The sequence below is a fragment of the Rana temporaria genome, chromosome 4 (genome assembly GCF_905171775.1).
Source record: "Rana temporaria chromosome 4, aRanTem1.1, whole genome shotgun sequence".
NCBI classification, from domain to species: Eukaryota; Metazoa; Chordata; class Amphibia; order Anura; family Ranidae; genus Rana; species Rana temporaria.
The window spans coordinates 64,393,677-64,458,350 of NC_053492.1; the positions used below are offsets into that span (position 1 = coordinate 64,393,677).

General features: G+C 49.7%; 2 protein-coding genes across 2 annotated transcripts; both read left to right on the forward strand.

The window, feature by feature from the left end:
• Positions 1-16,076: 16,076 nt before the first annotated feature.
• Positions 16,077-36,377, forward strand: LOC120936268 (39S ribosomal protein L19, mitochondrial-like). Its single transcript, XM_040348493.1, has 6 exons — positions 16,077-16,184; positions 19,051-19,159; positions 27,569-27,687; positions 30,346-30,480; positions 33,777-33,955; positions 36,017-36,377. The coding sequence occupies exons 1-6, from the start codon at positions 16,103-16,105 to the stop codon at positions 36,263-36,265; spliced, it is 873 nt and encodes a 290-aa protein (XP_040204427.1). The 5' UTR covers positions 16,077-16,102; the 3' UTR covers positions 36,266-36,377.
• A 4,357-nt stretch (positions 36,378-40,734) lies between these two features.
• Positions 40,735-43,379, forward strand: LOC120936269 (39S ribosomal protein L19, mitochondrial-like). The gene is made up of 2 exons (XM_040348494.1): positions 40,735-40,959; positions 43,019-43,379. The coding sequence occupies exons 1-2, from the start codon at positions 40,741-40,743 to the stop codon at positions 43,265-43,267; spliced, it is 468 nt and encodes a 155-aa protein (XP_040204428.1). The 5' UTR covers positions 40,735-40,740; the 3' UTR covers positions 43,268-43,379.
• Positions 43,380-64,674: the final 21,295 nt, after the last annotated feature.

Sequence of the window (64,674 nt, forward strand, 5' to 3'; positions counted from 1 at the left end):
AAAGCATCACACTGCCTCTGCCAACTTGTCTTCTTATACCGCATCTTAAAAGAGGGGGATTGGGGAAATTGGGACTTTAAAGGGGTTGTAAAGGTACAATTTTTCCTAAATAGCTTCCTTTACCTTAGTGCAGTCCTCCTTCACTTACCTCATCCTTCCATTTTTCTTTTAAATGTCCTTATTTCTTCTAAAAAATCCTCACTTCCTGTTCTGTCTGTAACTCCACACAGTAATGCAAGGCTTTCTCCCTGGTGTGGAGTGTCGTGCTCGCCCCCTCCCTTGGACTACAGGAGAGTCAGGCGCCCACTAACACACAGCTCCTTTCTCTATCTGCAACGTAGAGAGCGTCCTGACTCTCCTGTAGTCCTAGGGAGGGGGCGAGCACAACACTACATGCACTTCATGTAGTGGCGGTATAGTGCCGCTAAAAATAGCGGCGCTATATCGTCAGATTTGCCGTGGGATTCGGCCAATAGCGGTGCAGTATTAACCCCCACTAGCGGCCGATAAAGGGTTAATACCGCCCACAATGCGTCTCTGCAGAGGCGCATTGCGGGCGGTATTGCCGCGGTTTGCCATTGTTTTACATGCCGCTCCTCTCACCGCTCCAAAGATGCTGCTGGCAGGAGATTTTTTTCTCTCCCGCCAGCGCATCGCCTCAGTGTGAAAGCCCTCGGGCTTTCATATTAAGTATGCAGTGCAGGAGTTTTTCAGGCGGTATAGCAGCGCTATTTTTAGCGCTGTACCCCCTGAAAACCTCCTCAGTGTGAAAGGGGTCTAAGGGTCTTGAGGAGGACCAGAGGAGGGTGAGGGCCACATGAAATAGCCTGGAGGGCCCGATTCGGCCCGCGGGTCTTGTGTTTGACAACTGTGATCTACATGAACAAAAATGCAGACTTGGCATGTGGAAAGTATACGTCTACATTTACCATCACATCAGATCCATGAAATTGGAATCTCAAGTTCCAGACTAGCTGCCAATGATTAGAAAGGAAAAAGGCAGGTGGTACTTGTCTTTTGTAAGCCTCAGATACCTAGTTTGTGTTCTCTTTGCCATTGATGTGTGTGGTGTCATCATGCCCAAATCAATAGAGCTCTCAAAGGCCATCAGAAAGAAAGCTGTGGATGCATAGGAGTCTGGAAGAGATTTACTAAGGCCTGATTCACACCTATGTAGGTTGCAGTGTGCATATCGCAGGTGCATTTTGCGTTTTTCAATACACGCTTTTCATCCATTCAAGTCTATGGAACCAAAAACCAGAAAAAGGTCCCTGGCCCTTTGGATAAAATGTACAGATGTGAACTACATCCATAAGAAACTATGTTAACTACTTCAGCCCTGGACCATTTGGCTGGCCAAAGACCAAGCCACTTTTTGCGATTCGGCAATGCGTCGCTTTAACTGACAATTGCGCGGTCATGCGACGTGACTCCCAAACAAAATTGGCGTCCTTTTTTCCCCCACAAATAGAGCTTTCATTTGGTGGTATTTGATCATCTCTGCGTTTTTTATTTTTTGGACTATGAACAAAAATAGAGTAACAATTTTGAGAAAAATTCTATATTTTTTACTTTTTGCTATAATAAATATCCCCCAAAAATATATTGGAACAGACGATTAGTGACATGTCACTAGGAAGAACAGGGAGATGTTGTGTTTACACTGACATCTCCCCGTTCCTCAGCTCTGTGACCTGATCGCGGGACACCGGCGGACATCGAGTCCAGGAGTCTCACGGGCATGGAGCTCGCGACAGGGTCACGGGCACGGAGCTCGCGACAGGGTTGCGAGTGTGCCCACACGGCCGTCAAATTAAAGGGGACGTATATATGCGCCCATTTGCCCAGCAATGCCATTCTGTCGATGTATAAGTGCGTGCGGCGGTCGGTAAGCGGTTAAATAGAATGTAATGTGTTTCTGCAAAAATGATAACGCACTATAAAATGCATAGGTCATAGGCCAGGCCTAAAGATCTCCAAATGATTTAAAATCAATCATCCCACTGTAAGGAAAAGAATCTACAAGTGGTAAAGATTTTAAATGAATGCTAATTTGTCCAGGACTGGCCGGCCCAGCAAATTCAGCTCAAGAGATGACCATTGAACACTGAAATAAGTCTCAAAAGCCTCGTACGCACGATCGGATTTTCCAACAGGAATTGTGTGTTGACAGCCGACCGTTTGTACATTCCATCGGACAATTGTTGGATGGCAGGCTTTAAAATTTTCCATGAACAACGTTCTGTTGTCGGATTTTCCGAATGTGTGTACACACGTCCGTCGGACAAAAGTCCAATATACAAAAACGCATGCTCAGAATCAATGGTCACCAGACACAATTTTGGCAGAAGGGGTCCAAAGGGTGGTGCCAAAGAGCTTTAAAAAACATGTAGTTTTGTGTTTGTTGGCCGATAATTGTGTGCCGTTTGTATGCAAGACAAATTCCTGGCCAATGCCCTTCGGACAAAAGTCTGAGGCTTTGTCTGCGGAAAATCCGATCGTGTGTACGGGGCATAAAAACTCCATCACAGGGTGTTCGGGTAACTCTTCCAACAGCCAAAGTGCATGCATTTACCGCCAAAAAGCGATTTCACCAATTTAAAGTGTTACTAAACCCACAATAGTAACATCAGTCAGTATATGCAGTAAAGCATGCTTGTTATGCTTACTGTGGAACCTAAGGGGTTAATACCGCTCCTCCACCACTCTTGCCCATTGAACTGAATAGGCACCGCGGCCGAACTGCCGGCAAAGCGCCGCTTTGCAGGTGGTTTTAACTGTTTTTCGCCCGCTAGCGGCTGAATACTTCTGCAAAAATTATGGTAAAGCGCCGCTAAAAATAAGGGCGCTATACCGCCGACACCGCCCGTGCCCCAGTGTGAAAGCGGCCTAAGAAAAATTTAAATCAGAGTACAAAAATATCTATACAGTGAATACTCGGATTGCGAGTATTGCGTTTCGCAATACGAGCATTTTTTTGTAAAATCCTGGCTCGGTCTGCTTGTTTTGCGAGACAACACTTGCAAGATTCAAGCCACAGTGGTGTACAGTACTGCATTTAGCCTGAGGTGCGGGGGCGCAAAGCAGAGCGGAGCCGATCGGAAATACTCAGGGAAAAAAGTCGTAAATACTCCGTTCCCGAGCCTTTCTGAGGTTTTCTGAGTTCAGCCAAGCTTTCCAAGTATTTTCAAGGCTCTCCGGCGCCCCCCACCTTTGGCCGCATGCGGTATTGCATGCTATTAAAGTCAATGCGGAACAAATTATTTTAGTTTTCATTGACTTCTTTGGGGAAACTCTCTTTGCTATGAGAGTGCTTTAGATTACAAGCATTCTCCTGGAACGGATTATGCTCGTAATCCAAGGTTCCACTGTATTTAGATGATTGTACCTGGTAAAATTAGTCAACAATTTCCAAGCAGTGTAGTTAATTTTTCACGATTGTTATCCACTGTACTTTTTCAACTTTTATATATAGCCTTGTAAGATTTATGTCAGTATGTTTAATAAAAGTTATAAGCAAGTCCTATATGTGATGAGTGTGAAAACTGAAGAATTAAAGGACATTAGCGCCATCTGCTGGAGAAGGACCAGACTGAAAATGGTATGTCAAAATTTACACTTTTGCGTTTGGAGATTTGTTCCACTTACGTTCAGTCAACTTAAAGTGGGGGTTCACCCCAAAAAATTTTTTTAACATTACATTCAGCCGAATTGTCAGAATGACAATCGGCTGTTTTTTTTTTTATTTTATTGCCTTTAAATACCGTATTTTCACCGCCGCTTCCGGGTATGTAATCTGCGGGACTGGGCGTTCCTAATTGATTGACATCCTTCCGACCAGCGCATACAGCGCATCACGAGATGCCGAAAGAAGCCGGACTGCGAGTCGGCTCTATACGGCGCCTGCGCACCGACGTTCGGCTTCTTTCAGCAACTCGTGACGCGCTGTATGCGCCGGTCGGAAGGATGTCAATCAATTATGAACGCCAAGTCCCGCAGATTACTATTTTTGAGTTACAGAGTAGGTCTAGTGCTAGAATTGTTGCACACGCTTTAACGCACGCGATGATACCTCACATGTGGGGTTTGAACGGTGTTTACATATGTGGGCGGGACTTGCATGTGCGTTCGCTTCTGCACGCGAGCGACCGAGACAGGGGCGTTTTAAATTTTTTTTTTTATTATTTTATTTTTTTTTTTACTTCATTTTTTTATTTTTACACTTTTTTTGTCATTTTTTTTTTTTGATCACTTTTATTCCTATTACAAGGAATGTAAACATCCCTTGTAATAGGAATCAGTGTGACAGGTCCTCTTTATGGAGAGATGTGGGGTCAATAAGACCCCACATCTCTCCTACAGGCTTACAAGCATGAAATCGGTGAAAAAAATGTCACCGATTACATGCCGACAGCCGCGATAGCGGCTTTGTTTACTTCTGGGTACCGGGCGTGACGTCATAACGTTGCGCCCGGCCCTCCGACGGTCATAGAGATGACTGTGACCGTCTGGTCACCAGTCATCTCTATGGTTCACCAACGAGCGCCGGCCGATTCGCTCTCCGGGCCCCCGATGGCACGGGAGAGCCCGGAGAAGCACCGGATGGCGGCGGGAGGGGGGGGACGTCCCCTCCCGCTGCCTAGAAGAACGATCGAGCGGCGGAACCGCCGCTTTGATCGTTCTTCTGGTGCACAGAATCGCCAGCTGAAAACAGCGATATCTGAATGATGCCTACAGCTGCAGGCATCATTCAGATATCACCGCTCAAAGTCCAGGACGTCCCAGGACGTCCTACGGATCTGAAGTGGTTAAACAAATGTAAAAAAAAAAAAGGTATTTTACACTTAAGGGTCTATTTATTATTATATAGGATTTATTTAGCGCCAACAGTTTGCGCAGTGCTTTACAACATGCGGGCAGACAGTACAGTTACAATATAATTTAATACAGGAGGAATCAGAGGGCCCTGCTCGTTAGAGCTTACAATCTATGAGGGAGGGTTAAGTGATACAAAAGGTAATAACTGTGGGAGATGAGCTGATGGGAAAAATAAAAATACAGTTGTTAGGTGGGGGCAGGATAGGCTTCTCTGAAGAGGAGGGATTTCAGGGATCGTCTAAAAGAAAACAGAGTAGGAGATAGTCGGACAGATTGGGATAGGGAGCTCCATAGGAGAAGTCCTGGAGGCGGACATGGGAGAAGGGGACAAGGAAGCTAGAGAGCAGAAGGTCTTGGGAGGAATGAAGATAACTATTTTGGTTGATATTTTGAGTTATTGTTAATATTGTTAATATTCTGAATTTAATTTGTTGGGTGAGGAGGGATTGGCACCGAGGGGTAGCAGACACTGATCGGTTGGTAACGATGAGGAGTCTGGCAGCAGCATTCATGAAGTACTGAAGGGGGGATAGACTATTTAAAATTAATCCAATGAGGAGGGCGTTGCAGTAGTCGAGGTGAGAGATGATCAATGAGTAAATTCGAAGCTTAGTGGTGTGTCATTGGTTAGGAAGGGGCATATTTGTCATTGGTTAGGACGGGGCTTTGGATAGTGAATGGATGTGGGGCTGAAAGGATATTTCAGAGTCCAGGATTACACCTAGAACCTTGGTATGTGGAATGGGTCAATAGTTGTGCCATTGATCTTGAAAGAGAAGTCAAGGGAAGAGGCACACGGTGAAGAAATATAATGAGCTTGGTTTTGGACGGGTTGAGTTTGAGGAAGTGGTGTGACATCCAGACTGATATGTCTGATAGTAAATTAGTGATACGTCAGGGGACTGAAGGGGTGAGCTGAGGGGTAGAGAGATAGATTTGGGTGTCATCAGTGTATTGGAAGCCAATCAGCTGACCCAGGGAGAAGGTGTAGATTGAGAATAGGAGAGATCCAAGATCAGAACCTTTGGGAACTTCGACAGAGAAAGAAGAGGAGAGTAGGAAGTAGAATTGAAAGTGACACGGAAGGTGCGGTGGGATGAGTAGGATGAGAACCAGTGAAGAGTACAGTCACGGATACCAAAGGAGTGGAATTTTTTGAGAAAGAGGCAGTGGTCCACTGTGTCAAAGGCAGCAGAAAGGTCCAGCAGTAGGAGTACAGGATAGTGTCCATTGGTGTTAGCCATTAGCAGATCATTTGTGGGTTTTAGAAAAGCAGTTTCTGTGAAGTGCTGAGGGTGAAATCAAGACTTAAAGCGTTCCAGGCTTTTTATGTTTATTAAAAGTCAGTAGCTAGAAAAAGTTTAGCTGCTGACTTTTAATAAACATACACTTACCTGTTCCACAGTTCATCGATGCGGCCGCCTGAAGCCTCGCTCCTCTCCCCCTCCTCTCCGCCGGCACCTCCATTGCCACTCTCTGGGCACCAGGCCGTGACAGCTCTCAGCTTCAGGGCCGGGCACGCACTGCGCATACACGAGTCATGCTGCGCTCCCGGAGTGGACAGGCGATCTCTTGGGGCCTGTCACGTGTCCCAGGAGATCGCCTAGAGGGTGGGGCCGCCTAGGTGTAGAAGAGAAGTCGCAGAGGCGGCCCCTGGGCAGAGGGAGGAAGTGGGACAGGAAGTCCCACTCCTATCGAAGCCCCCACCCAAAATACATTGCAAATGTGGCATGTAAGGGGGCGAGGAGTGCTTAAAGCGGAAGTTCCACTTTTGGTTGGAACTCCGCTTTAATGGGATCAAGAAGGTTATTCTCGGTTGGTTGTAGACTAGACAATCCAGGAGTTTGGATAAAAAGGGGGTAAGAAGATGGAGCATAGGCTGTTAAGATTGGTGGAGTCCAGTGAGGGCTTTTTCAGTATGGGGGTGACTAGGGCATGTTTTAGGCCCCGTACACACGACCGAACATGTCTGCTGAAACTGGTCCGCAGACCAGTTTCAGCGGACATGTTCGGTCGTCTGTACGTCCGACCGGACAATTTTCCGGCGGATCGGACAGGTTTCCAGCAGACAAATGTTTCTTAGCATGCTAAGAAACATGTCCGCTGGAAGCCTGTCCGTCGGACATGTTCGGTCGTCTGTACAGACTCACCGGACACGTCCGCTCGGCCGAAAGCCCTCGCATGCGTCAAAGTGATTTGACGCATGCGTGGAAGCATTGACCTTCCAGGGCCGCGCACGTCGCCGCGTCATCGTCGCGGCGACGGCGCGGCCACGTCACCGCGTATCGTGTCCGCACGGATTTCTGTTTGATTTCGGATTTCTGTTTGATTTCGGATTTCTGTTTGATGGTGTGTTCAACATTCTGTTTGATGGTGTGTACAACAATCCGAGCGGACACTCTGCAAACTTAGACCCAGTCTGACTACTGGGCCTACTTAGTAGATCACAACCCCGGACCAACGTGGTCCCGGAGCCAGGAACACACACCCCCGGCCTGGAGGGCCACACACGGGGGGTCGTGGGATGACAGACCCAGGATCGACAACCCCGGTCCAATGACGTCTGTCCCTTAAGTACTCCTCCCCAGCATGCATAGCGGGACGACCAACCCCCGCTGATTGGCTGCTGATGGGGAACACCCAAAACACCTTGTCCTGACGGCTGCCACCCTTGGCCTGGAGTGGTAATGGCACCCCAGACAACAATAGTGGTCACTCACAGTACAGCCATGGCTGGAACAGAGGCCCAAATTTGGAAAAATCATACTGTCTGAGTCAACTAACTCTCAGACTACCCTCTCAATTTAAGGCAGCGCCAGCTAAAAAGTAGCAGGCCGCTACAAACATTTGACCAGAAATGTCAAAGAACATTTGACCAATAGAGAAACTAACCTAAAACCATAGGCTGAGGCTGCATTCACACCTGAGCGCATCGTTTTCAGGCTGTGTTTAGGGAGTTTTTTCAGTTTTGCAGCATTTTTTGTACAGGCGTTTTCAAGGTTAAAAAGTATCCAATGTAAAAGCAGTAAAACGTCTTTAATCTGCCAAAATAGAAGCTCATGTACTTTTTTGAGCTTCAGGAGTTTTGCTTCAGGTGACAGAACACCTATTCCCCGTACACACGATCAGATTTTCATTTGGAAAAAACTTGGATGGTTTTTCCGACGGAATTCCGCTCAAGCTTGGCTTGCATACACACGGTCACACAAAAGTTCTCTGAACTTTCGGCCATCAAGAAAGCGGTGACGTACTACACTACGACGAGCCGAGAAAATGAAGTTCAATGCTTCCGAGCATGCGTCTAATTGTTTCTGAGCATGCGTCAGAATTTTGCGAGTCGGAATTGCCACAGACAATGGGAGTTTCTAGGAAAAGAGGACAACTGCGCTAAACCAGAAATATACACATAAATATACAGATCTTGTGAAACCTATGAAAAATACAATGGACGTGTACCCAAATGTATATCAAAGATAAAGGCTAAATTACAGTGGCCTATGATTGAATCATAGGCCACTGTAATTTAGCCTTTATCTTTGATATACATTTGGGTACACGTCCATTGTATTTTTCATAGGTTTCACAAGATCTGTATATTTATGTGTACATTTCTGGTTTAGCGCAGTTATCCTCTTTTCCTTTTATCTTTTGTGTTTGTTTGACATACTAATTGCTGCTTATCAATCCACATTTTATTCACTTAGCGCAGTTGCTTCCCCCTTTTTTAATGGGAGTTTCTGATCAGACGAAAAAATAGAGAACCTGCTCTCTATTTAAGTCCCTTGGAAATTTCAACAGAAAAAGTCTGATGGGTCATACACACGGTTGGAAAATCAGATGAAAGAGCTCCTATCTGACTTTTTCTGTCAGAAATTCCGACCGTGTGTATGCGGCATTAGATGTGAACAGGTACCATTGAAATGAATGTGATTTTGCGTGTTGGGTGTTTTGGGACTTTTGAGATGAGCGTTTTACAAGCTGAAAATGCTCAAGTGTGAATGCAACCTATAACATTCGACCAGAAGAGGAAGTAATATGTGATAGACTTCTGCACTGTGTACAAAATGTATGGAGATTCCTGTACTCACCACCAATAGTGTAATGAATCAGCTACTGCAGAGAATGAACCACTATACAGAATTCATACAATGTTGAATAGACAGAACTCCATTGTTGGACAGGTTTACTAGACTGAAACCTTTTACAGATGAGAAACCATAGCTCCCAACAGTCCCTGATTACAAGGAACTGTCCCTGATTTGGAACAAAGTCCCACTTTCCTCCTCATTTGTCCCTCATTTTGGTCAGATTTATACTATATATATATACATATAAAATGCATTATTTATCTTTCAAAATGTGTTTCCCAGTGCTAAACCTTTCATCCAATTTCTAAATTGTTGCATTTGTAAATTTCATAAGCCAATATAAAGGAATAGTAGTGGTAAAAAAAAAAAAGCTCTTGTAGGTTTAACTAATCTTCTTTTTGTTGTATAAGTCTCCTTTAAGGGTATGTGGCAGGGGGTGTATCTTATGCCTACATACCTTTTCTAATCGGTGTTCCTCTTTCCCATCTCAAATAGTTGGTATGGAGAAACACATCATCTAATGTAATCAACAGGGTTCTGCCTCTGCAACATTGTATAAATTCTGTACAATAGTTCACTATGCAGAAGCTGATTTATTACAGTGTTGGTGGTGAGCAATCTATACACGTTGTACCACAGTGCAGATGTTTCCTTCATAATTCTTCAGCTGGTCGAATGCCAGCTTTGTCTGCCTATCCTTGTGTATTTTGATTGGTCTACAGCCACACACCTTCCAGCGCCTGACCTTCTTTCTTTGGCTCCAATGGTGACTTATTTAAGCATCAAAAGTCCAGGAGTCGTGCTACCTGGCTCCCTACCCCGCCTTTCCTTTTTGGTCCTGTTGCTGCCTGCCCCAACCTTGGACTGTTTCTGGATAACCCTTGGCTGCTGCCTGCCCCAACCCTGGACTGTTTCTGGATAACCCTTGGCTGCTGCCTGCCCCAACCCTGGACTGTTTCTGGATAACCCTTGGCTGCTGCCTGCCCAACCTTGGACTGTTTCTGGATAACACTTGGCTGCTGCCTGCCCCAACCTTGGACTGTTTCTGGATAACCCTTGGCTGCTGCCTGCCCCAACCGTGGACTGTTTCTGGATAACCCTTGGCTGCTGCCTGCCCCAACCCTGGACTGTTTCTGGATAACCCTTGGCTGCTGCCTGCCCCAACCTTGGACTGTTTCTGGATAACACTTGGCTGCTGCCTGCCCCAACCTTGGACTGTTTCTGGATAACCCATGGCTGCTGCCTGCCCCAACCTTGCATTGTTTCTGGATAACTTTTGGCTGCTGCCTGCCCCAACCTTGGACTGTTTCTGGATAACCCTTATCTACTGCCTGCCCCAACCTTGGATTGTTTCTGGATAACTTTTGGCTGCTGCCTGCCCCAACCTTGGACTGTTTCTGTATAACCCTTGGCTGCTGCCTGCCCCAACCTTGGATTGTTTCTGGATAACTTTTGCCTGCTGCCTGCCCCAACCTTGGACTGTTTCTGGATAACCCTTGGCTACTGCCTGCCCCAACCTTGGATTGTTTCTGGATAACTTTTGGCTGCTGCCTGCCCCAACCTTGGACTGTTTCTAGATAACCCTTGGCTACTGCTTGCCCCAACCTTGGACTGTTTCTAGATAACCCTTGGCTACTGCCTGCCCCAACCTTGGACTGTTTCTGGATAACCCTTGGCTGCTGCCTGTCCTGACCTTGGATTGTCTCTGAATACCGCTAACAGTCTATCACCTGCCTAACCACCACCAGCCTCTGGACTTTTGAAAAGATTTTCCCCTGTTGTGCTACACTTCATGCCAGATCTTAGGTGTTCTTTTTTGTTACCTACACTCTGTCCTTTGTTCCAGTAGGCCATGAATTATAGCACTGAAGACCATGAGCTGGGGGCAGCCATTTATTGGTAGGCCTGCTTGCTTTTAGGGAATGGGGACTGCTAAAGGTAAAGCCACACTTGCCAGCTATATATCAACACAATTGTTTTCAGAGTGGTCCCTTTCTCTTGCAGTGTATAGAGCCTCCTTTGCATGGAGAGACTGCATGTCTGCTCACACTGTGTGCATCAATAGAAACAAACAGCCCTAGAGGCTAGAGCTTTTCTTGAAGTCTTATGTATTAATGGCCCTGTTAGTACGGTCTTATATATTAATAGCTGTTAATAGCCCTGCATTGTACATGATGATGCTGACTGGCCACAAATCAGAGCTTGAAGAAAAGGGCAGTTTCAGAGCTGGCAGTAGCAGGAAATAGGGTGAGTAACAATGTCTGATCATCTAGCGGCTAGCCCCTATACCTAATGAACATTTAACCCTTGCAGTGCGACCTGGCCCCACTGCAAGGGTAGATATTTTTCTAACTCCTGGAGTTGGGTTTTAATTTGTATGCCATGAGTAAGGGTCTTGCACATAAACCTCAAGAAAAAAGATTATTTACCAATTAAACTCTTTTATTACAGATATGTATATGACCCACGGCAGTGTGTCCATAAAGGGCGCAGGAGCGCCGCCCCCCTCTCCTGTCAATCTTTCTCACCATATATAGATTCATGCAGTACATGAATCTATCTATGATCGCCGCTCCCGCCTCATATTCATGTGCCCGGCCCCTTGTCGGGCGCCAGGCATATGAATTACAGCGGCGGGGTGGGTTTTGGAACCGCCTGATTAGAGCCATAGGCTCTGATAGGCTTCCAAAAGTGTAAACAGCGGACACTGCTGTGCGTTCGCCGATTACTCAGTGGTGTGTTAGGGAAGCGATACATCGCTTCCCTAACACTCACCCGCCTCTCAGGCAATCAGGTTGCTCAGGTCTGGTTACCTGTCACCTGATTGGCTGAAACAACAGGCGCCGCTATTGGATGCCTGATGGGAGGAGAGGACGGGAGTGCAGGAGACATGAAGGACCCTGCTCATCGTCGTCTCCCGCTGCCCCACAAGACAGGGAAAGTGCCGGACAGACGGCGAGCGGGCACACTCACACTGGCAGCATTTGATGGGCACAGTGGCAATGTTTATTGGGCACAGTTGCAGCATTTGATGGCACAGTGGCTGCAATTGATGGCACAGTGTCAGGGTTTGATGGGCACAGTCACAGCTTTTGATGGCACGGTGGCAGAATTTGATGGCACAGTGGCTGCATTTAATAGGCACAGTGGCTGCAATTGATGGCACAGTGACTCTGTTTGATGGGCACAGTGGCAGCGTTTGATGGCACATTGGCTGCATTTGATGCCACAGTGGCAGCAATTGATGTTTTTTTTTCAAAAATGTTTTAGTTTATGCGTCCCCCAAATTTTTTTAGCACCAGCCGCCACTGTTTATGACCAGGCATTGGTGGTCAGTGGCAGTAAAAATGCCAGGATGTTGATGGTCAGTAAAAATCATCAAACCTAGGTAGTTGATAATAGGAAGATTGCCTGGGCATCAGTGGTCAGCAGTAGGAAGAATGCCCAGGTATCAGTGGGACCAAGAATACCCAGGCATCCTTGGTTAGTCCAGCTACATCACTAACCTAAATCCCAAAATACCAACCAAGCCGCTTTCTCTTCGGTCCTCCCAAGACCTCCTGCTCTCTAGCTCCCTTGTCACCTCCTCCCATGCTCGCCTCCAGGATTTCTCCAGAGCTTCTCCCATCCTTTGGAACTCCCTACCCCAATCTGTCTGACTGTCCCCTAATCTATCCATATTTAAACGATCCCTGAAAACTCTTCTCTTTAAAGAAGCCTATCCTGCTTCTAATACTGTTTTACTTCCTCCATCAGCTCATCCCCCACAGCTATTACCTTTTGTATCAATTGACCCTCCCTTTTTAGACTGTAAGCTCTAATGAGCAGGGCCCTCTTGTACCAAATTGTAATGTAACTGTAATGTCTCCCTTTAATTTGTTAATCGCTGCGCAAACTGTTGGCGATATATAAAACCTGTATAATAATAATAATAGTAAAGTTGACCCAATCCGGGTAGTTTCAGGGAGGACAAAGACCTTGGTTGGCACTGTTGGTCAGTGAGAGGAAGAAAGTCCTGCAATTGATTTGTAGGAGGGAGAAATACCTCAGCATTAGTGGTGATTATACGTATGCCCTGGTGTTGGTGGGCAAGAAGAGAAATAAAGGTCACAGCAATGGTGGTCAGGGTAGGAAGAATGCCTGGTCATCGCTGGAAGGACAAATGCCCCAACCCAGGTGGTCAATGGTAGCAGAAATACCCCGGTATCTGTGGTCAGTGGCAGGAAGAACACCTTGGCAACAGTGGTCAATGACAGGAAGGATACCCTGGCAATGGTGGTCAGAGGGAGGATGAATACCCACCCCAGTGATCATTAGAAGAATATCCCAGCATCAGTGATCAGTGGGAGGATGAATACCCTTGCACTAAGGGTCAGTGGGAAGAGGAACACCCAGCACTGGAGATCAGTGGAAGGAGAACACACAGTCACTGGTAGAGAATACCTGGCACCGGAGGTCAGTGGACGGAAGAATACCCTGACACTGGAAGTCAGTGGGAGGAAAAATAAACTGGTACTGGAGGTCAGTGGGATAAAAAACACCCCAGCACTGGAAGTCAGTGGGAGGAAAAATAAACTGGTACTGGAGGTCAGTGGGATAAAAAAACACCCCAGCACTGGAAGTCAGTGGAAGGAGAACACCTATTGGAGAACACCCTGGCACTGGAGGTCAGTGGAGGGGGAACATCCAGGCACTGCAGGGGAACACCCTGGCACTGGAGGTCAGTGAAATAAGAACATGCAGGCACTGGAGATCAGTGGGAAGAGGACACCTAGGCACTGGAGGTCAGTGGAAGGAAGAATACACTGGCCCTGGAGGTCAGTGGGAAAAAAAATATCACATTATTGGTGGTTAATGGAAGGAAGAAGACCCTGGCACCAATGGTCAGTGGGAGGAAGAATATTCTGGCACTGGATGTCGGTGGAAGGAAGAACACCCAGACACTGGAGGTCAATGGAAGGTACAATACCCTGGCACTGGAGGTCAATGGAAGGTACAATACCCTGGCACTGGAGGTCAATGGAAGGAACAATACCCTGGCACCGGAGGTCAATAGGAGGAAGAATATGCCATCATTGGTGGTCAATGGAAGGAAGAAGACCCTGGTACCAGTGGTCAGTGGGAAGAAAAATATTCTGGCACTGGAGGTCAGTGGAAAGGACACCCAGACACTGGAGGTCAGTGAAAGGAACAATATCCTGGCACTGGAGGTCAATGGGAGGAAGAATATCCCGTCATTGGAAGGAAGAAGACCCTGGTACCAGTGGTCAGTGGGAGGAAGAAACACCCAGGCACTTGAGGTCAGTGGAAGGAACAATACACTGGCACTGGAGGTCAATGGGAGGAAGAATATCCCACCATTGGTGGTCAATGGAAGGAAGAAGACCCTGGTACCAGTGGTCAATGGGAGGAAGAAGACCCAGGCACTGGAGGTCAGTGGGAAGAAGAATATTCTGGCACTGGAGGTCAGTGGGAAGGACACCCAGATACGGGAGGTCAGTGGAAGGAACAATACACTGGCACTGGAGGTCTATGGGAGGAAGAATATCCCACCGTTGGTGGTCAATCTAAGGAAGACCCTGGTACCAGTGGTCAATTGGAGGAAGAATATCCCATCATTGGTGGTCAAAGCAAGGAAGAAGACCCTGGTGACAGTGGTCAGTGGGAAGAAGAATATTCTGGCACTGGAGGTCAGTGGAAGGAAGAACACCCAGACACTGGAGGTCAGTGGAAGGAACAATATCCTGGCACTGGAGGTCCATGGGGGGGGGGGGGGGGGGGGAATATCCCATCATTGGTGGTCAATGGAAGGAAGAAGACCCTGGACCCAGTGGTCAGTGGGACGAAGAACACCCAGGCACTTGAGGTCAGTGGAAGGAACAATACACTGGCACTGGAGGTCTATGGGAGGAAGAATATCCCACCGTTGGTGGTCATTGGAAGGAAAAAAAACCCTGGTACCAGTGGTCAATGGGAGGAAGAACACCCAGGCACTGGAGGTCAGTGGGAAGAATATTCTGGCACTGGAGGTCAGTGGAAAGGACACCCAGACACTGGAGGTCAGTGGGAAGAAGAATATTCTGGCACTGGAGGTCAGTGGAAAGGACACCCAGACACTGGAGGTCAGTGGAAAGGACATCCAGACACTGGAGGTCAGTGGAAGGAACAATACACTGGCACTGGAGGTCAATGGGAGGAAGAATATCCCACCGTTGGTGGTCATTGGAAGGAAGAAGACCCTGGTACCAGTGGTCAATGGGAGGAAGAACACTCTGGTAATGGTGGTCGGAGGGAGGAAGCATATCCCATCATTGGTGATCAGTCGCAGGAACATTGCCCCTCAAGCAGGCAGTAGGTAGTAAAAACACCTGATGTCAGCGGGAGGAAAAATACCCCATTACCAATGGCCAGCATTACAAATATAGGACCTTCTGAGCAGTGTCCGGGACAAGATCATCCAGTGCCCAGGGCAAAGATAGCAAATTGTGCCCCCCTCCCTTCATTATGTGCAAGCTTATGAGGAGGGGGAGAGAGAGCACAGCCTGCACCTCATCCCGGCTCTCTCCTCCTTTCCTTGCTTCTTCCAGGCTGACAGAAGTAGTGATGCTGTCACTCTTCCTGTCAGCAGTAGAGAAAAAGGAACTTATGGCGCCCCCATCCCTACAATACACGCTGCGCCCAGGGCAGCCGATCCTTCTGCCCACCCCTGAGTACCTTGCCCCAAATATCTCAGGTAGGCAGCAGGCCCAGTAAGTATGGTAACAGTCAGCTCTTGTGTCACATGCAGACATGTGTGCCCTGCAGCTGGTGAAGGGGCATGTACTGATCACGGGGATGGGGTCATCCAACCCCCAGGGCATTTGTGGGGACACACATGAGACCAGACATGACTGGCTCCCTGTAAACAAAGCAAACATGCTGGAACATGTAGTACTACAAAGAGTAACTTTCCCCCAGCACGTCTAGTTCAGTCTTGTGTGTGTAGTCGGTCCAGCAGTGGCGCCACACGCCACACTGCCTCCTCCTCACACAGGACACACAACACATTCACAAGCAGCGGAAGGGAAGAGATTCGCTTTTCCGGCTGATTTGGCCAGAGCGGCGCCCCGTAGACAGAGCGGAGCCTCGTACTGCGCATGTCCGCTGTCAGCTCTGCCTATGGGACGATCATCATGGCGGCGTGCAGGAGGTCAGTGCTGCTTGCCCGGTACCGGACAGGTGAGTGCACAGAGGTCACCGGGGGTACTGCAATGCACAGAGAGGATGGCAGCAGCATGGACTTCTTCTATGGAAAGCTCATTGGTTTTCTCTGTAGGATCCCCATACAGCAATACGAATCGTGTACAATCTACAACTTTAGATCAGCTAACACAATTGTGATCTACACTCACACTGATCACTATTCTGATCACTATTCTTATACATGTGGTGTATGAAATGACAGCTGATCAGACGGAGCTCATCACAAGAAAACCTGGAGTTACAGATCAAAACACCATGAAGATCATTTGTACTAAAAGGGGGTATACATGACAGTGCCGCTTCCCTGAACTTCCAGTCTTCACAGGCGCCACCATTCCACCTAAAGGAAACTGGCAGTGGAGCCTTGCGGTTTCGCTGCCGGTTTTGGATTACGCATGCCCGAGTCCCATGGCTTTGTGAATTGCCAGCTTGTCTTCTGAGACACACACAGGTCCCAGAAGACAATGGGGGGGGTTATCGCAGAAGAAGAGGATGTGACATCCTGCGCCGCGACCCAGCTGAATCGGAAGTACAGGCTGTACTTCCAAAAAAGTACTAAAGGGGGGAAAAAAAATCTATTTTCAATATCCAAAAACAAAGGGGTGGAGAGGTGGTCTTTCGTTTGAGGACCACCTCTCAAAAGTGGGTGTGACTCTGCTTTAAGGAAGTAGTCAAATCAGTTTTACCACTAGTACCTACAGGTAAGTCTCTATAATAAGTTTTACCACTAGTACCTACAGGTAAGTCTCTATAATAAGTTTTACCTCTATAATAAGTTTTACCACTAGTACCTACAGGTAAGTCTCTATAATAAGTTTTACCTCTATAATAAGTTTTACCACTAGTACCTACAGGTAAGTCTCTATAATAAGTTTTACCTCTATAATAAGTTTTACCACTAGTACCTACAGGTAAGTCTCTATAATAAGTTTTACCTCTATAATAAGTTTTACCACTAGTACCTACAGGTAAGTCTCTATAATAAGGTTTACCTGTAGGTACTATGAATATCTCCTAAACTTGCATGGTTTAGGAGATATTAACACTGCATGCTGCCCATGATGTCACCGGTGCATGCACGCTGAAGGTTTGGCATGCCACGTCGGACCTTCAGAGCCCGTGCTCTAAGCGGCAGGTCCCGTGTGCATGGGCAGGAGTGACGTCATCACGCCTCCGACCCCTCATGTAGCCAGGGGTTGCGAACCCGGAAAAAAGGTAAGGTGAAGATGGAAGCCCTGTCGCTTTAAGGCAGTGTTTCTCAATTCCAGTCCTCAGGCCCCCCCAACAGGTCAGTTTTTCAGGATTTCCATTATTTTGCACAGGTGATTTGATCAGTTTCACTGCCTTAGTAATCACCACAGCCTTTTCATCTGAGGGAAATCCTGAAAACCTGACCTGTTGGGGAGGCCTGAGGACTGGAATTGAGAAACACTGCTTTAAGGTAAGTCTCTCATAATCTGCTAGTATGCAATGCATACTAGCACATCATGACATTGCCTTGCATTGGCATTTTTTTAATAACTGCCATTTACTACCGCTTTAAAGTGGTTGTAAAGACAGAAGATTTTTCATCAGAAAGGGTTTGTAAACCCTCGTTTTTTAAAATAATAAACATGTCATACTAACCTCAACTGTGCAGCTCGTTTTGCACAGAGTGGCCCAAATCTTTGGCTTCTGTGGTCCCCCGGTGCCTCTTGCGGCTCCTCCCCGCTTCAGATAACCCCCTAAGAGAAGCGCTCTCCCGGAGGGTTACCTTGCGGGCATGCTCCTAAATCCAGCATTTGCATTTATAGACACGAATGCCAGACTCGGGCCCCGGCGCCCGCGTCATTGGATTTGATTGACAGCAGCGGGAGCCAATGGCTGCGCTGCTATCAATCTTTTCAATCAACCCTGTGCAGAGAGGGAGATTGCGTCTCCACGAGGGAAACTTGGGGCTCAGGTGAGGACAAATGGGGGGGGGGGGGACGGTCACTGGCAGAAAATGTTTCATCTTAATGCATAGGATGCATTAAGGTGAAAAAACACAAGGGTTTACAACCCCTTTAACGCATTAGGATACAAAGCCTTCTGTGTGCAGCAGCCCCCCTAATACACACCTGAGCCCCATCTAGATCCAGCAATGTTGCACGAGAAACATGACTGTCCAGGTCTCCCCTCCCCATTAGCTGGGACAGCAGTGCAGCGCCATTAGCTCCCACTGCTGTCAAAGTCAGTGAGCCAATGAGGAGAGAAAGGAGGCGGGGCTGGGCCCGTGGCTCCATGTCTGAATGGACGCACAGAGCTGTGGCTTGGCTCAGGTGCCCCCATAGCAAGCTGCTTGCTGTGGGGGCACTCATCAGGAGGGAGGGGCAAGGAGCACTGTTGAGGGACCAAAGAAGAGGAGGATCAGGGCTGCTCTGTGCAAAACCAACTGCACAGAGCAGGTAAGTATGACATGTTTGTTATTTTTACAAGAAAAAAAGACGACTTTAAAAACGCTTTACGGCAAGCTGCACTTTAGCAAATGTGTGGGGTACCAATAAATCATTTTCACACATGCCAAGGGTCATGGAGCCACAGCACCATATTGCTTGGTGTGGCAGGATTTCAAAAAGTTGGTCAGAGACTTCATTCATGTATTTCTCACGCCTATTGAAATGATTGCACTTGCACATATCTGAATGAAGCCGTAGAATTAATACCCCCCCATGGATCACTAAAGAGCAGTGCATTTCTCTGCGGGTCGGGAACGCACACATCCCCCACTCACACAAATCAAAATAATGATTGCCCCCCCACACACCCACCCACCCATTTTTTTTTTTTTTGTAATTTATAAATTTTTTCCCTCTCCTTTTAGGATTCCTGATGCCAGCCAGGTTCCTTTCTGATGGTAAGCCTACCAAGTTCCAGCCGCCCGTCAAGCCAGTGTTTGTAGATAAGAAAGAGCTGCAGGAATCTTCGAGAAGGTATTGCCAAAAAATTTTTACAGAAGAATTCCAGAATATTTTATACATATTTTACATTGGTCCAACTTGGACCAATGTATCTGTCTATACCATATTTGTCTGATTCCCCTGGAGGCTGTAAATTACCGAAGTAGACACCACTACAGCTGCCCTGCTGAATTCTGAACACAGGAGGTTGACCGCTCGACACAGGCACCATTCAGATAATGCTTTGCATTTTCTGAATGCAATGTGTTGTCTGCTTGGACAAGGTAGAGAGTGTGATGTCACCACCCGACCTCTCCACCTCGTCCAATCAGAGAACGCTTTGCATTAAAGGAACACTAAAGGTTCGTTTTTTATTAGATCAATTGATTGCTGTAAGCTAGAGCATTTAAATATCACTTACCTCGTTTTTCCTTCTGACCTCCAAAATACAGTAATCCAGGTTTGAAAATGCCATTTCCTGTCTCTCCTCTTCTTGCTTTCCACCAGCATCTGAGCCGTTTTGCATGGTGGAAAGCAGAATGTGCTCACCCCCTCCCTATGACTACAGCCCTGCGTGAAGATGCTCTTATCCCTCACAGGCATGGAGGCTAAGCCTAATGGGAACTGTAGTTCCCCTTAGGCCGTGATGTAGCAAGAATGAATGCGCACCGCAAACCAGGAAGTCAGTGAGAATAACGATTCAGGAGTGCTGGAGGTGAATAAAACAGCTCGATTTCAACAGGTATCAAACTAGTTATAATGCAAAACATTACTTTTTAGTTTATCAGCTACTGTCAGACTTTAATTTAAGAGGAAAATATTTTTGTCTTTACAACCCCTTTAATTCAGGGAATGCAAAGCATCCTCTGAATGGCTCCCATTCCAAGTGGCCAACCTCCTGTGTTCAGAATGCAGTAGGCCAGCCGCTCAGTGCAGGACCTGGAAGCAAGTGGAAATCACTGGAGTAGCAGGGTCTACTTCAGTGATGTCATCTTCTAGAGGGGTCACCGGGGTATAGTGTATACAAAGTCACATTGGTCCAAGCTGGGCCAATGTAATTGTATAGAATATTTATAGTGAAAGAATGAGGAAAACACTGCGTTAGAACCCAAGTAACAAAACAAACAGCTGCTAGCACACAAACAAAGTCAAACATAAATAGTTAATAAATAGTGCAGCGCTAAAAAATCGGCAATATGCAATATCGAATATTTATGCCTGGGATTCTTCATTAAAGGGGTTGTAAAGGTACATTTTCTTTTTTTTTTTCCCCTAAACAGCTTCCTTTACCTTAGTTCAGTCCTCCTTCACGTGCCTCATCCTTCGATTTTGCTTTTAAATGTCCTTATTTCTTCTGAGAAATCCTCACTTCCTGTTCTTCTGTCTGTAACTCCACACAGTAATGCAAGGCTTTTGTCTCTGGTGTGGAATGTCGTGGTCGCCCCCTCCCTTGGACTACAGGAGAGTCAGAATGCCCACTAACACACAGCTCCTTTCTCTATCTGCAACGTAGAGAGGGTCCTGACTCTCCTGTTTTCCAAGGGAGGAGCGAGCATGACACTCCACACCAGGGAAAGAGCCTTGCATTACTGTGTGGAGTTACAGACAGAAGAACAGGAAGTGAGGATTTCTCAGAAGAAATAAGAACATTTAAAAGCAAAATGGAAGGATGAGGTAAGTGAAGGAGGACTGCACTAAGGTAAAGGGAAGCTACAGTAGGTGTTTGTGATATTGTGTTTTTAGCATGACAGCATCGCGCTGATTCTCGGCGACATGGTGCCGAGATCTCGCACTCACTGGAATAGTGACAGCACATTCCAACGTGCGCGTCATAGAAGCGACGGGAGATCCGACTTGGATTCCCGCCAATTCTACACGTGTGCGGCGTTTGTTATGAATCCTGAGGGGGAAGTCCCCGCCGGATTTTAAATAAAAATTCGGCATGGGTTCCCCCCTCAGGAGCATACCGGGCCCTTAGGTCTGTTATGGGTTGTAAGGAGAGCCCCCCTACGCCGAAAAAACGGCGTAGGGGGTCCCCCTACAATCCATACCAGACCCGTATCCAAAGCACGCTACCCGGCTGGTCAGGAAAGGAGTGGGGACGAGCGAGCGCCCCCCCCCTCCTGAGCCGTACCAGGCTGCATGCCCTCAACATGGGGGTGTTGGGTGCTCTGGGGCAGGGGGGCGCACTGCGGCCCCCCCACCCCAGAGCACCCTGTCCCCATGTTGATAAGGACAGGGCCCCTTCCCGACAACCCTGGCCGTTGGTTGTCGGGGTATGCGGGCGGGAGGCTTATCGGAATCTGGGAGCCCCCTTTAATAAGGGGGCCCCCAGATACTGGCCCCCCACCCTAAGTGAATGGATATGGGGTACATCGTACCCCTACCCATTCACCTGGAGGAAAAGTGGTAAAAACACAAATAAAAAACACAGGGTATTAAAATATTTTATTAGTCTGCTCCGGAGGCTCCCCCTGTCTTCTTTAGCTCTTTTACCAGGGGGAGCTTCTTCTTCCAATTTCCGGGGGTCTTCTCCTGCTCTCTGGGGTCTTCACCGCTCTTCTGTGACGTCTTCTCCGCTCCGGGGGGTCTTCTTCTATGTTCGCCGCTCTCCACTCTTGACTCGGCGCACCCCGGTTCTTCCTCCCGCTGTCCGGTGCCTTCTCCTTCTTCCGCTGTTCTGTGACGTCTTCTCCTCTTCTTCCGCTGTTCTGTGACGACTTCTACTTCTCCCTTCAGGCCGCTGTGCTGTGACGTCTTCTCTTCTTCTCTTCTCCCGATGTTGACACGCCGGCTCTTCTCGCTGAAATGGCAGGTGCGCTGCTTTCATCGGACCTATATAGGCCTCACAGTCCCATCATGCTCTGTACCTACCCATGTGATACCTACCCACGTGGGGTCTCCCGCCCGCATACCCCGACAACCAACGGCCAGGGTTGTCGGGAAGGGGCCCTGTCCTCATCAACATGGGGACAGGGTGCTCTGGGGTGGGGGGGCCGCAGTGCGCCCCCCTGCCCCAGAGCACCCAACCCCCCCATGTTGAGGGCATGCAGCCTGGTACGGCTCGGGGGGGGGGCGCTCGCTCGTCCCCACTCCCTTCCTGGCCGGCCGGGTAGCGTGCTTTGGATACGGGTCTGGTATGGATTGTAGGGGGACCCCCTACGCCGTTTTTTCGGCGTAGGGGGGGGCTCTCCTTACAACCCATAACAGACCTAAGGGCCCGGTATGCTCCTGAGGGGGGAACCCATGCCGGATTTTTATTTAAAATCCGGCGGGGACTTCCCCCTCAGGATTCATAACAAACGCCGCACACGTGTAGAATTGGCGGGAATCCAAGTCGGATCTCCCGTCGCTTCTATGACGGCTTTGTCTCTGTCTCGGCAAGCCAGCTCGGCGCTGGCTCCCGCGATGGGGCTCGTAGGTGCTCAATCTCGTCGAAAAAGGGAGCGAGATTGACACAATATCGCGTGCACCTACTGTATTTGGGGGAAAAAATTGTACCTTTACAACCCTTTTAAAGAGGAAGTAAACCCTCTCTTAAAAAAAAAAACCCTGCAAGACAAAGGCATAATGAGCTAGTATGCATAGCATACTAGCTCATTGTGAATTACTTACCTGAGAACGAAGCCCCTACAGTGGTCCTACACATCCTCCGTCGCCGCCATGATACCCGGAGTGACTTCCGGGTATCGCTGCTCTGGTGCTGTGACTGGCCGAAGCAGCAATGATGTCATTCCCGGGCATGCGTGCGAGAGCCGCCACTAGTGGCATGATGCCGTTAGTAGCGGCACGCTCAGTGCGCCTGCGCGCCGTTGTCTATGGCGCATGAGCCATAGACATCGGTGCTGTCTTTCTTGGAAATATCTCCTTAACCGTGTAGGTTTAGGAGATATTTCTTGCACCTACAGGTAAGCCTTAATCTAGACTTACCTGTAGGTCAAAGTGGTCTGTAAGGGTCCGTGTTTGTGCTGTTTGGTAAATTTTTAAGTACCAGTCAGTATTCACTGGGAAATATTTAGGGGTGCAACGGATCACAGTTGATCCGTGATCCGAACGGGTCACCCCCTTCGGATCGGAACACACTGTGATCCGCGGATTGCCACGGCTCCGGAGCTAGGCCGAAGCCGCGGGCTTTCCTAATGTTACAGCGGCGGCTCCGGAGCTAGGCCGAAGCCGCAGCCTTTCCTAATGTTATGGCCGCGGCTTCTGCCTACCTCCGGAGCCGCGACCATAATGCTAGGAAAGGCCGCGACTTCGGCCTAGCTCCGGAGCCGCCGCCGTAACATTAGGAAAGGCCGCGGCTTCGGCCAACCCCCGAGCCGCGGCCATCTTGGTACACCCGGCGGCGGCCCTCCTCTGTTTACACCCACAGAGGAGGAGCCCGCACTCGTGGGACACGCCGCTCGTCTGTCGGTACTAGCTGGGGGGGGGTCACTGTACTGAGAAGGGGGTCACTGTACTGAGAAGGGGGGTCACTGTACTGAGAGGAAGGGGGGTCACTGTACTGAGAGGAAGGGGGGTCACTGTACTGAGAGGAAGGGGGGTCACTGTACTAAGAGGAGGGGGGGTCTCTGTACTAAGAGGAGGGGGTGGTGTCTGCACCGAGGGGGTACTATAGTTGGTGGGGGGGGGGGGGTGTGGATATTGCAGTGGGGGAGTTTTTTTTGCCGATCCGAAAAATGATCCGATCCGTGACTCCTGATCCGAGGAACGATCCGAACCGTGAGTTTTTTGATCCGTTGCACCCCTAGAAATATTATACTTATAAAAAATATATGTATAGTAGTATAGTAGTCTTGTGCAACAAAAGCACAACTAATCATGGACCATATAGACCATGGCATGTAGACCAAATGCTTTTGGGTGGAGAAACCCTTGTTGGCAAGCACAGAGGTAAGACGTTTCTTGTAGTTAGTTACAAGGTTTGCACACATCTCAGGAGGGATTTTGGTCCACTCTTCTTTACAGCTCTTCTCTAAATCCTTAAAGTGGATGTAAACCCTCACATATACCCAGTGATGCTACACAGGGATGAAAAAAGTCCTCCTACATAAGTTTTACATGTATATCTGCTGTCCTCAGCTGTATATATTCTTTAGAATTTTTACTTCCTCGTTCTGCAGTAGGGGTGGTATCTGGGCTTAATCCTGGGAGACAACTGATTGGAGGACCCCCCCCATAGGCAGAAGAACGAATATACTTTCAGAGCTGTGCTGTGTCAAGACAAGCTCTCTGCTAATCTATTTATAGCAATCCCCCCCAACACAAATCTCGGACTGGTTTTATGTTCTGTCTCAGAGAACTTGTCAGAAGTTATGCTGATGACAGATGAACTAAACACCAGAAAGACACATGATTTTGTGCTTTGGCGAGAGATAAGAAAGCACTACGGATATATGTGCTGTGACGGTAGTAGAATGATATCCCCGTCAAAGTCTTCCCTTCTTCCCATAAAAGCAAATCACCCCAATATTCCACGAGGAGGGATATTCCTGAGATCGCCCAATAAGCCACACATGAGCCCAAGCTTACTGCTGGAACAAGACAGACTTTAATGTTATAACACACAGCTTATATGTAATTTCCAAAACTGTTAGAATGACAAATCTCCGCCCCCTCACACTGGGGCTTCCATACAGATCATAGGCAGACATTTCGGAGCCGACCCTGAAAACACATTTTCTTTAGATAATGACATCAGTGAAGGTAATTACTAGTTGTACAGAATACATTATCTAGACAGCTTGGCTCCGCATGTAGAAGAGATAATTACCACAATAAAGCAATCAGAATAATTAACATGAGCCACTTCTAATCACAGTAACCACAGGGCTTCTTCACACACACACAATAGACCATTTACCCTTTGAAATAGGACTGGCTGAGGAAGGGTCATTAACATTTCAAAAGCCTGTTAGCCGAGGAGTGAGTCACACCTGAAATCCTCTAACACACACACAACATTACTAGCAGGGAGAATTACACTGAAGCATCCTTCACATGTGCCTAGGTCAAATTTCATGAATCGGGTTTACATCCACTTTAAGGTTTCTTAGCTGTCACTTGGCAAATCAAAGCTTCAGCTCCTTCCATACATTTTCTATAGGATTAAGGTCTGGAGATATCCATGAGCTTAACGTGCTTCTTTTTGAGCCACTGATTAGTTGCCTTGGCAGTATGTTTTGGTTCATTGTAATGCTGGAAAACCCATCCACGACCCATTTAAGTGTTTGGCCTGAGGGAAGGAGGTTCTCATCCAAGATTTTTCAATACATCGCCCTTCCATTGGCCCCTCAATGCGTCAAAGACAACCTGTGCATTTTAGCAGAGAAACAGCCACAAAGCATAATGTTTCCACCTCCGTGCTTGACTGTAAGGATGGTGTTCTTAGGGTCATAGTCAGCATTTTTCTTCCTCCAAACACGGTGAGTCCCCTTACTCGAAAAGACACATGTACAGTCATGCCAATGAACATCTAAATGATTCAGAGAAGGATTGGGAGAGAGTGCTGTAGTCATATGAGACCAAAAGTGAGATCTTTGGTATTGACTCCACTCTCTGTGTTTGGAGGAAGAAAAATGCTGACCATGACCCTAAGAACACCATCCTTACAGTCAAGCACGGAGGTGGAAACATGACGTTTTGGGTCTGTTTCTCTGCTCAAGGTACAGGTGACCTTGCCACATTGAGGGGCTAATGGACGGGACCATGTATTGTAAAAGCCTGAACACTGAAGATGAGTCTTTCAGAAAATGTGTGGAGGGAGCTGATACTTCAAGTTACCAAGAGACAGCCAAGAAACTTAAGGATTTAGAGAAGGTCTGTAAAGAAGAGTGGACCAAAATCCCTCCTGAGATGTTTGCAAACCTGGTGACGTAAAACAAGACGACGTGCTGAAAAGAGTGAAAGCGATAACACCAAATTTAACACACCTGCTCCCCATTCACAACTGAGACCTTGTAACACTAAGGCCCTGTACACATGATCAGTCTAAACCGATGAAAACGGACTGAAGGACTGTTCTCATCGGTTCTCCGATGAAGCAGACTGGTGGTCTGATGTGCCTACACTCCATCAGTTAAAAAACCAATCGAGTCCAACGCGTTGACGTAAAACATAACGACGTGCTGAAAAAAACGAAGTTCAATGCTTCCAAGCATGCGTCGACTTGATTCTGAGCATGCGTCGGTTTTTAACTGATGCTTTTGCATACTAACGATCGGTTTTGACCTATCGGTTAGGCGTCCATCGGTTCAATTTTAGAGCAAGTTCTCATTTTTTTTGACCGAAGGTTAAATAACCTATGGGGCCCACACACGATCAGTTTGGACTGATGAAAACGGTCCTTCAGACCGTTCTCCTCTGGCGATCCTATCGTGTGTACACGGCCTAAGTGTACAATACCAGAAAAAGATGGAGGAGGATGTGCTAGGGAATTTACACTTCCTGGCAAAGTCAAGTTTTCTAGCAAGTTCAAAGCACACATTGCAAGTAAATTTAAAAAAATGTCTATGGAATGAAAAAGCGCTACAGGTAAGCATTTTAACCCCTTCCTGCGGCCTCATATATGCGCATCTGTCTTTGTGCTGGGAGCACGCTGCACAGTGCGCTCCCAGCACAGAGACTGGGGTCTCACCGAGAGCCTCTGCTCACTTACTAACGATCGGGACTCAGATCTCCCGATTCTAGGTCACCTGATCGCTGTGGTAAGTCACTGTGAAGCCCGTCCTTGTGTTTGTTGCTTTGTGAATAGAGAGGAAAGATGCAATATATCTTTCTCTCTTCTTGCAGAGAGAAAAAAGTGTGTGTGTGTGTGAAAAAAAATAAAGAAAACATACCTAGATCAAGGTTTGATCTAGGTCAGTGCCAGGGTAATTGGGTCAGTATATTTTGGGCAAGATTTTTCATTGAATTTTTTTAATTCGTGTCAGTGTGTTTTTAGGTAGGACAAAAAAAAAAATGAAAAATGTGCACTTTTTTGTTTTTGGGCTGTACTACGGGTATAAACAACAAATGACATGCACCTATGTGGTATCGCTGTGATTGTCAGGAGCAGGAGAAATCTATTGTGACGTGTTCTTTGGTGGTAGGTTATGGTAGTAACAAGGAATATACAGCTACGTTTTCTTTTTTTTTTTTCTTTACTATTTTTGGGCTAGTTTTCCTTAGGTGATGATAAAAAAAATGAATAAAATCTGGAGCTATCATTACCATTTACCACCAAATGAAAGCCCAATTTGTCCTGAAAAAAACCCGGTATAGTCCACCTGGATGTACAAAGTAGCTGTAAAGATATGTACTGTTTTACGAACAAATATCAAAGTTGCAGAAGTTTGGATTTGTTTTACTCTTAGGCCTGAAGGGGTTAAATCATTACCTGCAATTTTGTTCATTGTTGACCCTTTACTGATAAAATAATTGTATTATTATGTTTTAATTCAGGTTCTTGAGCCCAGAATTTATACCCCCCCGTGGCAGGAAAGATCCACTTTATTTTCAGATTGAAAGGGATGACATGATTGAAAGACGAAGGACCTTCAACATTCCAGAATTCTACGTAGGTGCGAGAACTGTTCCATTCTTGTAACCTCATGTTGGTTGTAATGAAAAGGGTAGAAAAGTTTTTAAAGCAGACCTTTAGACCCCATTCACACCTGAGCGACAAAACGCCCGACGCCGGACGCTTCTGTCGCTCGAGGGGAGAATTCCCATTGCTGTCTATGGAGATGGTTCACATCTCATAGACGCGGAACGCCTGTCTCCTGAAAAAAAGTCCCGGACCCTTTTTTTCAGGCGACATAGGCGTTTTCCCATTGACAGCAATGGGAAGACTTTGAGAAAAAAAAGTGAAAGTTTTGTACTCGCGGCAAAATACGCCGCTACACGCGAACGCGGCTGTCGCTCAGATGTGAATGCAGCCTTAAGAATGGTGAAAGATTCCCGCAGGTATGCAGCAGTATCCTGTACCCCCTGCTATGCCTGATGTGCCCGTCACTATAACGGCCCGATGGGCAATAAGAATGTGTGTGTTTGTGTGTGGGGGGCGTTGGTGGCTGAAACTTTGCCCGATCGGGAAGTATGAAACCTGCTGCAGGTATTTGCAGGCACCTCCTGGAAACCTTTACCTCATTATTTTCAGTATTCTTAGTGATGAGTCTTTTTAACCACCTCAATACTGGGCGCTTACACCCCCTTTCTGCCCAGGCCATTTTTCAGCGCTGTCACACTTTGAATTGCAATTGCTTGGTTATGCTACACTGTAACCATGTGAATTTTTATAATTTTCTTCACACAAATAGAGATTTCTTTTGGTGGTATTTAATCACTTCTGTTTTTTTTTTTTAAAAGACCGAAAAGTTTGAAGATTTTTTTTGTGAATAAGTAATTTTTCACCTGCAATGATGGGCACTGATAGGGGGGCATTGATGGGCAGCACGGATGGCCTGCACTGACTGGCATCACTAGTGGCCACTAATTTCTGGCAAAGGTGGGCACATTGCTGGCACTGGTGGGCACTTACGTCCGCCCCTTTTGGCGTTCCCCACGCGCGCTCCCGAGCGCGCAGCGGGGAAACTCTGTGTAGGCCATGTCCCTTTGACACAGCCAATCACAGATCGCGGCGAACGGCCAATCAGAGTGGCCATTTGCTATGCGATCTGTGCGGCCAATGAGAGATGATCTCATATGTAAACATTTGAGATCATCTCTCATTGCCGCCTCACACAGAGACAGCGTCCTGTCTCTGGAGAGGAGACCGATCTGTGTCTCTTGTACATAGGGACACAGATCGGTCACCTCCCCCAGTCACCCCCCCCTCCACCTACAGTTAGAACACTATACAGGGAACATATTTAACCCCTTCCTCACCCCCTAGTGTTAACCCCTTCAATGCCAGTCACATTTATACAGTAATTAGTGCATATTTATAGCACTGATCGCAGTATAAATGTGAATGGCTCCAAAAATGTGTCCGCCATAACGTCGCAGTCCCAATAAAAATCGCCGCCATTACTAGCAAAAAAAAATAATAATAAAAAAAAAAACAATTCTGTCCCCTATTTTGTAGGCGCTATAACTTTTGCGCAAACCAGTCGCTTATTGCGATTTTTTTTTTTTTATTTATTTTTTTACCAAAAATATGTAGAATACGTATCGGCCTAAACTGAGAATTTTTTTTTTTTAAGTTGGGCTATTTATTATAGCAACAAGTAAAAAACATTGTATTTTTTTTTTCAAAATTGACGCTCTTTTTTGTTTATAGCGCAAAAAATAAAAACCGCACAGGCGATCAAATACCACCGAAAGAAAGCTCTACTTGTGGGGAAAAAAGGACGTCAATTTTGTTTGGGAGCCACGTCGCACGACCGCGCAATTGTCAGTTAAAGCGACGCAGTGCCGGAAGCTGAAATTTTACCTGGGCAGGAGGGGGGTATATGTGCCCAGTAAGCAAGTGGTTAATAGATGGAAAGTTGAAAAAATAAATGACTGAAGTTCCGCTTTAAGAGTACTGCAATTATTGTGCAACTAAAAAAAAAATTGCAACGGCTTCCATTTTTTTTTTCTACAGGCTCCATGCTTTAAGAAAATATATAATATTTTGGAGATTTAGCTGACCCAGGCCTAAAATTAGCTTTTTAACGTGTGCAGAAATAGACACTGCATTGCTGGCAGGATCAAAGTGTATTTTCTGTACTTACTGAAAATTTTTGTTTCAATGACCCCCCCCCCCCTGCCAAAAAATAATAAAAATAATGTAGCCACCATATCTAAGGACTAGTAAGCTATATGGAATAACAGTGGTAATGTGGAAGCCTCTAGGGTTGGGATTATGTGGGCAACGAAAAGAATATATATTCAAAAAATTATAATTATAATTTTTTGAATATATATTCTTTTCGTTGCCCACATAATCCCAACCCTAGAGGCTTCCACATTACCAAGTTTAAAGGGATGATGGCAACTACATGGTCAATTGTATAGGCTGGTTTATTTATGGAATAACAGTATGTACAGATTTCTATAGCTAGCCTGCCATATAGAAATCTGTTTCAGAAGCAGCTGCTCAGACAGGAAAAAATCATTGGAGGGTTATTATTGGTGAAGAAGTAAGAAGGGAGAATATGGAATATTATACAGAGTGGAGATGGATTCTGAGACATTAGGGAGTAGATTAGATGTTGTTCAGTGTATTAATGATCTATATGTTTGGTGTTTTTCAGGAAGTATTCTTGCTGCGACCATGTCCGATCCCAATGCAGGGGGAAAACTCCACAGATTTGTGGGGCTTTGTATCCAGAGGTCAGGAAAAGGACTCGGCGCCACCTTTGTTCTCCGAAATGTGATTGAGGGACAAGGTAAAGGACATAGAAACTTGGTGTAGCTGCTTGTGCATTTCACACCTCAAGTGCAACTCCAGACAAAACTTTTTTTTCTTATTACTGTGTTGCCTATGGGGAAGTTTCCTTTTACTTTCTGTCCCTGTGACTACACAGCAACTAGAAGGAAATCTCCCCATTGTGAAATGACAGACAGCAATCCAATCTTGAGATTTGAATGTTTCCCAGTCTGTCTGGCAAGAGTTCTACTTTAACTGGCTTTCCCAGCTCAATGTAATCTATTTTTTTTTTTTTGCGGTGTGCTCCGTTTTATGTTTTAGAGACACTGACACCTCACCCATGCAGGGGCAAGGTGACCGAGTCTCTGGAAGACCCTCTTAGAATTACCGTACCTTACCTGCACTTTCTTCCTTCTCCTTAGCCATTGAGGATACTCAGAACTTCTGGGTATAAAATAGCATGTGGCCTTTTTCCTGTGATGGTGTCAAAGCCTTTACAGCCAGTCACCAGCCTTACCACTGTCACATGACTGGGAGTGACACATCATGGCTCTCCGAGGTCACTGACAAACTCGGCACTAGTTAAATGGGCACGGTGACACCATATTTTAATTGATAAATTTGCATGTAAGTGACGAAACGCGCCAGTGTGGGGCTTGTGACGTCAATGCATCGTTTGTAGGAAGTACACAATCACCCATGAGGGCAGCAGGGCTGAGGACTTGCAGACGGTTTTGTGACCCCAGGGACAGATCTGTATATTTTTAAGCTCATTACCTGTATGCACCAGGGATAGTGCATTCCTTAATGTGAGCGGAATAGTTGCTGTTTTTTTGTTTTACAGTATTACACATTATTACACTATGCTAGTTCCTTTTTTGCCCTTATGTTGCCATCCTATATGAGAGATCACACTTGCAGGAGTTAACTATTGGGAGTTTAAAGATCCTGAATTGAGACCCCAAAGGGGAAGGTACTACAATTGGGGGCGGCTCTGGGAGGTGAGTGCATAGTGTGACTGGTGAAGGGTACCCGTGGTGTTAAGTCACTCGTTTGCTACCATTAACTGTTGGATTGTGTGTGGACAGCATTGGTTCACAGAAGATATGGACTTTGTCTGCCATACATATGTGTTATAACTTTTGTAACCACTAGAGTTTACTGGTTGTACATATCAATGTTATTGTGATATGTGTTGTGAATTTTATATCCACTAGAGGTCACTAGGTGCACATATCACTTTCGTTGTGCTATATCTAATAAATGTTTTGGTGTCATATGTAATACTTCCACTAGGGGTCAGCACTTTATTTATTTTGTATTCACATTGCATTGTAAAAGAGGTAGCGCTTCACATATATTTCTTTTTACCATATTTTAATTGCCTATAAAAAAAAATAAGGGGTTGGTTTACTTAAACTGGAGAGTGCAAAATTGAACAAGCTAAAGTTAGAAGCTGGTTGGCTGCTATTCACAGCTGCGCCAGATTTTGCACTCTCCAATTTTAGCAAACCAACCCCCATAGTTTTTGGAGTGTCTGTCTTCATCCTTTGGCATGTCCTATCTTTGTTTGATGCAATATGGCTATCAGTGACTGCCCTGGGTTTTCATGAGAGCACCAAGAAGGCTGTCACTGCTAACCATTCTTTCTGAAAATGCTAAGTGCCTGGCTATCTCATTGATTCCCTAGTGTTGTAGATTTTCTGACCTGAAACAAGTATGCAAATGAGGACATCTGACTTTACTGATTGGCCTCCAGTTGAGTGGCTTAGAACAGTGGTTCTCAACCTCGGTCCTCAAGTACCCCCAACGGGCCATGTTTTCAGGTTTTCCTTTACTTTGCACAGCTGCTTAAATCAATATCAATGACATGGTATTAATAGGAGCTATTTTATCTATGCGAAGTTCCCAAAACATGGCCCATTGGGGGTACTTGAGGACCCAATGCCCTCAACATGGGGGGGGGGTTGCTTTGAGGCAGGGGGGGCTCTGCGCCCCTCCACCCCAAAGCACCTTATCCCCATGTTGATGGCGACAAGGGCCTCTTCCCCACATCCCTGGGTGGTGGTTGTGGGGGGGGGGGGTATTGGAATCTGAAAGGAATCTAACAAGGGGGCCCCCATACGAATGAGTATGGGGTACTAAATCACCCCAAAAAAGTGTCAAAAATAAATAAAAGCATTGCACATGTTATTGACAAAGTCCTTTCTTGAAAATTAAGAATGTCCTCTTCGTAGCATTGTGTCTTCTTCCTCCGGTTCATCTCGCTCCGCTTCCTTTGCTTATTTTTCTGCTAGTTCTTCTACCGCTGTTGTGTCGGCTCCCGCTGTCTGACATTTCTTATATAGCCATGGGGCATGACAATCCAGTGACGTCACCGACCGGAGCATGATGGGACAGTGGCGTCACAAGGGTCGGGGGTCTCCTGATGTCACCAGATGGCCATGCCCCATGGCTATATAAGAAATGGCAGACAGCGGGAGCCAACACAACAGTCTGAGCTAGTGATGGGAGAAGAACCAGCAGAGGAACCAAAGGAGAACACAATAGCGGAGGGAGAAGACACAGAGCTACGACAGGGGACATTCTTAATTTTTAATAAAGGACTTTTGTTAACCTGTGTACTGTTTTTATTTTTGACACTTTTTCGGGTAAATGAGTAGGGATGTATCCCATGTTCATTCACGTGGGGGGTTGGATCTGGGGGCCCTTATCAAAGGTGGCTTTCAGATTTTGATGAGCCCTCTCATCTGTATACCCCCACAACCACCGCCCAGGGCTGTGAGGAAGAGGCCCTTGTCCCCATTGATGTGGGGACAAGGCGCTTTGGGGTGGGGGGACAGAATTCCCCCTCGCCCCCTCCCCCTTCCTGGCCTGCCAGGCTGCATGCTCGGATAAGGGTCTGGTATGGATATTTTTTATTTTATCTTTTTGCCGTGGGGGATTCTCTTAAAATGTTCTTGGGGGAGAGAGGACCCCACGCCTTTTTTTTTTTTTTTTTTTTTCCAATTGTCTGATCAAAGTCAGATTCCGTTCATTGAAGTCAGACATTAAGTCATAGGGTAATGTCGGATTGGAAGTCGTCTAAATTTCATGTCGGAGCAGTGTGAACCAGGCCTAAAACCTGGGAGCTGATTGGTTTCTTTTCAAAATTGAGCCTAATTTTGCACTCTCCAGCTTTTGTAAATAAAGTCCTGTGTCTGTGATGAGCAGGTGACGTTTGTCTCATAGGGCAGGCAAGTTTTGTGCCATACACGGTGGTCTGTGTTACAGGAATGTTCATAATGTTCTTGGGATTGTATTCCTGTTCGCCAGGTGTTGAGATGAGATATGACCTGTACAGTCCTCGGATGCATGAAATCCAAGTCCTGAAACTGGAGAAGAGACTGGACAGCGACCTGATGTATCTGCGTGACGCACTCCCTGAATACAGCAAGATTGATGTCGACATGAAGCCAGTCATGTTACTGGGCTCTGAAATTCCTGTAAACACAGTGAGTGGGGAATTTGTATGTGAATTGTAGTGCTGTATGCTACATATAAGCTATAATTTTTAAATTTGAAGGAAAAAAAATCCCTTTTAAGAGCATTGGGCGGAAGTGATGTTTAAAGACGCTTCTGCCCTCCAATGCTATGGAGCCAAGCAGGGGCCATCTTTCCCTCACTCGGCAATCAGGCTCAGAGGAGAGCGGACGCGATCATCTCCGTCGCTACAAATGGCACTGGCAAGTGGCGGAGAGGACCGGAGCGTGGTGGAGGGGGGGCGAGGCAACCCCTTTCCCACCCCCCGATAAAAGTGATATTGCGGCAAATCTGCCACAGAGACCATTTTTATTTGAGAGTGCATTGCACATTGTGGTGGTGTGCTAGTTTGGGGTTTAAGGGTTTACAGCAGGCAATGAAGAGGACCTACAATGCCTCCTCACCAATATATGTGAACAATCTGTAATGCAGCTCTGTAATCATTAACATATTATTAAATGTATTTCTTTAACCCCCCTGCCGGTATTCTCGAGTCAGGCTCTGGGTAAGATTTCAGTACCAAAAGCGGTATCCCTGAGCCAGGCTCGGGATCGCCTCGCAGCAGCCACAGGCATGATTTACTTACCTTGTCCCTGGATCCTGCGATGCATCCCCGCTGTGTGAGCGAGCGGCATCCTCGCTCGATTCGCACAGTGTCCCTGTGTGCCGCCGATCTCCGTTCCCTGTGACGTTACGACGCACAGGGGCGGAGAACGGCGCCAAATTCAAAAAAGTAAATAAATACATTACATACAATGTATACTGTAATCTTATAGATTACAGTACTGTATGTAAAAAAAATACACACCCCCTTTGTCCCTAGTGGTCTGCCCAGTGCCCTACATGTACTTTTATATAATAAAAACTGTTCTTTCTCCCTGCAAACTGTAGATTGTCCATAGCAACCAAAAGTGTCCCTTTATGTCAAAAGTGCTTTTAGAGCAGCTAGAAAACAGCGATAATAAATTATAATCACTTGCAGAATTGTGCGATAGAGATTTGTGGGGAAATTTGTCATATAAAAGTAATGACAGCGACAATTCTGCAACTGAGCAAATTTCAGTGATTTTTTTGATTTGATTACATTATTGAATAATTTTTATTATATTATAATTATTTATAGTTATTTATTTTTTAATTTATGATTTTGTTTTCAAACTTTATCATACCCAAGATGTCTACTAGACTCTTGTTTGGACAGATGTAAGTGAGTTATTCTTAAGAATTACAGGCCTACAATGTTAAACGCCAAATTTCCATGCAAAATAATTGTACCGCTTTCAGCACCTAAAACCAGAAAGAATCATACTGCCAGGGAGGTTAAAATGCAAGCAGTGTAAATTCCTAAATGTGACCTGTTATCAGCCTCTTGTAATCCTTGCACAGCAGAGCTCAGACTGGGTAAAAGGGGAAAAAGCAGCACAAGGAGACCATCTGTTGTACTGCAGTCTAAAGCCCCATACACGCTGTTAGATTTTCTGCTGATTTTTGTCTTCAGATCTACCAAAACCATATAATATGAGGTCAAACCTTAATAGTTTCAATTTGTATGCAATCAGGCAGGCCCTTGCACTATAAAGTTTTAATAAATCTGAAGACAAAAATCTGCAGAAAATCTTATAGTGTGTATGGGGGGGGGGTGTCTCAGGAGCATATTGATGGGAGAAGAGAGCAGTGTGACAAAGATGAGCTGATCAGTTTTCCACTTCAGATTTCCTCCTTATTGGAAAAAATATTGATATTTTTTTAAATTGTCGCCCTATTTTTGTTTATAGCGCAAAAAATAAAAACCGCAAAGGTGATCAAATACCACCAAGAGAAAGCTCTATTTGTGGGGGAAAATTTTTTTTTTGCTGGTAGTTCAGTGATAATTTTTATAAAGTGTAATTCCTGTTAAAACTTTTCTTTTTAGTTTAGTAGATGAGTGAGGAATATTTAGAACACCTGTTTTTCCTGCTGTCTGTCTCTCTATTAGCGAGATTTCCCCTACAGTCACAACACATGTTTCCCCCCCCCCCCCCCCTCTCTAATAGATACAGGTGCAGATGAAGCCTCGGCCGTGGTCCAAACGCTGGGAACAGGAAAAGTTCAACATTAAAGGCATTCGGTTTGAACAATATCTGCTGGAGAAACACATTAAGAGAGCTAAGAAGTCTGCTAAACCTTGGGAAGAGTTTGATATGCTGAAGGAATATGATACAACCAAGATCGAGCAAAACATATTGCAAGAATTAGAGCGGAAAATGGCAAAATCTAAAGACAAATTGGATGCTAACCAATAGGACTTTGATGCTGAGGACAGTTATAAAAATAATAAAAAATAAAGCTTATTATGGTTTTTGTATGAATACATGACAAATAAAATTTCTTTTTGCTAACGGGCTTATGAAATCAGTACAAGTGAAATGTAGCATTTGTGGCAGGTGTTAGGCTGGATTCACACCTATGCATTTTGCAGATTTGCACCCGAAAAACTTATCGGCCTCCAACCTCCCCTTATAGCCGGCCCGCCACACGCCTGGAAAAAGCGCGCGCCCGAAAAACGTACCGGCCTCCATCCTCCCCTTATAGCTGGCCTGCCACACGCCTGGAAAAGACACGCGCCCAATAAAGGTACTGCCCGAAAAACGTACCGGCCTCCATCCTCCCCTTATAGCCGGCCCACCACACGCCTGGAAAAAACGCAAGCCTGAAAAACGTACCGGCCTCCATCCTCCTCTTATAGCAGGCCCGCCACACGCTTAGGAAAAACGCAAGTCCGAAGAACGTACCGGCCTCCATCCTCCCCTTATAGCCGGCCCACCACACGCCTGGAAAAAACGCAAGCCCGAAAAACACGCCGCCCGAAAAAAACGCGTGCCCGAAAAACGTACCGGCCTCCATCCTCCCCTTATAGCCGGCCCACCACACGCCTGGAAAAAACGTAAGCCCGAAAAATGCGCCGCCCGAAAAAATGCGTGCCCGAAAAACGTACCAGCCTCCATCCTCCCCTTATAGCCGGCCCGCCACACGCCTGGGAAAAACGCAAGTCCAAAAAACGTACCGCCCTCCATCCTCCCCTTATAGCCGGCCCACCACACGCCTGGAAAAAACGCAAGCCCGAAAAACGCGCCGCCCGAATAAACGCCTGCCGGAAAAACGTACCGGCCTCCATCCTCCCCTTATAGCCGGCCCACCACACACCTGGAAAAAACGTAAGCCCGAAAAACGCGCCGCCCGAAAAAACGCACCCGAAAAACGTACCGGCCTCCATCCTCCCCTTATAGCCGGCCCACCACACGCCTGGGAAAACGCAAGCCCGAAAAACGCGCCGCCCGAAAAACGTACCGGCCTCCATCCTCCCCTTATAGCCGGCCCACCACACGCCTGGGAAAACGTGCCGCCCGAAAAACATACCGGCCTCCATCCTCCCCTTATAGCCGGCCCACCACACGCCTGGAAAAAACGCACCGCCCGAAAAAACGCGCGCCCGAAAAACGTACCGGCCTCCATCCTCCCCTTATAGCCGGCCCGCCACACGCCTGGAAGAAAACACCGGCCTGCCACACGCCTGGAAAAAACGTAAGCCCGAAAAACGTACCGGCCTCCATCCTCCCCTTATAGCCGGCCCACCACACGCCTGGAAAAAACGCAAGCCCGAAAAACGCGCCGCCCGAATAAACGCCTGCCGGAAAAACGTACCGGCCTCCATCCTCCCCTTATAGCCGGCCCACCACACGCCTGGAAAAAACGTAAGCCCGAAAAACGCGCCGCCCGAAAAAACGCGCACCCGAAAAATGTACCGGCCTCCATCCTCCCCTTATAGCCGGCCCACCACACGCCTGGGAAAACGCAAGCCCGAAAAACGTGCCGCCCGAAAAAACGCACCGCCCGAAAAACGTACCGGCCTCCATCCTCCGCTTATAGCCAGCCCACCACACGCCTGGAAAAAAACGCAAGCCCGAAAAACGTACCGGCCTCCATCCTTCCCTTATAGCCGGCCCGCCACACGCCTGGGAAAAACGCAAGTCCAAAAAACATACCGGCCTCCATCCTCCCCTTATAGCCGGCCCACCACACGCCTGGAAAAAACGCAAGCCCGAAAAAACGCTTGCCAGAAAAACGTACCGGCCTCCATCCTCCACTTATAGCCGGCCCACCACACGCCTGGAAAAAAACGCAAGCCCGAAAAACGTACCGGCCTCCATCCTCCCCTTATAGCCGGCCCGCCACACGCCTGGGAAAAACGCAAGTCTGAAAAACGTACCACCTCCATCCTCCCCGTATAGCCAGCCCACCACACGCCTGGAAAAAACGCAAGCCCGAAAAACGTACCGGCCTCCATCCTCCCCTTATAGCTGGCCCACCACACGCCTGGAAAAAACGTAAGCCCGAAAAATGTGCCGCCCGAAAAAATGCGAGCCCGAAAAACGTACCGGCCTCCATCCTCCCCTTATAGCCGGCCCACCACACGCCTGGGAAAACGTGCCGCCCGAAAAACATACCGGCCTCCATCCTCCCCTTATAGCCGGCCCACCACACGCCTGGAAAAAACGCACCGCCCGAAAAAACGCGCGCCCGAAAAACGTACCGGCCTCCATCCTCCCCTTATAGCCGGCCCGCCACACGCCTGGAAGAAAACGCCGGCCTGCCACACGCCTGGAAAAAACGTAAGCCCGAAAAACGCGCCGCCCGAAAAAACACGCACCCGAAAACGTACCGGCCTCCATCCTCCCCTTATAGCCGGCCCACCACACGCCTGGGAAAACGCAAGCCCGAAAAACGTGCCGCCCGAAAAAACGCACCGCCCGAAAAAACACGCACCCGAAAAACGTACGGCCTCCATCCTCCCCTTATAGCCGGCCCACCACACGCCTGGAAAAAACGCAAGCCTGAAAAACGTACCGGCCTCCATCCTTCCCTTATAGCCGGCCCGCCACACGCCTGGGAAAAACGCAAGTCCGAAAAACGTACCGGCCTCCATCCTCCCCTTATAGCCGGCCCACCACACGCCTGGAAAAAACGCAAGCCCGAAAAACGCGCCGCCCGGAAAAACGCGTGCCCGAAAAACGTACCGGCCTCCATCCTCCCCTTATAGCCGGCCCACCACACGCCTGGAAAAAACGTAAGCCCGAAAAATGCGCCGCCCGAAAAAATGCGCGCCCGAAAAACGTACCAGCCTCCATCCTCCCCTTATAGCCGGCCCGCCACACGCCTGGGAAAAACGCAAGTCCAAAAAACGTACCGGCCTCCATCCTCCCCTTATAGCCGGCCCACCACACGCCTGGAAAAAACGCAAGCCCGAAAAAATGCGTGCCCGAAAAGCGTACCGGCCTCCATCCTCCCCTTATAGCCGGCCCACCACACGCCTGAAAAAAACGCAAGCCCGAAAAACGTGGCGCCCGAAAAAACGCTTGCCAGAAAAACGTACCGGCCTCCATCCTCCACTTATAGCCGGCCCACCACACGCCTGGAAAAAAACGCAAGCCCGAAAAACGTACCGGCCTCCATCCTCCCCTTATAGCAGGCCCGCCACACGCCTGGGAAAAACGCAAGTCTGAAAAACGTACCACCTCCATCCTCCCCGTATAGCCAGCCCACCACACGCCTGGAAAAAACGCAAGCCCGAAAAACGTACCGGCCTCCATCCTCCCCTTATAGCCGGCCCACCACACGCCTGGAAAAACGCAAGCCCGAAAAAACGTGCCGCCCGAAAAAAACGCACCGCCCGAAAAAACGCGCACCCGAAAAACGTACCGGCCTCCATCCTCCCCTTATAGCCGGCCCACCACACGCCTGGAAAAAACGTAAGCCCGAAAAATGCGCCGCCCGAAAAAATGTGCGCCCGAAAAACGTACCAGCCTCCATCCTCCCCTTATAGCCGGCCCACCACACGCCTGGGAAAACGCAAGCCCCAAAAACGTGCCACCCGAAAAAACGCACCGCCCGAAAAAACGCGCACCCGAAAAACGTACCGGCCTCCATCCTCCCCTTATAGCCGGCCCACCACACGCCTGGAAAAAACGTAAGCCCGAAAAATGCGCCGCCCGAGAAAATGCGCGCCCGAAAAACGTACCAGCCTCCATCCTCCCCTTATAGCCGGCCCGCCACACGCCTGGGAAAAACGCAAGTCCGAAAAACGTACCGGCCTCCATCCTCCCCTTATAGCTGGCCCACCACACGCCTGGAAAAACGCAAGCCCGAAAAACGTGCCACCCGAAAAAACGCACCGCCCGAAAAAACGCGCACCCGAAAAACGTACCGGCCTCCATCCTCCCCTTATAGCCGGCCCACCACACGCCTGGAAAAAACGTAAGCCCGAAAAATGCGCCGCCCGAAAAAATGTGCGCCCGAAAAACGTACCAGCCTCCATCCTCCCCTTATAGCCGGCCCACCACACGCCTGGGAAAACGCAAGCCCCAAAAACGTGCCACCCGAAAAAACGCACCGCCCGAAAAAACGCGCACCCGAAAAACGTACCGGCCTCCATCCTCCCCTTATAGCCGGCCCACCACACGCCTGGAAAAAACGTAAGCCCGAAAAATGCGCCGCCCGAAAAAATGCGCGCCCGAAAAACGTACCAGCCTCCATCCTCCCCTTATAGCCGGCCCGCCACACGCCTAAAACCTGGGAGCTGATTGGTTTCTTTTCAAAATTGAGCCTAATTTTGCACTCTCCAGCTTTTGTAAATAAAGTCCTGTGTCTGTGATGAGCAGGTGACGTTTGTCTCATAGGGCAGGCAAGTTTTGTGCCATACAAGGTGGTCTGTGTTACAGGAATGTTCATAATGTTCTTGGGATTGTATTCCTGTTCGCCAGGTGTTGAGATGAGATATGACCTGTACAGTCCTCGGATGCATGAAATCCAAGTCCTGAAACTGGAGAAGAGACTGGACAGCGACCTGATGTATCTGCGTGACGCACTCCCTGAATACAGCAAGATTGATGTCGACATGAAGCCAGTCATGTTACTGGGCTCTGAAATTCCTGTAAACACAGTGAGTGGGGAATTTGTATGTGAATTGTAGTGCTGTATGCTACATATAAGCTATAATTTTTAAATTTGAAGGAAAAAAAATCCCTTTTAAGAGCATTGGGCGGAAGTGATGTTTAAAGACGCTTCTGCCCTCCAATGCTATGGAGCCAAGCAGGGGCCATCTTTCCCTCACTCGGCAATCAGGCTCAGAGGAGAGCGGACGCGATCATCTCCGTCGCTACAAATGGCACTGGCAAGTGGCGGAGAGGACCGGAGCGTGGTGGAGGGGGGGCGAGGCAACCCCTTTCCCACCCCCCGATAAAAGTGATATTGCGGCAAATCTGCCACAGAGACCATTTTTATTTGAGAGTGCATTGCACATTGTGGTGGTGTGCTAGTTTGGGGTTTAAGGGTTTACAGCAGGCAATGAAGAGGACCTACAATGCCTCCTCACCAATATATGTGAACAATCTGTAATGCAGCTCTGTAATCATTAACATATTATTAAATGTATTTCTTTAACCCCCCTGCCGGTATTCTCGAGTCAGGCTCTGGGTAAGATTTCAGTACCAAAAGCGGTATTCCTGAGCCAGGCTCGGGATCGCCTCGCAGCAGCCACAGGCATGATTTACTTACCTTGTCCCTGGATCCTGCGATGCATCCCCGCTGTGTGAGCGAGCGGCATCCTCGCTCGATTCGCACAGTGTCCCTGTGTGCCGCCGATCTCCGTTCCCTGTGACGTTACGACGCACAGGGGCGGAGAACGGCGCCAAATTCAAAAAAGTAAATAAATACATTACATACAATGTATACTGTAATCTTATAGATTACAGTACTGTATGTAAAAAAAATACACACCCCCTTTGTCCCTAGTGGTCTGCCCAGTGCCCTACATGTACTTTTATATAATAAAAACTGTTCTTTCTCCCTGCAAACTGTAGATTGTCCATAGCAACCAAAAGTGTCCCTTTATGTCAAAAGTGCTTTTAGAGCAGCTAGAAAACAGCGATAATAAATTATAATCACTTGCAGAATTGTGCGATAGAGATTTGTGGGGAAATTTGTCATATAAAAGTAATGACAGCGACAATTCTGCAACTGAGCAAATTTCAGTGATTTTTTTGATTTGATTACATTATTGAATAATTTTTATTATATTATAATTATTTATAGTTATTTATTTTTTAATTTATGATTTTGTTTTCAAACTTTATCATACCCAAGATGTCTACTAGACTCTTGTTTGGACAGATGTAAGTGAGTTATTCTTAAGAATTACAGGCCTACAATGTTAAACGCCAAATTTCCATGCAAAATAATTGTACCGCTTTCAGCACCTAAAACCAGAAAGAATCATACTGCCAGGGAGGTTAAAATGCAAGCAGTGTAAATTCCTAAATGTGACCTGTTATCAGCCTCTTGTAATCCTTGCACAGCAGAGCTCAGACTGGGTAAAAGGGGAAAAAGCAGCACAAGGAGACCATCTGTTGTACTGCAGTCTAAAGCCCCATACACGCTGTTAGATTTTCTGCTGATTTTTGTCTTCAGATCTACCAAAACCATATAATATGAGGTCAAACCTTAATAGTTTCAATTTGTATGCAATCAGGCAGGCCCTTGCACTATAAAGTTTTAATAAATCTGAAGACAAAAATCTGCAGAAAATCTTATAGTGTGTATGGGGGGGGGGGTGTCTCAGGAGCATATTGATGGGAGAAGAGAGCAGTGTGACAAAGATGAGCTGATCAGTTTTCCACTTCAGATTTCCTCCTTATTGGAAAAAATATTGATATTTTTTTTAAATTGTCGCCCTATTTTTGTTTATAGCGCAAAAAATAAAAACCGCAAAGGTGATCAAATACCACCAAGAGAAAGCTCTATTTGTGGGGGAAAATTTTTTTTTTGCTGGTAGTTCAGTGATAATTTTTATAAAGTGTAATTCCTGTTAAAACTTTTCTTTTTAGTTTAGTAGATGAGTGAGGAATATTTAGAACACCTGTTTTTCCTGCTGTCTGTCTCTCTATTAGCGAGATTTCCCCTACAGTCACAACACATGTTTCCCCCCCCCCCCTCTCTAATAGATACAGGTGCAGATGAAGCCTCGGCCGTGGTCCAAACGCTGGGAACAGGAAAAGTTCAACATTAAAGGCATTCGGTTTGAACAATATCTGCTGGAGAAACACATTAAGAGAGCTAAGAAGTCTGCTAAACCTTGGGAAGAGTTTGATATGCTGAAGGAATATGATACAACCAAGATCGAGCAAAACATATTGCAAGAATTAGAGCGGAAAATGGCAAAATCTAAAGACAAATTGGATGCTAACCAATAGGACTTTGATGCTGAGGACAGTTATAAAAATAATAAAAAATAAAGCTTATTATGGTTTTTGTATGAATACATGACAAATAAAATTTCTTTTTGCTAACGGGCTTATGAAATCAGTACAAGTGAAATGTAGCATTTGTGGCAGGTGTTAGGCTGGATTCACACCTATGCATTTTGCAGATTTGCACCCGAAAAACTTATCGGCCTCCAACCTCCCCTTATAGCCGGCCCGCCACACGCCTGGAAAAAGCGCGCGCCCGAAAAACGTACCGGCCTCCATCCTCCCCTTATAGCTGGCCTGCCACACGCCTGGAAAAGACACGCGCCCAATAAAGGTACTGCCCGAAAAACGTACCGGCCTCCATCCTCCCCTTATAGCCGGCCCACCACACGCCTGGAAAAAACGCAAGCCTGAAAAACGTACCGGCCTCCATCCTCCTCTTATAGCAGGCCCGCCACACGCTTAGGAAAAACGCAAGTCCGAAGAACGTACCGGCCTCCATCCTCCCCTTATAGCCGGCCCACCACACGCCTGGAAAAAACGCAAGCCTGAAAAACACGCCGCCCGAAAAAACGCGTGCCCGAAAAACGTACCGGCCTCCATCCTCCCCTTATAGCCGGCCCACCACACGCCTGGAAAAAACGTAAGCCCGAAAAATGCGCCGCCCGAAAAAATGCGTGCCCGAAAAACGTACCAGCCTCCATCCTCCCCTTATAGCCGGCCCGCCACACGCCTGGGAAAAACGCAAGTCCAAAAAACGTACCGCCCTCCATCCTCCCCTTATAGCCGGCCCACCACACGCCTGGAAAAAACGCAAGCCCGAAAAACGCGCCGCCCGAATAAACGCCTGCCGGAAAAACGTACCGGCCTCCATCCTCCCCTTATAGCCGGCCCACCACACACCTGGAAAAAACGTAAGCCCGAAAAACGCGCCGCCCGAAAAAACGCACCCGAAAAACGTACCGGCCTCCATCCTCCCCTTATAGCCGGCCCACCACACGCCTGGGAAAACGCAAGCCCGAAAAACGCGCCGCCCGAAAAACGTACCGGCCTCCATCCTCCCCTTATAGCCGGCCCACCACACGCCTGGGAAAACGTGCCGCCCGAAAAACATACCGGCCTCCATCCTCCCCTTATAGCCGGCCCACCACACGCCTGGAAAAAACGCACCGCCCGAAAAAACGCGCGCCCGAAAAACGTACCGGCCTCCATCCTCCCCTTATAGCCGGCCCGCCACACGCCTGGAAGAAAACACCGGCCTGCCACACGCCTGGAAAAAACGTAAGCCCGAAAAACGTACCGGCCTCCATCCTCCCCTTATAGCCGGCCCACCACACGCCTGGAAAAAACGCAAGCCCGAAAAACGCGCCGCCCGAATAAACGCCTGCCGGAAAAACGTACCGGCCTCCATCCTCCCCTTATAGCCGGCCCACCACACGCCTGGAAAAAACGTAAGCCCGAAAAACGCGCCGCCCGAAAAAACGCGCACCCGAAAAATGTACCGGCCTCCATCCTCCCCTTATAGCCGGCCCACCACACGCCTGGGAAAACGCAAGCCCGAAAAACGTGCCGCCCGAAAAAACGCACCGCCCGAAAAACGTACCGGCCTCCATCCTCCGCTTATAGCCAGCCCACCACACGCCTGGAAAAAAAACGCAAGCCCGAAAAACGTACCGGCCTCCATCCTTCCCTTATAGCCGGCCCGCCACACGCCTGGGAAAAACGCAAGTCCAAAAAACATACCGGCCTCCATCCTCCCCTTATAGCCGGCCCACCACACGCCTGGAAAAAACGCAAGCCCGAAAAAACGCTCGCCAGAAAAACGTACCGGCCTCCATCCTCCACTTATAGCCGGCCCACCACACGCCTGGAAAAAAACGCAAGCCCGAAAAACGTACCGGCCTCCATCCTCCCCTTATAGCCGGCCCGCCACACGCCTGGGAAAAACGCAAGTCTGAAAAACGTACCACCTCCATCCTCCCCGTATAGCCAGCCCACCACACGCCTGGAAAAAACGCAAGCCCGAAAAACGTACCGGCCTCCATCCTCCCCTTATAGCTGGCCCACCACACGCCTGGAAAAAACGTAAGCCCGAAAAATGTGCCGCCCGAAAAAATGCGAGCCCGAAAAACGTACCGGCCTCCATCCTCCCCTTATAGCCGGCCCACCACACGCCTGGGAAAACGTGCCGCCCGAAAAACATACCGGCCTCCATCCTCCCCTTATAGCCGGCCCACCACACGCCTGGAAAAAACGCACCGCCCGAAAAAACGCGCGCCCGAAAAAACGTACCGGCCTCCATCCTCCCCTTATAGCCGGCCCGCCACACGCCTGGAAGAAAACGCCGGCCTGCCACACGCCTGGAAAAAACGTAAGCCCGAAAAACGCGCCGCCCGAAAAAACACGCACCCGAAAACGTACCGGCCTCCATCCTCCCCTTATAGCCGGCCCACCACACGCCTGGGAAAACGCAAGCCCGAAAAACGTGCCGCCCGAAAAAACGCACCGCCCGAAAAAACACGCACCCGAAAAACGTACGGCCTCCATCCTCCCCTTATAGCCGGCCCACCACACGCCTGGAAAAAACGCAAGCCTGAAAAACGTACCGGCCTCCATCCTTCCCTTATAGCCGGCCCGCCACACGCCTGGGAAAAACGCAAGTCCGAAAAACGTACCGGCCTCCATCCTCCCCTTATAGCCGGCCCACCACACGCCTGGAAAAAACGCAAGCCCGAAAAACGCGCCGCCCGAATAAACGCGTGCCCGAAAAACGTACCGGCCTCCATCCTCCCCTTATAGCCGGCCCACCACACGCCTGGAAAAAACGTAAGCCCGAAAAATGCGCCGCCCGAAAAAATGCGCGCCCGAAAAACGTACCAGCCTCCATCCTCCCCTTATAGCCGGCCCGCCACACGCCTGGGAAAAACGCAAGTCCAAAAAACGTACCGGCCTCCATCCTCCCCTTATAGCCGGCCCACCACACGCCTGGAAAAAACGCAAGCCCGAAAAAATGCGTGCCCGAAAAGCGTACCGGCCTCCATCCTCCCCTTATAGCCGGCCCACCACACGCCTGAAAAAAACGCAAGCCCGAAAAACGTGGCGCCCGAAAAAACGCTTGCCAGAAAAACGTACCGGCCTCCATCCTCCACTTATAGCCGGCCCACCACACGCCTGGAAAAAAACGCAAGCCCGAAAAACGTACCGGCCTCCATCCTCCCCTTATAGCAGGCCCGCCACACGCCTGGGAAAAACGCAAGTCTGAAAAACGTACCACCTCCATCCTCCCCGTATAGCCAGCCCACCACACGCCTGGAAAAAACGCAAGCCCGAAAAACGTACCGGCCTCCATCCTCCCCTTATAGCTGGCCCACCACACGCCTGGAAAAACGCAAGCCCGAAAAACGTGCCACCCGAAAAAACGCACCGCCCGAAAAAACGCGCACCCGAAAAACGTACCGGCCTCCATCCTCCCCTTATAGCCGGCCCACCACACGCCTGGAAAAAACGTAAGCCCGAAAAATGCGCCGCCCGAAAAAATGTGCGCCCGAAAAACGTACCAGCCTCCATCCTCCCCTTATAGCCGGCCCACCACACGCCTGGGAAAACGCAAGCCCCAAAAACGTGCCACCCGAAAAAACGCACCGCCCGAAAAAACGCGCACCCGAAAAACGTACCGGCCTCCATCCTCCCCTTATAGCCGGCCCACCACACGCCTGGAAAAAACGTAAGCCCGAAAAATGCGCCGCCCGAGAAAATGCGCGCCCGAAAAACGTACCAGCCTCCATCCTCCCCTTATAGCCGGCCCGCCACACGCCTGGGAAAAACGCAAGTCCGAAAAACGTACCGGCCTCCATCCTCCCCTTATAGCTGGCCCACCACACGCCTGGAAAAACGCAAGCCCGAAAAACGTGCCACCCGAAAAAACGCACCGCCCGAAAAAACGCGCACCCGAAAAACGTACCGGCCTCCATCCTCCCCTTATAGCCGGCCCACCACACGCCTGGAAAAAACGTAAGCCCGAAAAATGCGCCGCCCGAAAAAATGTGCGCCCGAAAAACGTACCAGCCTCCATCCTCCCCTTATAGCCGGCCCACCACACGCCTGGGAAAACGCAAGCCCCAAAAACGTGCCACCCGAAAAAACGCACCGCCCGAAAAAAACGCGCACCCGAAAAACGTACCGGCCTCCATCCTCCCCTTATAGCCGGCCCACCACACGCCTGGAAAAAACGTAAGCCCGAAAAATGCGCCGCCCGAAAAAATGCGCGCCCGAAAAACGTACCAGCCTCCATCCTCCCCTTATAGCCGGCCCGCCACACGCCTGGGAAAAACGCAAGTCCGAAAAACGTACCTCCTCCATCCTCCCCTTATAGCCGGCCCACCACACGCCTGGAAAAAACGCAAGCCCGAAAAACGCGCCGCCGGAAAAAATGCGCGCCCGAAAAACGTACCAGCCTCCATCCTCCCCTTATAGCCGGCCCACCACACGCCTGGAAAAAACGTAAGCCCGAAAAACGTAAGCCCGAAAAAACGCGCACCCGAAAAACGTACCGGCCTCCATCCTCTCCTTATAGCCGGCACACCACTCGCCTGGGAAAACGCAAGCCCGAAAAACGTGCCGCCCGAAAAAACGCACCGCCCGAAAAAACGCGCACCCGAAAAACGTACCGGCCTCCATCCTCCCCTTATAGCCGGCCCACCACACGCCTGGAAGAAAACGCCGGCCTGCCACACGCCTGGAAAAAACGTAAGCGCGAAAAACGCGCCGCCCGAAAAAACGCGCACCCGAAAAACGTACGGCCTCCATCCTCCGCTTATAGCCGTCCCACCACACGCCTGGAAAAAAACGCAAGCCCGAAAAACGTACCGGCCTCCATCCTTCCCTTATAGCCGGCCCGCCACACGCCTGGGAAAACGCAAGTCCAAAAAACGTACCGGCCTCCATCCTCCCCTTATAGCCGGCCCACCACACGCCTGGAAACATACTGGCCTCCATCCTCCCCTTATAGCCGGCCCACCACACGCCTGGGAAAAACGCAAGCCCGAAAAACGTGCCGCCCGAAAAAACGCGCACCCGAAAAAACGTGCACCCGAAAAACGTACCGGCCTCCATCCTCCCCTTATAGCTGGACCACCACACGCTTGGAAAAAAACGCAAGCCCGAAAAACGTACCAGCCTCCATCCTCCCCTTATAGCCGGCCCGCCACATGCCTGGGAAAAACGCAAGTCCGAAAAACGTACCGGCCTCCATCCTCCCCTTATAGCCGGCCCACCACACGCTTGGAAAAAACGCAAGCCCGAAAAACGCGCCACCCGAAAAAACGTGCCCCCGAAAAACGTACCGCCTCCATCCTCCCCTTATAGCTGGCCCACCACACGCCTGGAAAAAAACGCAAGCCCGAAAAACGTACCAGCCTCCATCCTCCCCTTATAGCCGGCCCGCCACACGCCTGGGAAAAACACAAGTCCGAAAAACGTACCGGCCTCCATCCTCCCCTTATAGCCGGCCCGCCACACGCCTGGGAAAAACGCAAGTCCGAAAAATGTACCGGCCTCCATCCTCCCCTTATAGCCGGCCCACCACACGCCTGGGAAAAACGCAAGCACGAAAAACGTGCCGCCCGAAAAAACGCACCGCCCGAAAAAACGCGCACCCGAAAAACGTACCGGCCTCCATCCTCCCCTTATAGCCGGCCCACCACACGCCTGGAAAAAACGTAAGCCCGAAAAATGCGCCGCCCGAAAAAACGCACCGCCCGAAAAAACGCGCACCGGAAAAACGTACCGGCCTCCATCCTCCCCTTATAGCCGGCCCACCACACGCCTGGGAAAAACGCAAGCCCGAAAAACGTGCCGCCCGAAGAAACGCACCGCCCGAAAAAACGCGCACCCGAAAAACGTACCGCCTCCATCCTCCCCTTATAGCCGGCCCACCACACGCCTGGAAAAAACGTAAGCCCGAAAAATGCGCCGCCCGAAAAAATGTGCGCCCGAAAAACGTACCAGCCTCCATCCTCCCCTTATAGCCGGCCCGCCACACGCCTGGGAAAAACGCAAGTCCGAAAAAAAGTACCGCATCCATCCTCCCCTTATAGCCGGCCCACCACACGCCTGAAAAAAACGCAAGCCCGAAAAACGCGCCGCCGGAAAAAACGCCTCCCCGAAAAACGTACCGGCCTCCCTCCTCCCCTTCTAGCCGGCCCACCACACGCCTGGAAAAAACGTAAGCCCGAAAAACGCGCACCCGAAAAACGTACCGGCCTCCATCCATCTCCTACTCCTACTCCATCAGTGAGGGAGTAGGACGCTTCCCGACGAGTCTGCTCTCTCCAGGGACCAGACAGATAGCCAGCTAGACACCACAGACAGGCAGGCAGGCTCCTACAATCTTTGCTGCATGAATCAACTTGCTGCCTATAGGACCGGCTCCTTCCTTCCCCTCGTGGGCCCCTCTCTTCAGGTAAGACCCTGTCTTTCAGGGCCATCTTTCCACCCCCAGGAATCGCTAGTGACCGTCCTTTTCAGGACAGCCACTCCAGCGATCCAAATTGCGGCTGTTTACCTTCTCTTAGAGCCGCATGCACCCCAAGCAGTCACCCACAATCACCCCGGCCACCCGCCGCGCATAGCAGCGCTTTTTTCTGGCGATCTGCGGCTTTTTTCCGCATCCGCGCCAGACCAGGCCTTAATCGCGGCCGCCGCAATTAGGAAAGACCGCGGCTTCAACCGCGGCCTAGCGGCGCGCCGCAAAAAGGAGCACTGACAGCCTGGAAATTTTTCCTAGAACTGTCAGGGATCATCCCCCTATCCCTGGAGGATCCCATCCTCCCCTGGATTAACAACCAGGTCATACCCACCAAGCCAAACAGCCCCCAAACCTGTGGTCTGGTCGGCGGCCATCTTGGTACTCCTCAGCTACAGTGACACCCTTCTTCCCCCCTTCCCCCCCCCATTCCAAACAGTACTTGATCCAGGGTTTCGTCCGATCGCCTTTCAGGGATCAGGAAGGAATTTTTTTCCCTGCGGCAGCACATTGGCTTAGCACTGCCAGTTTTTTTTTTGCCTTCCTCTGGACCAAGGCCCAAGCGAGAGGATTCAGCGAATCTTCCCTCTATTGCAACTACCCCCCCCCCCCCCCGGTCACTGGCAACAATGGTTAAACTGCGATACTCTGCAGAAACAATTTGGGGTCTGAGACAATTTGCAACAGTATTACCAGCCGTCACCAAAAAGGCCTTAAAAATAGACCAACTTTTGAGATTCGATCGACGATCGACCATCAAAAATTTCAACCATTTAACCCAGCTCAAGCACATATCATGTGCTTTGATCAACACAAGATCGGCAGTAAAACACCGATCAGAAATCCACGATTTCTTACTACAAAACGATCTAGACTGCCTCTTTATCACAGAAAGCTGGCTTTCAGATGACTGCAACACCATTCTTGGAGAATTGGTGCCAGAAAATTATCGAATTATAACGGAAAACAGAATAGGGCAAAGAGGAGGAGGCCTGGCGGTGATCCATAAGTTTCATATTGCAATCACTAAGCCGGTCCTTCAAAATCCTCTTCCATTTATGGAAACCCTTATGCCGCGTACACACCATCACTTTATGTGATGGAAAAAAATGACGTTTTCAAAAACGTCACTTTAATTGACCGTGTGTGGGGGAAAACGTCATTTTATGTCTTGTAAAAAACGACCAAAAAAAATTCAAGCATGCTTCAATTTTATGTGTCGTTTTTCAAAAGTGCACTTTTTACTTCACAGAAATTGACCGTGTGTAGCAAAAAACGTCGTTTTCTAAGACGTTTTTTTCATCCACGCATGCCCAGAAGCTACTTATGAAGCAAGCTTCAATGGTAAAACGTGGTGGAACGTAACCTCACTTTGCAAGAACATTGTGAGAAAAACGATGGTGTGTAGGCAACTTCGTCTTTGAACATTGAAGTTTCAAAAACATCATTTTTTACTTCACAGAAAGTGTCGTTTTTATTCATCACATAAAGTGATGGTGTGTATGCGGCATAACTCTTCAACTTCAAACTAATCCCCAGGAGACTGTTCACATTCTCCTCTGCTATAGGCCACCTGGGCCAAAATCGCAGCTTCTACCATCATTAATGGAGTTCATATCCACTTATACCCTTAACAGTTGCTGCTCGGGGACTTCAATCTGTGGGCCAACTCCTCACAGGATCCCATTGCGGATGCCTGCATCGATCACCTGGAAGGATTAGGACTACAGCAACTTATATGTGGACCGACGCATGCTTCAGGTCACACACTCGACCTAATTTTCAGACAAAATCTAAAAATAAACATTTTGGGAAATGAACCTTTGCCATGGACAGACCACCATGCAATTAGTTTCATAATTTCCAAAATTCCACCAGTTATAAAAGCACCCAAGCCGGTGACAATACACTGGGCTAGATCTCAGAAGAAGCTCCATTCGGAACTCTTCAAATCTACCTTGGGAAACCGAATTGAAACTATTCATCCTCAGTTAGCAGCCTCAGATACACTGGATGCCATAAATGCAGCTCTGCTACAGTCAGCCGACTTAGTAGCACCGAAACGCAAAGTCCGCATCCGGAAAAAGAAGTCCGGCTGGTTCAACAACCAGCTGTCCCTACTGAAGCAAGAGCGCAGAAGGGTGGAAGCCGCCTGGAAAAGAAGCCCTTCAGAAGATCACCTCATCATCTACAAGGCAATAACAACACGATATCATAAAGAAATCTTCAAAGCCAAGAAACATCATTTTTCTATGGCGATTAACAGTGCCATGAATCGCCCCCGAGAACTCTTCAAGATGGTCACCCAGACCATGAATCCGGGATGTCTTGAAGTCCCCAATTCAGACACCCAAGAGTTCTGTAATGAACTATCGGATTTCTTCATCGACAAAATCGAAAGAATCCGGGTAAGTATTCTGCAAAATAATACCCCCCTCAGCCCCCCCTTCAATCAACTACAAAACACCAACAGAAACCTTCTACAATCAACTAAGTTCACTCTGGAACCGATCTCCATCGATACCACCAAAAATATCATTGGGGCGTTGCGGAACAGCACAGCACCCAATGACATCATTCCCACCAAGCTGCTGAAGGAATGTGCCGACATTCTGGCGCCTCCCATCACATAGCTTATAAATCAGTCATTTAAGGAAGGCATAGTGCCATCCCTGCTGAAAGAGGGCACAATCCAGCCCATCTTGAAAAAACCTAACCTGGATCCCAAGGACCCAACTCACCGCCGCCCCATAACAGGCCTAAATATTCTCTCCAAGATAATGGAGAAAATAGTGGTACAACAGCATCTAGATACCCACAATTTACTCGATCCATTTCAATCAGGTTTCCGTCCCGGATACGGGACAGAAACGGCCTTACTCAAAATATGGGACGATGCCCTCGAGGCCGCAGACGAGGGAGAATCCTGTCTCCTGGTTCTCCTGGTTCTGCTGGACCTAAGCGCAGCCTTTGACACAGTAGACCACAAAATGTTACTGATGCGACTGGCCGAGGTAGCCAGAGTCGCAGAGGGTGATTTACCATGGTTTTCCTCCTTTCTTGAAAACCGATCACAAACAGTGAAACTGGGATCTTTCACGTCGGAAAAACGCACTGTGCCATGTGGAGTCCCCCAAGGATCCCCCCTGTCACCGGTGCTGTTCAACATCTATCTTCGCCCTCTCTTTGATATTATCAGTAGCCAATAACTACTTTATCACTCTTATGCAGACGATACGCAACTGTATTTTCGCATCTGCAACAAAAAGGATCATCATCTCAGTTTAGAGAAATGTCTCTCTTCGATAGAAAACTGGATGACTAAGAGTTATCTTAAACTCAATAGTTCCAAAACAGAACTTCTTATGTTTCACGCCAGCCGAAAGAGTCAACTGGCAACAACCTGGACACCGCCGCCCATTCTGGGCCAAATCATCACCCCTAGCTCCAAAGTCAAAAGTCTAGGAGTCATTTTTGACACCTTCATGACAATGGATGCACAAATAGGGTCAGTAGTCAGCGGATCGCACCATTTGTTGCGCCTACTACGCAGACTTATTCCATTTATCCCCAAAGAAGACGTAGCAGTCGTGGTGGGAACAATCGTGAATTCCAGACTGGACTATGCAAATGCCCTCTACCTCGGGCTCCCAAAGTACCAAATCGCTCGTCTGCAAGTCTGTACGGCCGCCAGACTGGTGACTGGGAAAAGGACATGGGAATCAATCTCACCTTCGCTGAGAACCCTTCACTGGTTGCCAGTAAAAGACAGAATTGTATTTAAAGCACTCTGCCTGACACATAAGTGCATCCATGGGAAGGCTCCACAATATCTTTGCGACAAGATAGAACCTCACAATTCTAATCGCGTTCTGCGATCCACTGACCAAAATCTGGTCAAGGTTCCAAAAACCAAATACAAGTCCAAAGGAGAAAGAAGGTTTGCTTTTCAGGGTCCTAGACTATGGAGCGCTTTACCAACCAGCGTTCGGTTGGAGGAAAACCACCTGACTTTCAGAAGACGGATTAAAACTCTGCTCTTTTGATGTCATGAGACACGAAACATCAAGCGCCCAGAGACGATTCAGTTCGCATGTGCCGCGCTATATAAGTTTTTCATTCATTCATTCATTCATTCATTCATCCTCCCCTTATAGCCGGCCCACCACCCACCTGGAAAAAACGTAAGCCCGAAAAACGCGCCGCCCGAAAAAACGCGCACCCGAAAAACGTACCGGCCTCCATCCTCCCCTTATAGCCGGCCCACCACCCGCCTGGGAAAACGCAAGCCCGAAAAACGTGCCGCCCGAAAAAACGCACCGCCCGAAAAAACGCGCACCCGAAAAACGTACCGGCCTCCATCCTCCCCTTATAGCCGGCCCACCACACGCCTGGAAAAAAATGCAAGCCCGAAAAGCGTACCGGCATCCATCCTTCCCTTATAGCCGGCCCACCACACGCCTGGGAAAAACGCAAGTCCAAAAAACGTACCGGCCTCCATCCTCCCCTTATAGCCGGCCCACCACACGCCTGGAAAAAACGCAAGCCCGAAAAACGTACCAGCCTCCATCCTCCCCTTATAGCCGGCCCGCCACACGCCTGGGAAAAACGCAAGTCCGAAAAACGTACCGGCCTCCATCCTCCCCTTATAGCCGGCCCACCACACGCTTGGAAAAAATTCAAGCCCGAAAAAACGCGCCGCCCGAAAAAACGCGCACCCGAAAAACGTACCGCCTCCATCCTCCCCTTATAGCCGGCCCACCACACGCCTGGAAAAAAACGCAAGCCCGAAAAACGTACCAGCCTCCATCCTCCCCTTATAGCCGGCCCGCCACACGCCTGGGAAAAACTCAAGTCTGAAAAACGTACCGGCCTCCATCCTCCCCTTATAGCCGGCCCGCCACACGCCTGGGAAAAACGCAAGTCCGAAAAATGTACCGGCCTCCATCCTCCCCTTATAGCTGGCCCACCACACGCCTCGAAAAAACGTAAGCCCGAAAAATGCGCCGCCCGAAAAAATGCTCGCCCGAAAAACGTACCAGCCTCCATCCTCCCCTTATAGCCGGCCCGGCACGTTTTTCATTCATTCATTCATTCATTCATCCTCCCCTTATAGCCGGCCCACCACCCACCTGGAAAAAACTTAAGCCCGAAAAACGCGCCACCCGAAAAAAACGCGCACCCGAAAAACGTACCGGCCTCCATCCTCCCCTTATAGCCGGCCCACCACCCGCCTGGGAAAACGCAAGCCCGAAAAACGCACCGCCCGAAAAAACGCGTGCCCGAAAAACGTACCGGCCTCCATCCTTCCCTTATAGCCGGCCCACCACACGCCTGGAAAAAACGGAAGCCCGAAAAATGCGCCGTCTGAAAAAATGCGCGCATGAAAAACGTACCGGCCTCCATCCTCCCCTTATAGCCGGCCCGCCACACGCCTGGAAAAAAACGCAAGCCCGAAAAACTTACCAGCCTCCACCGAAAAATGCGCCGCCCGAAAAAATGCGCGCCCGAAAAAACTTACCAGCCTCCACCGAAAAATGCGCCGCCCGAAAAAATGCGCGCCCGAAAAACGTACCAGCCTCCATCCTCCCCTTATAGCCGGCCCGCCACACGCCTGGGAAAAACGCAAGTCCGAAAAACGTACAGCCTCTATCCTCCCCTTATAGCCGGCCCACCACACGCCTGGAAAAAACGCAAGCCCGAAAAACGCGCCGCCCGAAAAAACGCCTGCCCGAAAAACGTACCGGCCTCCATCCTCCCCTTATAGCCGGCCGACCACACGCCTGGAAAAAACGTAAGCCCGAAAAACGCGCCACCCGAAAAAACGCGCGCCCGAAAAACTTACCAGCCTCCATCCTCCCCTTATAGCCGGCCCGCCGCACGCCTGAGAAAAACGCAAGTCCGAAAAACGTACCGGCCTCCATCCTCCCCTTATAGCCGGCCCACCACACACCTGGGAAAAACGCGCTGCCCGAAAAAACGCGCACCCAAAAAACGTACCGGCCTCCGTCCTCCCCTTATAGCCGGCCCACCACACGCCTGGGAAAAACGCATGTCCGAAAAACGTACCGGCCTCCATCCTCCCCTTATAGCCAGCCGACCACACGCCTGGAAAAAACGTAAGCCCGAAAAACGCGCCACCCGAAAAAACGCGCGCCCAAAAAACTTACCAGCCTCCATCCTCCCCTTATAGCCGGCCCGCCGCACGCCTGAGAAAAACGCAAGTCCGAAAAACGTACCGGCCTCCATCCTCCCCCTATAGCCGGCCCACCACACACCTGGGAAAAACGCGCTGCCCGAAAAAACGCGCGCCCAAAAAACGTTCCGGCCTCCGTCCTCCCCTTATAGCCGGCCCACCACACGCCTGGGAAAAACGCATGTCCGAAAAACGTACCGGCCTCCATCCTCCCCTTATAGCCGGCCCACCACACGCCTGGAAAAAACGTAAGCCCGAAAAACGCGCCGCCCGAAAAAACGCGTGCCCGAAAAACGTACCGGCCTCCATCCTTCCCTCATAGCCAGCCCACCACACGCCTGGAAAAAACGTAAGCCCGAAAAATGCGCCGTCCGAAAAAATGCGCGCATGAAAAACGTACCGGCCTCCATCCTCCCCTTATAGCCGGCCCGCCACACGCCTGGAAAAAAACGCAAGCCCGAAAAACTTACCAGCCTCCATCCTCCCCTTATAGCCGGCCCGCCACACGCCTGGGAAAAACGCAAGCCCGAAAAACACGCCGCCCGAAAAAACGCGTGCCCGAAAAACGTACCGGCCTCCATTCTCCCCTTATAGCCGGCCCACCACACGCCTGGAAAAAACGTAAGCCCGAAAAATGCGCCGCCAGAAAAACGTACCGGCCTCCATCCTCCCCTTATAGCCGGCCCACCACACGCCTGGAAAAAACGCAAGCCCGAAAAACACGCCGCCCGAAAAAAACGCGTGCCCGAAAAACGTACCGGCCTCCATGCTCCCCTTATAGCCGGCCCACCACACGCCTGGGAAAAACGCAAGCCCGAAAAACGTGCCGCCCGAAAAAACGCGCACCCGAAAAAACGTGCACCCGAAAAACGTACCGGCCTCCATCCTCCCCTTATAGCCGGGCCACCACACGCCTGGAAAAAAACGCAAGCCCGAAAAACGTACCAGCCTCCATCATCCCCTTATAGCCGGCCCGCCACAGGCCTGGGAAAAACGCAAGTCCGAAAAACGTACCGGCCTCCATCCTCCCCTTATAGCCGGCCCACCACACGCCTGGAAAAAACGCAAGCCCGAAAAACGTGCCGCCCGAAAAAACGCGCCCCCGAAAAACGTACCGCCTCCATCCTCCCCTTATAGCTGGCCCACCACACGCCTGGAAAAAAACGCAAGCCCGAAAAACGTACCAGCCTCCATCCTCCCCTTATAGCCGGCCCGCCACACGCCTGGGAAAAACGCAAGTCCGAAAAACGTACCGGCCTCCATCCTCCCCTTATAGCCGGCCCGCCACACGCACCGCCCGAAAAAACGCGCACCCGAAAAACGTACCGGCCTCCATCCTCCCCTTATAGCCGGCCCACCACACGCCTGGAAAAAACGTAAGCCCGAAAAATGCGCCGCCCGAAAAAACGCACCGCCCGAAAAAACGCGCACCGGAAAAACGTACCGGCCTCCATCCTCCCCTTATAGCCGGCCCACCACACGCCTGGGAAAAACGCAAGCCCGAAAAACGTGCCGCCCGAAGAAACGCACCGCCCGAAAAAACGCGCACCCGAAAATAGCACCCAATGACATCATTCCCACCAAGCTGCTGAAGGAATGTGCCGACATTCTGGCGCCTCCCATCACATAGCTTATAAATCAGTCATTTAAGGAAGGCATAGTGCCATCCCTGCTGAAAGAGGGCACAATCCAGCCCATCTTGAAAAAACCTAACCTGGATCCCAAGGACCCAACTCACCGCCGCCCCATAACAGGCCTAAATATTCTCTCCAAGATAATGGAGAAAATAGTGGTACAACAGCTGCAACAGCATCTAGATACCCACAATCTACTCGATCCATTTCAATCAGGTTTTCGTCCCGGACACGGGACAGAAACGGCCTTACTCAAAATATGGGACGATGCCCTCGAGGCCGCAGACGAGGGAGAATCCTGTCTCCTGGTTCTGCTGGACCTAAGCGCAGCCTTTGACACAGTAGACCACAAAATGTTACTGATGCGACTGGCCGAGGTAGCCAGAGTCGCAGAGGGTGATTTACCATGGTTTTCCTCCTTTCTTGAAAACCGATCACAAACAGTGAAACTGGGATCTTTCACGTCGGAAAAACGCACGGTGCCATGTGGAGTCCCCCAAGGATCCCCCCTGTCACCGGTGCTGTTCAACATCTATCTTCGCCCTCTCTTTGATATTATCAGTAGCCAATAACTACTTTATCACTCTTATGCAGACGATACGCAACTGTATTTTCGCATCTGCAACAAAAAGGATCATCATCTCAGTTTAGAGAAATGTCTCTCTTCGATAGAAAACTGGATGACTAAGAGTTATCTTAAACTCAATACAGTAGTTCCAAAACAGAACTTCTTATGTTTCACGCCAGCCGAAAGAGTCAACTGGCAACAACCTGGACACCGCCGCCCATTCTGGGCCAAATCATCACCCCTAGCTCCAAAGTCAAAAGTCTAGGAGTCATTTTTGACACCTTCATGACAATGGACGCACAAATAGGGTCAGTAGTCAGCGGATCGCACCATTTGTTGCGCCTACTACGCAGACTTATTCCATTTATCCCCAAAGAAGACGTAGCAGTCGTGGTGGGAACAATCGTGAATTCCAGACTGGACTATGCAAATGCCCTCTACCTCGGGCTCCCAAAGTACCAAATCGCTCGTCTGCAAGTCGTACAGAATACGGCCGCCAGACTGGTGACTGGGAAAAGGACATGGGAATCAATCTCACCTTCGCTGAGAACCCTTCACTGGTTGCCAGTAAAAGACAGAATTGTATTTAAAGCACTCTGCCTGACACATAAGTGCATCCATGGGAAGGCTCCACAATATCTTTGCGACAAGATAGAACCTCACAATTCTAATCGCGTTCTGCGATCCACTGACCAAAATCTGGTCAAGGTTCCAAAAACCAAATACAAGTCCAAAGGAGAAAGAAGGTTTGCTTTTCAGGGTCCTAGACTATGGAGCGCTTTACCAACCAGCGTTCGGTTGGAGGAAAACCACCTGACTTTCAGAAGACGGATTAAAACTCTGCTCTTTTGATGTCATGAGACACGAAACATCAAGCGCCCAGAAGCGATTCAGTTCGCATGCGTCGCGCTATATAAGTTTTTCATTCATTCATCCTCCCCTTATAGCCGGCCCACCACCCACCTGGAAAAAACGTAAGCCCGAAAAACGCGCCGCCCGAAAAAACGCGCACCCGAAAAACGTACCGGCCTCCATCCTCCCCTTATAGCCGGCCCACCACCCGCCTGGGAAAACGCAAGCCCGAAAAACGTGCCGCCCGAAAAAACGCACCGCCCGAAAAAAACGCGCACCCGAAAAACGTACCGGCCTCCATCCTCCCCTTATAGCCGGCCCACCACACGCCTGGAAAAAAATGCAAGCCCGAAAAGCGTACCGGCATCCATCCTTCCCTTATAGCCGGCCCGCCACACGCCTGGGAAAAACGCAAGTCCAAAAAACGTACCGGCCTCCATCCTCCCCTTATAGCCGGCCCACCACACGCCTGGAAAAAACGCAAGCCCGAAAAACGTACCAGCCTCCATCCTCCCCTTATAGCCGGCCCGCCACACGCCTGGGAAAAACGCAAGTCCGAAAAACGTACCGGCCTCCATCCTCCCCTTATAGCCGGCCCACCACACGCTTGGAAAAAATGCAAGCCCGAAAAACGCACCGCCCGAAAAAACGCGCACCCGAAAAACGTACCGCCTCCATCCTCCCCTTATAGCCGGCCCACCACACGCCTGGAAAAAAAACGCAAGCCCGAAAAACGTACCAGCCTCCATCCTCCCCTTATAGCCGGCCCGCCACACGCCTGGGAAAAACGCAAGTCCGAAAAACGTACCGGCCTCCATCCTCCCCTTATAGCCGGCCCGCCACACGCCTGGGAAAAACGCAAGTCCGAAAAATGTACCGGCCTCCATCCTCCCCTTATAGCCGGCCCACCACACGCCTCGAAAAAACGTAAGCCCGAAAAATGCGCCGCCCGAAAAACGTACCAGCCTCCATCCTCCCCTTATAGCCGGCCCGGCACGTTTTTCATTCATTCATTCATTCATTCATCCTCCCCTTATAGCCGGCCCACCACCCACCTGGAAAAAACTTAAGCCCGAAAAACGCGCCACCCGAAAAAACGCGCACCCGAAAAACGTACCGGCCTCCATCCTCCCCTTATAGCCGGCCCACCACACGCCTGGAAAAAACGTAAGCCCGAAAAATGCGCCGCCCGAAAAAACGCGCGCCCGAAAAACGTACCGGCCTCCATCCTTCCCTTATAGCCGGCCCACCACACGCCTGGAAAAAACGTAAGCCCGAAAAATGCGCCGTCTGAAAAAATGCGCGCATGAAAAATGTACCGGCCTCCATCCTCCCCTTATAGCCGGCCCGCCACACGCCTGGAAAAAAACGCAAGCCCGAAAAACTTACCAGCCTCCACCGAAAAATGCGCCGCCCGAAAAAATGCGCGCCCGAAAAAACTTACCAGCCTCCACCGAAAAATGCGCCGCCCGAAAAAATGCGCGCCCGAAAAACGTACCAGCCTCCATCCTCCCCTTATAGCCGGCCCGCCACACGCCTGGGAAAAACGCAAATCCGAAAAACGTACAGCCTCTATCCTCCCCTTATAGCCGGCCCACCACACGCCTGGAAAAAACGCAAGCCCGAAAAACGCGCCGCCCGAAAAAACGCCTGCCCGAAAAACGTACCGGCCTCCATCCTCCCCTTATAGCCGGCCGACCACACGCCTGGAAAAAACGTAAGCCCGAAAAACGCGCCGCCCGAAAAAACGCCTGCCCGAAAAACGTACCGGCCTCCGTCCTTCCCTTATAGCCGGCCCACCACACGCCTGGGAAAAACGCATGTCCGAAAAACGTACCGGCCTCCATCCTCCCCTTATAGCCGGCCGACCACACGCCTGGAAAAAACGTAAGCCCGAAAAACGCGCCGCCCGAAAAAACGCGTGCCCGAAAAACGTACCGGCCTCCATCCTTCCCTCATAGCCGGCCCACCACACGCCTGGAAAAAACGTAAGCCCGAAAAATGCACCGTCCGAAAAAATGCGCGCATGAAAAACGTACCGGCCTCCATCCTCCCCTTATAGCCGGCCCGCCACACGCCTGGAAAAAAACGCAAGCCCGAAAAACTTACCAGCCTCCATCCTCCCCTTATAGCCGGCCCGCCACACGCCTGGGAAAAACGCAAGTCCGAAAAACGTACCGGCCTCCATCCTCCCTTTATAGCCGGCCCACCACACGCCTGGAAAAAACGCAAGCCCGAAAAACACGCCGCCCGAAAAAACGCGTGCCCGAAAAACGTACCGGCCTCCATCCTCCCCTTATAGCCGGCCCACCACACGCCTGGAAAAAACGTAAGCCCGAAAAATGCGCCGCCAGAAAAACGTACCGGCCTCCATCCTCCCCTTATAGCCGGCCCACCACACGCCTGGAAAAAACGCAAGCCCGAAAAACACGCCGCCCGAAAAAACGCGTGCCCGAAAAACGTACCGGCCTCCATGCTCCCCTTATAGCCGGCCCACCACACGCCTGGGAAAAACACAAGCCCGAAAAACGTGCCGCCCGAAAAAACGCGCACCCGAAAAAACGCGCACCCGAAAAACGTACCGGCCTCCATCCTCCCCTTATAGCCGGGCCACCACACGCCTGGAAAAAAACGCAAGCCCGAAAAACGTACCGGCCTCCATCCTCCCCTTATAGCCGGCCCACCACCCGCCTGGGAAAACGCAAGCCCGAAAAACGTGCCGCCCGAAAAAACGCACCGCCCGAAAAAACGCGCACCCGAAAAATGTACCGGCCTCCATCCTCCCCTTATAGCCGGCCCACCACAAGCCTGGAAAAAACGCAAGCCCGAAAAACGCGCCACCCGAAAAAACGCCTGCCCGAAAAACGTACCGGCCTCCATCCTCCCCTTATAGCCGGCCGACCACACGCCTGGAAAAAACGTAAGCCCGAAAAACGTACCGGCCTCCATCTTTCCCTTATAGCCGGCCTGCCACACGCCTGGGAAAAACGCGCCGCCCGAAAAAATGCGTGCCCGAAAAACGTACCGGCCTCCATCCTCCCCTTATAGCCGGCCCACCACATGCCTGGAAAAAACGCAAGTCCGAAAAACGTACAGCCTCCATCCTCCCCTTATAGCCGGCCCACCACACGCCTGGAAAAAACGCAAGCCCGAAAAAACGCGCCACCCGAAAAAACGCCTGCCCGAAAAACGTACCGGCCTCCATCCTCCCCTTATAGCCGGCCGACCACACGCCTGGAAAAAACGTAAGCCCGAAAAACGTACCGGCCTCCATCCTCCCCTTATAGCCGGCCCACCACACGCCTGGAAAAAACGCAAGCCCGAAAAACGCACCGGCCTCCATCCTCCCCTTATAGCCGGCCCACCACACGCTTGGAAAAAACGCAAGCCCGAAAAACGCGCCGCCCGAAAAAACGCGCACCTGAAAAACATACCGCCTCCATCCTCCCCTTATAGCCGGCCCGCCACACGCCTGGGAAAAACGCAAGTCCGAAAAATGTACAGCCTCCATCCTCCCCTTATAGCCGGCCCACCACACGCCTGGAAAAAACGCAATCCCAAAAAACGCGCCGCCCGAAAAAAACGCCTGCCCGAAAAACGTACCGGCCTCCATCCTCCCCTTATAGCCGGCCCGCCACACGCCTGGGAAAAACGCAAGTCCGAAAAACGTACCGGCCTCCATCCTCCCCTTATAGCCAGCCCACCACACGCTTGGAAAAAACGCAAGCCCGAAAAACGCGCCGCCCGAAAAAACGCGCACCTGAAAAACATACCGCCTCCATCCTCCCCTTATAGCCGGCCCACCACACGCCTAGAAAAAACGCAAGCCCGAAAAACGTACCAGCCTCCATTCTCCCCTTATAGCCGGTCCGCCACACGCCTGGGAAAAACGCAAGTCCGAAAAACGTACCGGCCTCCATCCTCCCCTTATAGCCGGCCCGCCACACGCCTGGGAAAAAACGCAAGTCCGAAAAATGTACCGGCCTCCATCCTCCCCTTATAGCCGGCCCACCACACGCCTGGTAAAAACGCAAGCCCGAAAAACGTGCCGCCCGAAAAAACGCACCGCCCGAAAAAACGCGCACCCGAAAAACGTACCGGCCTCCATCCTCCCCTTATAGCCGGCCCACCACACGCCTGGAAAAAACGTAAGCCCGAAAAATGCGCCGCCCGAAAAAACGCGCACCCGAAAAACGTACCGGCCTCCATCCTCCCCTTATAGCCAGCACACCACACGCCTGGGAAAAACGCAAGCCCGAAAAACGTGCCGCCCGAAAAAACACACCGCCCGAAAAAACGCGCACCCGAAAAACGTACCGGCCTCCATTCTCCCCTTATAGCCGGCCCACCACACGCCTGGAAAAAACGTAAGCCCGAAAAACGCGCCGCCCGAAAAAACGCGCACCCGAAAAACGTACCGCCTCCATCCTCCCCTTATAGCCGGCCCACCACATGCCTGGAAAAAAACGCAAGCCCGAAAAACGTACCAGCCTCCATCCTCCCCTTATAGCCGGCCCGCCACACAGCTGGGAAAAACTCAAGTCTGAAAAACGTACCGGCCTCCATCCTCCCCTTATAGCTGGCCCACCACACGCCTGGGAAAAACGCAAGTCCGAAAAATGTACCGGCCTCCATCCTCCCCTTATAGCTGGCCCACCACACGCCTCGAAAAAACGTAAGCCCGAAAAATGCGCCGCCCGAAAAAATGCTCGCCCGAAAAACGTACCAGCCTCCATCCTCCCCTTATAGCCGGCCCGGCACGTTTTTCATTCATTCATTCATTCATTCATCCTCCCCTTATAGCCGGCCCACCACCCACCTGGAAAAAACTTAAGCCCGAAAAACGCGCCACCCGAAAAAACGCGCACCCGAAAAACGTACCGGCCTCCATCCTCCCCTTATAGCCGGCCCACCACCCGCCTGGGAAAACGCAAGCCCGAAAAACGCACCGCCCGAAAAAACGCGTGCCCGAAAAACGTACCGGCCTCCATCCTTCCCTTATAGCCGGCCCACCACACGCCTGGAAAAAACGGAAGCCCGAAAAATGCGCCGTCTGAAAAAATGCGCGCATGAAAAACGTACCGGCCTCCATCCTCCCCTTATAGCCGGCCCGCCACACGCCTGGAAAAAAACGCAAGCCCGAAAAACTTACCAGCCTCCACCGAAAAATGCGCCGCCCGAAAAAATGCGCGCCCGAAAAAACTTACCAGCCTCCACCGAAAAATGCGCCGCCCGAAAAAATGCGCGCCCGAAAAACGTACCAGCCTCCATCCTCCTCCTTATAGCCGCCCGCCACACGCCTGGGAAAAACGCAAGTCCGAAAAACGTACAGCCTCTATCCTCCCCTTATAGCGGCCCACCACACGCCTGGAAAAAACGCAAGCCCGAAAAACGCGCCGCCCGAAAAAACGCCTGCCCGAAAAACGTACCGGCCTCCATCCTCCCCATACCGGCCGACCACACGCCTGAAAAAACGTAAGCCCGAAAAACGCGCCACCCGAAAAAAAACGCGCGCCCGAAAACTTACCAGCCTCCATCCTCCCTTATAGCCGCCCGCCGCACGCCTGAGAAAAACGCAAGTCCGAAAAACGTACGGCCTCCATCCTCCCCTTATAGCCGCCACCACACCTGGGAAAA

Excerpts from the sequence above, each read along its gene's own strand:
- LOC120936269 (XM_040348494.1), top strand. The coding sequence starts at position 40,741 with ATGTTCATAATGTTCTTGGGATTGTATTCCTGTTCGCCAGGTGTTGAG. Across the intron at positions 40,960-43,018 it reads CTGAAATTCCTGTAAACACA|ATACAGGTGCAGATGAAGCC; the intron begins GTGAGTGGGGAA and ends CCTCTCTAATAG.
- LOC120936268 (XM_040348493.1), top strand. The coding sequence starts at position 16,103 with ATGTCCGCTGTCAGCTCTGCCTATGGGACGATCATCATGGCGGCGTGC. Across the intron at positions 16,185-19,050 it reads GCTTGCCCGGTACCGGACAG|GATTCCTGATGCCAGCCAGG; the intron begins GTGAGTGCACAG and ends CTCTCCTTTTAG. Across the intron at positions 30,481-33,776 it reads AAATGTGATTGAGGGACAAG|GTGTTGAGATGAGATATGAC; the intron begins GTAAAGGACATA and ends CCTGTTCGCCAG.